Genomic DNA, 72,089 nt, shown 5'->3' on the forward strand with positions numbered 1-72,089 from the left:
AACAAACTCAACCGAAACTACCGTGTGTAACCAGCAACGTTACACATCACATCACGACTACAGGACCACCTGTATTTTCTAAAGCACGACGACTATCTGCCGAAAAGCTAAGGTTAGCGAAAAACGAGTTCGACCATATGATAGACTTAGGAATCATACGACTGTCAAGTAGCCCATATGCATCTCCGTTGCACATGGTCCCTAAAAGGGACAGCAACGATTGGCGTCCGACTGGTGACTATCGGCGATTGAACGCGAAAACCATTCCCGATCGTTACCCGTTGCCTCACATTCACGATTTGACAGCTACCTTGAAAGGTACAACTGTCTTTTCGAAAATCGACTTGGTTAAAGCGTACAACCAAATCCCTATGGCTACTGACGACATACCGAAAACAGCTATCATAACTCCTTTCGGACCCTATGAATTTTTGCGAATGCCTTTCGGTCTAAGGAATGCTGCTCAAACATCCCAAAGATTCATAGACGACGTTTTTCGAGGTCTCAACTTCGTACACGCGTATGTTGATGACTGTCTAATCGCAAGTCCGGACAGAGAAACACATCTCAAGCATCTGGATCTTGTTTTCGAACGACTTCAAAAACATGGCATTACTGTAAACGTTCAGAAATGCCAAATTGGAACCGACTCATCAGACTTTCTGGGACACACTATCGATGCTCGAGGTATCCGACCCCTTAGAACCAAAGTGTCGGACATTCTGGATTACCCAGAACCGACCACCGTCAAGTAAATACGCACGTTTAACGGCCTCGTAAGTTTCTATAGACGTTTCATACCCAAATGCGCATTACTTATGAAACCTCTTACCGATCAACTTCGTGGAAATGCGAAATCCATCAATTTGGACGACACCGCACGAAAAGCATTCTCCACAGTTAAGGAACTGATCGCTAAAGCAACAATGCTCGCACATCAGAACACCGAAGCACCCATTAGTATCGCAGTAGACGCATCGAACTCGGCAATCGGTGGCGTCTTACAACAATGGGTTAACAACTCCTGGCAACCCTTGGCATTTTTCTCTAGAAGGTTGCTAGACACCGAATCGAGGTACAGCACATTCGGTAGGGAACTCCTAGCTATGTATTGTGCTGTACGGCATTTCCAACACTATATCGAAGGCCGTGAATTCACTCTTTTCAGGGACCATAAATCGCTCACTTTCTCGTTAAGCTCGCCTACAGACAAGTACTCTCCTCGTGAGTCTCGACAACTGGACTACATTTCGCAGTTTACTTCAGATATTCAACACATCTCTGGAGCAAACAATGTAGTTGCAGACGCCTTATCTCTCATAACTTCCTTGAACAGTTTCCAAGGAATCGACCTTCTTAAACTCGCCGAGTTTCAAAAAGAAGACACTGATCTTCAGCACGAGTTATCGTCCACAACACTTAAACTACGTATCAAACAGATGGAAACAGGTAAGGAAACTCTACTTTGTGACACATCTACAGGTAGGGATCGCCCAATCGTGCCGAAACATTATCGACGCAATGTCTTCAATACATTGCACAAACTTTCTCATCCAGGCGTCCGTGCAACCATCAAGCTTATAGCTGAACGGTTTTGCTGGCCTGGCATGAATAAAGACGTGAGGGAGTGGGCACGCTCCTGTGTAAGCTGCCAAAAATCTAAGGTTATCAGACACAATAAATGTCCCTTAGGCTCGTTTAAAACTCCCGATGCTCGTTTCGACCATGTTCATCTGGATTTGGTAGGACCTTTACCAGATTCAAATGGATACTCTTACCTCTTAACCTGCGTAGACCGTTTCACTCGATGGCCAGAAGCAGTACCTATCAAGGACATCACTGCTGAAACAGTGGCTCGCACCTTCGTCGAGCGATGGGTAGCAAACTTCGGTTGCCCTTCAACCATCACTACAGATCACGGACGTCAGTTTGAATCTGATCTTTTCCGTCGTCTGACCACACTTTTAGGAATCACTCGCTTCCGAACGACTGCCTACCACCCACAAGCAAACGGGTTGGTAGAACGTTTTCACCGACAACTGAAAGCTTCACTATCAGCTGCAAACGTTTCACAATGGACCGACGCTCTTCCACTTGTCTTACTAGGTATTCGCAATGCAGTGAAAGCTGACATTGGATACACTGCGGCTCAACTCGTTTATGGAACGACACTTCGACTTCCAGGAGAATTCGTGGATCCTTCATCCTCTTCAATGAACATGGACCTAACCTCCTACAGGAACAGGCTTGCAAACGCAATGCGTTCAGTTAAACGTGCTTCCACTCGACCACAATCAACCGATGTTTTCGTTCAACCTGACTTACGATATAGTACACACGTTTTCGTTCGTCGAGACTCGCATCGACGACCTTTCGAATCAGCATACGAAGGACCTTTCAAAGTTCTTCAACGCGAACTGAAGTACTATATAATCGATAAGAACGGAACAAACGATAGCATCAGCATCGACCGCTTAAAAGCAGCGTATTCAGAAGGAAATCCTATTCCCGTCGACTTTCCTTCGGTACAATCGCACAACACGACTCCCACACCCATAATTCCTCAACCGACAACCAACACTAGCGATGATACTCCCAATGTATCTGAAAATAAACTTAAAACGACGCGTTCTGGGAGAAGAGTAAGATTTCCAAAACATTTAAACGTCTACTACACGTAAGGCACTACTCGACATTTTATATTATCTCAATCCTTTTTTACGATATAAAATATTTCAAAAAAACAATTTTAATATGCCTATATATTTATATTTTTATCTAAAAAACAAAAAAATTATTTTTTTAACGCCGTTACGTGTGCTTGAGTTTATTTTCCTTTTTTCGCCGACATTATGTTTTTACGCACATACGAGTGTATTTCAACATGCACTTACACTTTCTTTTTTCTTCTCCAGGACGGCTGGAAAAGAACGATGCAATTAACGAGAAGTCGAAATTTTCGTTGTAAATTTTTCTTTTTTTCTATGTTGTACCTCGGTCCCATATACTAAGGAAAGACGACCAGACGCTACTACACTTAGTAAGCTATCAGAAGAGTGTTTACCAACGACAAATTCGTTGCGTTTAAACTTCTGGCTGGCCACGCCTTAGGGTCGTCACAGTCCCACTAGGGGGGAGATCTGTAGCGGTACATAAATCCCCAAAATAAATAGCTCTAAGTTTTCGACATTGGATGCTGACCATATGTTTTAGTGGACTCATCTAGCTGAAGGCGCTCGGTCATGCATCCGCACCAGATCACGTGTGGTAACGCCGTGCTCAACATCAACCGCAATCGCTAGCTAGATCAGATCAGAGAATTCCGATATATTGGTAATCGCCAAATATACTCTTCCGATCTCCTCGACTCTGTCTTTTGATTTCTCTGGGTGGGAACGAATTATATTAGAAGGTGTTACTGGTAGAAGCGTTGTCAAACACTGAATACCTGTGACATCATCAACACAAACACAATAATCACCAATAGATAGGTTACATGACAATATGTTTTATTTAGGGGACCATGTAGACTTCATACATGAGTAGAAGATATCACAAAACTTAAGTATTAAACTTCATTGGCCGGAGCACCTCTACAATTTTTCCCAACGTGTTATGCTTGCTAGCTTATGTGTACTCTGAGAAAAGGTCAGAGGTAGTCAGTCTAAGACATAGCATCAGAAATATGAGGAGATGGAGTTCAAACTCGCAGACTAATTTTCGAAGTTCCACTCGATTGACCACTAAGCCAACATTGCAACAAAAATAAACGTTATTATTTTTGCGTTCGGGATTGGAAACTGTGAATAAATATTTGTTTCAAACTAATGATTATCATACATGAAATTAGTTTTTAATGCCACTGAAAACAATATTGAGACTAACAGCTAAATGTTCTGTAATAATTTTGGGCATCTAAACAGCGCTATGGGAAAGCATTTTACAGCATGGATAGGAGAACCTTATGGAAACTTCTGCAACACCATGGTGTACCTGAGAAGGTTGTCAACATCATACGGAATTCATACAACGGAATAAAGTGCAAAGTGGTGTATGGAAGACAGCTGACAGATGCATTCCAAGTAAAGATCGGTGTCAGACAAGGTTGCTTACTCTCGCCATTTCTTTTTCTTCTGTTAGTTGATTGGATCATGAAGATCTCCAAATATCAGGAAAAGCACAGAACACAGTTTGCGGCTTGGATGCAGCTAGACAATTTGGACTTTTTAGATGACCTAGTCCTTCTATGCCATACACCAACGAATGCAGGTCAAGAAAACCCGTGTAGCAGCAGCCTCTTCAGCAGTAGACCTCAACATACACATAGGAAACAGCAAGATTTTGAAATACAGCACGGAGAACACCGACCCAATCGCACTTGATGGAGAAGCCCTGTAGGAGGTGGGGAACTTTCACATACCTGAGCAGCATTGTCGATAAGCAAGGAGGACTTGATGTATATGTAAAGGCACAGATTGGCGAAGCAAGACCAGAATTCCTACAATCGAATAACACATGGAACTCAAAACAACTGTCAGCCAACATCAAAGTCTGACTCTTCAATACAAATTTCAAGACAGTTCTATTATACCGAGCTGAAACTTGGAGAACTACTACAACCATCATCAAAAACATACAGGTATTTATAAACAGTTGTCTGTGCAAGATGCTCCATATCCATAGGCCGGATACCACCAACAACAACCTACTGTGGAAGAAAACAAACGAACTTCCATCTGAAGAGGAAATTAGGAAAAGACATTGGAGGTAGATAGGACGTACATTGAGGAGATCGTCAAATTGCACTACGAGGCGAATCCTAACTTGGAATTGTGAAGGCTAAAGGAAGAGAGGGAGACTAGTGAACACATTGTGTCAGGAATTAAGGGTAGGCATCAAAAGAATGAGTAGCAATTGTAAACAACCGGAAAGGAGAACCTAGGACAGAGTTGGCTGGAGGATTCTGGTCGGTGGCCTATGCTCCCACGAGGAGTAAGAAGTGTAGGTAATCATCTAAACAGTGCATACCTATCACCACTTGAGGGAACGAATATAGGACTGAGGTGACGATACCTCTAGACATAATGTCCAGAGAAAAACTGAGTAAATAACATGATGCATCAGAGATCAATGGAAAATGGGAAGCTACAAAGACTGGGCTATATTAACCTGATTATTCGCGTAGCCGAAATTATTACCATTACGGGGTTGTCTGAATTAGTTTACTGAATTATAAATACGCACGGAATGTTTGTGCCACTATTCAGACATCAGGGAGTATGTTTCTTAAGCAGCTTTTGTATTCTCCTTCCCTATAATAATTATTTTTATTACTATTATTATTGTCAACTGTAATGACTTCGATCTCATTGTTGAGGTCTGACATGATAAACCCTTGTTGAAATAAAGGCCGTTTTGGGTGAACATTCTGACAATGCCTGTGTCTGATAGTTGATTATTCCTTTGAATGGCATTCAATAATGAATATTAACCTCCGAATGCAAGTTCGTTCTGCTGACAAATCCTAAATAAGACGTAACAACTGTCCTACATTTGACTAGTAACCACTACCCAAAGAGTATTCCAAACAATTAGTTCAAAGAACTGTTACAAAAAGTAACAATGAAACCTTTTATTAATTGCATTATCGTTCTTCATACAAATATTGAACCCAAACAACGAGAACTACAGTAAACATACTGGTCAGGTAGAAAAGCTTATATCGACTATTAGAGTTTATTTTTACGTCGACCAAATAAATTCAATATGCTATCAAAATTATTTATTATCATACGATGTTGTACTGTAGTTTATACTCGCAATTGATCGTAGCTTGATTTTCAAACACATAAGAAGTTAGCTTAAAATAGTCAGAGGTAATCAGAGGTTATCTGCCGATAGATGCACGTTTGTGTGCCGGTGGAATTTGATTTATTTTGATATACAAAGTATTGTTTTGAACTGTATTTCTTGAAGGGTTGTTAGTGGTTTAGAGATTAGTTAGGAACTAAACAGATTTTAAGATTGATGATTTATGCGGACTTATTCGAAGTGAAGATTCCAATCATGGGATAATATCTGGAGAATGATTGGAAACTACCGATCACTGAATAGCTGTCATTTTGGTCAGGTAATCTTAGTTCGCACCCAGTACTCACCTAGTTGTCAAACCTAGGACAGCCAGCTTTCGGAATAAGTACATTTCCATATAAATATTTAAGATTTCAACAGTTTGTCTCGAAACTTGTCACGTATTGTTGGCGAGCTCTTGAAAGGGACTATCCCTTCTCTTTATGGACTTCAACCACTCCCTCTCCTAAGCATGTTTACCTAAGTGTTACTGAGTACGGAAAAATCATAGCAAGAAAACTGCTTCGAACTCCGCTCGTTAAGTGTGTTTAAAGCCTAACCAGGCACTCGGTCGAGCATGAAGATAGTCACCCTGATGTTGCCCGACATGGTCTGTAGTAAACTGTTAAGGGTGTCCGTCGAATAAAATTGGGAAGACTTTGGCTAATTTGAAATAAAGATTAACTGGTTCTGACAGATTAACAGCATGAGCTCTTATGGACAGTAGCCTAGTCTTAAAATTTAGATCGTCTCAGTTTCGGGAAAAGTATAGAAAATCACTCACGACAATTAGATACGAACCGCTCATTAATTGCCTATTATATTAGCTCCAACTGCCATCTGACATTTAGTAGGAGCCTAGATACAACAAATACTGGGTAATCAAGCGGGTTTCAGACCTGCTCACAGATGTATCGAAGAAATATTTACTCTTCAACAGGTTCCTAGGACACAGACATACCTACCGACCCCGACCCCCAAGTCTGGAGTTTTGCCAAAGATGAGAATACAAACATCCTCAAGTAGTATGGTTGAAACATGTCCTATGTGCCTAGATTGTAAAAAAGCTAGCCGCCGAGAGGTCAAGATATAGCTCCAACCAAATAAGTCACTGATTGTCAGACAGCCGTGTCATTAAGCTCTGATATGATTCAAGATAGGATCAGCAATAATTTGGGCTTGGGATAATCAACTACAGTCCATCCGCCATGCTTTGAATATAAACTTATTATATACTTCCCTTTATTAGAACTAACTTCTTTCCCAACATCAGCTTTTATGTTTAGTTCTACATTAGATCTGATATTATTGTCATTCATCATTGTATTGACCTATTATATTGTGTTGATGTGGGATGTGTCAACTTTAGAATCGACATATTCAAGCAAAACTCAGCATTAAGTTCAGTTGAACTAGTTCATTATTTTGATTCGAGTGAAATTTTCCTACAGAGGAAGCACTTCAAAATAACGGAAGTACTACTGTAGTTGTAAAGAGTCTACTAACTGAAATCCCTAGCTCAAGGAAATTAAGCGTCTACTAGGTTCACAGCATATTACTATCTCACACTGTTATTTTTATTTACCTCAACCACTAATCTTATAGTTCCAGTTGACTTATAAGCTGATCCATGTGAAAATTACAAAGTGTTGACTCCAATAACAACATTCTTTACTTTATTCCCCCAACAATCCTAAACTTCATAAATTAATTTGAAGTAACATGTTTATCTCAAACTTAGCTATCCTCTTTAGGACGTAAGCTCTTATTGTGGCAATACATTTTTAAAGCAAACATTGATTTCTTACAGAACGTTAGTACCCTGATTCAGCAACGTACACAATGACCAAAATTTGGAGTACCATCATTTTACTTCCAGTAGCAAAACTGCTGAATTTACGGAAATTTTCCGAAGTAGGACATTTCGGTAGCGTAACTAGGACGACACACATCAGAAGCGAGATGACGAACAATTGGGCGACTAAGTATACCAATAAATCAAACATATCCTTGCTTATCGACAAATAACTGTACAGACACAACGCAAAACCACAAAGACAAGGTGACTACAGAACACCAGCCTTAGTAAGCACCACCTCATGGCATATCGTAAGTTTGCTTATAATTAATACGTGTCGACGACTTCGAAAAAGCTCCAGGTGCTTGCGTCCATGTGACCAAACATGATAGTCGCTTGAAGCACGTAACCTCAGAAAACAAGGACTTAACACGTACAAAAGCTGACAACTCGCACTCAGTAAATTTACAAGAACACCCACAGGTTAGTGAGAGATTCATTCTCCATTTCTGACTTACGAGTTCAACAAACTAACAAACAATTGGACGTGAAAAACTACATAGCCTATATTGGATCCGACCTCTTACACTTTGGCTGGTTAATCATATTCAGGGGGTACACTTAACTTGTTAACCAGTAAAATTGGTATTTATCTTTAGAAATATACATTAACCCTTATTTCGATAAAACAACAAAGTACCAAGGTACAAACAAATTTATCACAACTACATAAAAAGAAAACAATTCATTCAGATTATGCATTGATTCAATTGACATACGACGCTATGCGCCAATAAAATGTACAAGCTCGTTGGAGCGAAGGGGAAAGTGTACAGGGAAAATGAAAGGGGTGGCCGTGAAGGCCCCTATGTACAACTGAAGCGCAGAAGCGCAATAATAATAAGCTTTACAAAAGCTACAAGATCATACCACTGGGATTGCAAATAAACTGTTCACAAAAGGTATAATGAGGTAATACTTGAGAAGAGTTTAGTTAAATGCTAACAATGAACTATAAAAAGACAACTTCCATATTGCAAAGTTCGAAAGATTAAGTTGGAAGCTGAAAAATCTGTGTTGGGCTCACTCCATTCGTAACATGCAGCTGAGGACCAGGAACTTTTGAATCCCTAGACCCACAGTCACGAGTTAAACAGCGTACTTTAGGTGGTGGCAAGACTGAAGGATCGGTCAGCAACATTTTATTGTCCGTCGAAGAAAGGCCGTTACCATTAGAATTACTGAAAGAAACATCAACACTATGGGACCTGGGAAACTCAGAAGGCTGAAGTGTAACACCGTATGGCCTTGCCAGCTTTCGCCACAGGCGATGAGTTGATACCAAACTATTGCTAGGCTTCGGCACCAATATGGCCTGGGAGGTTTGACACATATTTGGATTCGTGATGGGAATCTATATATGTATGAAGCAAGCCCAAAGAAACTGTTAAGGTCTTAGCCATCATTAATGTAAAACCAATTAATAACTTAGATCATAATTTGTCACAATATCTGATAATTTGGATAGAACAAATGAATAATCGTCAAAGCAGTTACATCGTATGACTGACTAAAATTATACTGAGTAAACGCCATATGACAATACTTCTCAAAATCAGAAAGATAAAACCTTCAAAAAGCCAAAAATGAGTACAAATAAAAAGGCTCACCATAACCGCGGACGATACATTAACTGATTTCTTTGGCATTAGATCGTTCTGAGGGTGCAAGGGAGAATGTTTTTCCTGAATCAACAAACCGTCATTCGGAACATCATTTAACTCACGTCCCGCGTCCAGAGCAACTTCATCTATGGTCACATCATCCGGATGCTTCCTCGAAGTTGTTGGACAATCCGTCTTCGAGTAGAAAATGGGAGAGGAACGATGATCCGTGGAACCTTTAGATTCAATAAGTATGGGTTCGAAGGGTATTGGTGGGAAGATAGTTTCAGAAACAGGCCAGGAGAATGAAGGACGCTCACGATGCGAACTGAAAATAGAAGTCTTTAGTCTATTAAACAAAGCAACATCTTTTGTTTGTGACTGTCGCCAGCAAAAGTTTGAGGGTATAAGACTTGGACTAGCTGAACCACTAGATCTCAAATCCGCATCATAGGACTGGAGATAAGCAGAAAGTGGCGAGGGGCTGCAACGCGATCACATATTATTCGACCGCCACGACCAAGGCGACGCCTTATATAGCCAGTATAGGTAAGATGCTTTGTATGACACAGTCGTGGAATTGTCGCTAATGTATAGCAGGAATAAGGTGAGCGGGAAGGATGGAGACTGGAAAGTGTGGAACACTCTTCTAGCAATGACCTAAGGAAATAAACACGAATACATAAACTTTACGTGAATATGAGATAAATGAAGGATAGTTGGATACGCTAACTTATCAAGCGTTAAGTTCGGACAATTACAGTTTCTCTAATAGTCGTTAAACGAGTACAGGAACAAAATGTTTATGTCAAAAGAATTTAATACGAACGAAAACCCATACAAGTCCTGACTAGTAATTACGCCTATAGTGAAACGCCGTTTACGAAGTGATAACCAACGACTTCATTAAAAATTAGCTCAAATTGACCATGAATAAATGCTCAAGTCAGACCAGTTTCCACGCAATTGCTGCAGCTAACTCCGCACGACAGAACGCCTCGTTCCGTATTAACTATGTACCCTAAACTCTACCAAACTCTTGGTGGCAATCACTAGGTGATTGGTCTGCACAGTGACAAGGTACTGGCGGGGCAAGCCTCTAGAAAGGTCACCTGCTAAATACAACAGACAATGAGCATATCACTTAGTTTACTAAAGACCGAGCCATTATCAGGAGGTCGCGTTTTACCTGGAGAGAATCATGGCAAAATCAGGAACGTCAATACGATACCGAGTGGCCTATGTGAACCAAAGCTTAGGAGTTCAGTCACTAGTGAGCACGAACTCGCGGTAACTTGTAATTCCGAGTTGAGTGACAACTACTCGAATGCTTTTAGCTAGTTATTCGTATTATCCCAACCTATGAAATTCCCTTGCTTGTGATACATAGTTCCCCTGTTTGATTCCACAACTATCTAACAAACCCATCAGACTGAGATCATGTTCAAGCGTGTCTTGGGAGACTTTCTCTTACGTACACAGAAGTCTGGTATATTGGATACAGTAGGGGTCTATACATGCTTGTTGTAGAATAGCCATGTCCAATAACTTAAGAAAATTATTCATACAACATAAGTGGTTTAGGTGATAAATACCCGGTGGAAATCCCACTGCGAGGGACTGTGATTACTTAGAATTTTACCAGAACTACTTAAGGCAAATAAATAAGAATGGTGAATTAAAATCTTATATTAAACAATAGACCTTTCCGCATCCATCATTAGCATTAATGCAAACACTATGTACAATAATTTGAGCAACCATTAGTCCACGATTGGAAACATTAAAAGATATATTGCGCTTTTAAAGTATAAATCAGGAAGTTTTCATCATGTACAGACGGAATTCATGGTTAGTGGTGCTATGCAATCCCAAATTATAGACGTCCTACTTAGTCTACTTATGAAAAGCTGTAGAAAAACGGACAGTGAGTATAACTCAACAAATAGACAAAAGTTTAGTATAGAAACACAGTAGGTCCGCTGGTTAACTATATACCTTGGCTTCAAATATCGGCAACCAGGAGTTCTAACAAAAGAGAATGGTCCACTTTGATCATCATTATCATCATCATTGTCAGAAGCCTCGTCGGAACTTGTGGAGTTTGGAAGATTGCTGAACCTCTTGACCAGTTTGCGCTTGCGATTAGGACGTCTTTTGTTGTCCTAAAAGAAATGAAATTCTTAGGCAGGTAACTTACTTTCAAAGACTTCATAGTTACTACACCTTCATCCTCGTGATGGTTCCGCACTAAAGTTTCGGCTTCTAGGAGACTTGAGCCTTCCCAGTCGCATAGCTTACATCTAAGCTGAAAGCATCTGTAATCACAGTTAACAATTGCTTCCTTTGTAGCTTCACGTTTGACAAGTCGACCGAGTATCTCCCTAAGAAAATGCATTAGAATAAACGTTTTCAAACCCTAGAGAATCCATTTGTTCTCTTAAGATCAACATCCTTTCGTACGACTGCTCATCACTTTTTCGGTTTTTACGGGTTTGCATCTTTTCACTCCGTCTTCGGAACGCCACATATGGATCCGTGTTACTACCACCGTCACGTCGCTCTTGTCGAACAGCGTAAAGGAGAGGTTGCCTTGACTGAACACGCTTATTAAGCCAGTAATCATACACAGCGATAACTATGGATGGTTTTTCCTGATGAAATTTAGAAACTCATCACTCGTGAATAATAGTGATTTACATGGTTACGTTTCTTAGTTCTATATCTTATGTCTTTGCGAGCGGTTGCCAAAGTTTGTGAAGTTACCATTGATGCTATGTACTGTATGTGGAGCTTAATAATATGGTCACAACAAAGATCAAATATCCTATTACCGGTGGTAAATATGAAGGCAATATGCATTGTAACATGTCAAAGATAGGCTACATTAGACTATGAACAAAGAAATATTAGGACAGAGCTATCGGACGAATTTTGAGGCAAAGTCTTTTTCTTTTGAATTCTAGGAACACCATAATTGCTGTGAACTACTTAATAAAGTTCTACCTCGTAGGCAAAAAACAATACTTCAGCAGACTCTTTAAAAATATATGAAAAAAATTCAGAAAGAAAAAGTTTTTAGCCATATTTCCAAGTTGCAAAATCGAAAATATCTTTAGGACGTTACGAAGTTGTTATAATTGGCTAATAATATACGTTTTCCTCCATCTTGACGGCCATTTGCAGACGATTGAACCGCCATACTGGATTTCACTTAAATGACCCCGCGCCATATTGGAGTGGGGCCAAAAGATTAAAATAATTAAGGTTATTGAGTTATGATGTCCTTAATATGAAATTGTAAATCAATGTACATACTTAGTTTACAGTTTTTCTTGAGCTTTCAATAACATAGGAACTATGTTCACTAGCTATCAATGAGCTTGCTTTTCTTGTTCTTGTTTTCAGCTATGAGCAAAGTCTCATTTCGAGCTCGACAAATAGATTTTAACAAACCCTTACCTATTCTGAAGCATGGTTCTGAATTATTTCTTGAAATCAGTGAAAATGCACTGGTCAATCGTGGCGTTCCACAGATTCCCAGCGGGATGGAGAAAGAGGAGGAAAATGTAATAAAATTTAGGCTTTTATGTAGTAATACGATGTATGTTATTGTCCTTATGTCTCTAATTTTCGATTGCTTACTTGATTATTAGGAGAAGTGGTTCGTGAACTAATGTCGTTTTTTAACTTTCCCCACCAGGAACATCACTTTCTGGAGGTTATTCAGGCCCTGCAACTCCGTACAGACTCAGATGTTAAAATACCTGTCCCCGAGATAATTGACAAAGAGAATGATTATAAGAGGGTTTACCCAGACAGCTTTAGTCTACCAAAACAGCTCTTACATATCAGAAGTAAGTTGTGCATTGACGTAACATTTTCTGTGAAGCAATCGTGTTCTCGGAAGAAGAAACAATTGAATATGATATGGATAGTGAAGATGAAGAGTGGTTCCAAAAAAGTGATCTGGGTATTACTCCTGAGAAATTTGAGTCTATGATCGACCGGCTTGAGCGTGGTTGTGGTCAAAAGGTATACATACTTCCCCTAGTTCATTGCTTATAGGTAATGAATTTGGAAGAAGCTAAGTACCTTCTTCAAGACCACCCATCCCTAGTTATCGCTGTGTATGATTACTGGCTTAATAAGCGTGTTCAGTCAAGGCAACCTCTCCTTTACGCTGTTCGACAAGAGCGACGTGACGGTGGTAGTAACACGGATCCATATGTGGCGTTCCGAAGACGGAGTGAAAAGATGCAAACCCGTAAAAACCGAAAAAGTGATGAGCAGTCGTACGAAAGGATGTTGATCTTAAGAGAACAAATGGATTCTCTAGGGTTTGAAAACGTTTATTCTAATGCATTTTCTTAGGGAGATACTCGGTCGACTTGTCAAACGTGAAGCTACAAAGGAAGCAATTGTTAACTGTGATTACAGATGCTTTCAGCTTAGATGTAAGCTATGCGACTGGGAAGGCTCAAGTCTCCTAGAAGCCGAAACTTTAGTGCGGAACCATCACGAGGATGAAGGTGTAGTAACTATGAAGTCTTTGAAAGTAAGTTACCTGCCTAAGAATTTCATTTCTTTTAGGACAACAAAAGACGTCCTAATCGCAAGCGCAAACTGGTCAAGAGGTTCAGCAATCTTCCAAACTCCACAAGTTCCGACGAGGCTTCTGACAATGATGATGATAATGATGATCAAAGTGGACCATTCTCTTTTGTTAGAACTCCTGGTTGCCGATATTTGAAGCCAAGGTATATAGTTAACCAGCGGACCTACTGTGTTTCTATACTAAACTTTTGTCTATTTGTTGAGTTATACTCACTGTCCGTTTTTCTACAGCTTTTCATAAGTAGACTAAGTAGGACGTCTATAATTTGGGATTGCATAGCACCACTAACCATGAATTCCGTCTGTACATGATGAAAACTTCCTGATTTATACTTTAAAAGCGCAATATATCTTTTAATGTTTCCAATCGTGGACTAATGGTTGCTCAAATTATTGTACATAGTGTTTGCATTAATGCTAATGATGGATGCGGAAAGGTCTATTGTTTAATATAAGATTTTAATTCACCATTCTTATTTATTTGCCTTAAGTAGTTCTGGTAAAATTCTAAGTAATCACAGTCCCTCGCAGTGGGATTTCCACCGGGTATTTATCACCTAAACCACTTATGTTGTATGAATAATTTTCTTAAGTTATTGGACATGGCTATTCTACAACAAGCATGTATAGACCCCTACTGTATCCAATATACCAGACTTCTGTGTACGTAAGAGAAAGTCTCCCAAGACACGCTTGAACATGATCTCAGTCTGATGGGTTTGTTAGATAGTTGTGGAATCAAACAGGGGAACTATGTATCACAAGCAAGGGAATTTCATAGGTTGGGATAATACGAATAACTAGCTAAAAGCATTCGAGTAGTTGTCACTCAACTCGGAATTACAAGTTACCGCGAGTTCGTGCTCACTAGTGACTGAACTCCTAAGCTTTGGTTCACATAGGCCACTCGGTATCGTATTGACGTTCCTGATTTTGCCATGATTCTCTCCAGGTAAAACGCGACCTCCTGATAATGGCTCGGTCTTTAGTAAACTAAGTGATATGCTCATTGTCTGTTGTATTTAGCAGGTGACCTTTCTAGAGGCTTGCCCCGCCAGTACCTTGTCACTCGTGCAGACCAATCACCTAGTGATTGCCACCAAGAGTTTGGTAGAGTTTAGGGTACATAGTTAATACGGAACGAGGCGTTCTGTCGTGCGGAGTTAGCTGCAGCAATTGCGTGGAAACTGGTCTGACTTGAGCATTTATTCATGGTCAATTTGAGCTAATTTTTAATGAAGTCGTTGGTTATCACTTCGTAAACGGCGTTTCACTATAGGCGTAATTACTAGTCAGGACTTGTATGGGTTTTCGTTCGTATTAAATTCTTTTGACATAAACATTTTGTTCCTGTACTCGTTTAACGACTATTAGAGAAACTGTAATTGTCCGAACTTAACGCTTGATAAGTTAGCGTATCCAACTATCCTTCATTTATCTCATATTCACGTAAAGTTTATGTATTCGTGTTTATTTCCTTAGGTCATTGCTAGAAGAGTGTTCCACACTTTCCAGTCTCCATCCTTCCCGCTCACCTTATTCCTGCTATACATTAGCGACAATTCCACGACTGTGTCATACAAAGCATCTTACCTATACTGGCTATATAAGGCGTCGCCTTGGTCGTGGCGGTCGAATAATATGTGATCGCGTTGCAGCCCCTCGCCACTTTCTGCTTATCTCCAGTCCTATGATGCGGATTTGAGATCTAGTGGTTCAGCTAGTCCAAGTCTTATACCCTCAAACTTTTGCTGGCGACAGTCACAAACAAAAGATGTTGCTTTGTTTAATAGACTAAAGACTTCTATTTTCAGTTCGCATCGTGAGCGTCCTTCATTCTCCTGGCCTGTTTCTGAAACTATCTTCCCACCAATACCCTTCGAACCCATACTTATTGAATCTAAAGGTTCCACGGATCATCGTTCCTCTCCCATTTTCTACTCGAAGACGGATTGTCCAACAACTTCGAGGAAGCATCCGGATGATGTGACCATAGATGAAGTTGCTCTGGACGCGGGACGTGAGTTAAATGATGTTCCGAATGACGGTTTGTTGATTCAGGAAAAACATTCTCCCTTGCACCCTCAGAACGATCTAATGCCAAAGAAATCAGTTAATGTATCGTCCGCGGTTATGGTGAGCCTTTTTTATTTGTACTCATTTTTGGCTTTTTGAAGGTTTTATCTTTCTGATTTTGAGAAGTATTGTCATATGGCGTTTACTCAGTATAATTTTAGTCAGTCATACGATGTAACTGCTTTGACGATTATTCATTTGTTCTATCCAAATTATCAGATATTGTGACAAATTATGATCTAAGTTATTAATTGGTTTTACATTAATGATGGCTAAGACCTTAACAGTTTCTTTGGGCTTGCTTCATACATATATAGATTCCCATCACGAATCCAAATATGTGTCAAACCTCCCAGGCCATATTGGTGCCGAAGCCTAGCAATAGTTTGGTATCAACTCATCGCCTGTGGCGAAAGCTGGCAAGGCCATACGGTGTTACACTTCAGCCTTCTGAGTTTCCCAGGTCCCATAGTGTTGATGTTTCTTTCAGTAATTCTAATGGTAACGGCCTTTCTTCGACGGACAATAAAATGTTGCTGACCGATCCTTCAGTCTTGCCACCACCTAAAGTACGCTGTTTAACTCGTGACTGTGGGTCTAGGGATTCAAAAGTTCCTGGTCCTCAGCTGCATGTTACGAATGGAGTGAGCCCAACACAGATTTTTCAGCTTCCAACTTAATCTTTCGAACTTTGCAATATGGAAGTTGTCTTTTTTATAGTTCATTGTTAGCATTTAACTAAACTCTTCTCAAGTATTACCTCATTATACCTTTTGTGAACAGTTTATTTGCAATCCCAGTGGTATGATCTTGTAGCTTTTGTAAAGCTTATTATTATTGCGCTTCTGCGCTTCAGTTGTACATAGGGGCCTTCACGGCCACCCCTTTCATTTTCCCTGTACACTTTCCCCTTCGCTCCAACGAGCTTGTACATTTTATTGGCGCATAGCGTCGTATGTCAATTGAATCAATGCATAATCTGAATGAATTGTTTTCTTTTTTATGTAGTTGTGATAAATTTGTTTGTACCTTGGTACTTTGTTGTTTTATCGAAATAAGGGTTAATGTATATTTCTAAAGATAAATACCAATTTTACTGGTTAACAAGTTAAGTGTACCCCCTGAATATGATTAACCAGCCAAAGTGTAAGAGGTCGGATCCAATATAGGCTATGTAGTTTTTCACGTCCAATTGTTTGTTAGTTTGTTGAACTCGTAAGTCAGAAATGGAGAATGAATCTCTCACTAACCTGTGGGTGTTCTTGTAAATTTACTGAGTGCGAGTTGTCAGCTTTTGTACGTGTTAAGTCCTTGTTTTCTGAGGTTACGTGCTTCAAGCGACTATCATGTTTGGTCACATGGACGCAAGCACCTGGAGCTTTTTCGAAGTCGTCGACACGTATTAATTATAAGCAAACTTACGATATGCCATGAGGTGGTGCTTACTAAGGCTGGTGTTCTGTAGTCACCTTGTCTTTGTGGTTTTGCGTTGTGTCTGTACAGTTATTTGTCGATAAGCAAGGATATGTTTGATTTATTGGTATACTTAGTCGCCCAATTGTTCGTCATCTCGCTTCTGATGTGTGTCGTCCTAGTTACGCTACCGAAATGTCCTACTTCGGAAAATTTCCGTAAATTCAGCAGTTTTGCTACTGGAAGTAAAATGATGGTACTCCAAATTTTGGTCATTGTGTACGTTGCTGAATCAGGGTACTAACGTTCTGTAAGAAATCAATGTTTGCTTTAAAAATGTATTGCCACAATAAGAGCTTACGTCCTAAAGAGGATAGCTAAGTTTGAGATAAACATGTTACTTCAAATTAATTTATGAAGTTTAGGATTGTTGGGGGAATAAAGTAAAGAATGTTGTTATTGGAGTCAACACTTTGTAATTTTCACATGGATCAGCTTATAAGTCAACTGGAACTATAAGATTAGTGGTTGAGGTAAATAAAAATAACAGTGTGAGATAGTAATATGCTGTGAACCTAGTAGACGCTTAATTTCCTTGAGCTAGGGATTTCAGTTAGTAGACTCTTTACAACTACAGTAGTACTTCCGTTATTTTGAAGTGCTTCCTCTGTAGGAAAATTTCACTCGAATCAAAATAATGAACTAGTTCAACTGAACTTAATGCTGAGTTTTGCTTGAATATGTCGATTCTAAAGTTGACACATCCCACATCAACACAATATAATAGGTCAATACAATGATGAATGACAATAATATCAGATCTAATGTAGAACTAAACATAAAAGCTGATGTTGGGAAAGAAGTTAGTTCTAATAAAGGGAAGTATATAATAAGTTTATATTCAAAGCATGGCGGATGGACTGTAGTTGATTATCCCAAGCCCAAATTATTGCTGATCCTATCTTGAATCATATCAGAGCTTAATGACACGGCTGTCTGACAATCAGTGACTTATTTGGTTGGAGCTATATCTTGACCTCTCGGCGGCTAGCTTTTTTACAATCTAGGCACATAGGACATGTTTCAACCATACTACTTGAGGATGTTTGTATTCTCATCTTTGGCAAAACTCCAGACTTGGGGGTCGGGGTCGGTAGGTATGTCTGTGTCCTAGGAACCTGTTGAAGAGTAAATATTTCTTCGATACATCTGTGAGCAGGTCTGAAACCCGCTTGATTACCCAGTATTTGTTGTATCTAGGCTCCTACTAAATGTCAGATGGCAGTTGGAGCTAATATAATAGGCAATTAATGAGCGGTTCGTATCTAATTGTCGTGAGTGATTTTCTATACTTTTCCCGAAACTGAGACGATCTAAATTTTAAGACTAGGCTACTGTCCATAAGAGCTCATGCTGTTAATCTGTCAGAACCAGTTAATCTTTATTTCAAATTAGTCAAAGTCTTCCCAATTTTATTCGACAGACACCCTTAACAGTTTACTACAGACCATGTCGGGCAACATCAGGGTGACTATCTTCATGCTCGACCGAGTGCCTGGTTAGGCTTTAAACACACTTAACGAGCGGAGTTCGAAGCAGTTTTCTTGCTATGATTTTTCCGTACTCAGTAACACTTAGGTAAACATGCTTAGAAGAGGGAGTGGTTGAAGTCCATAAAGAGAAGGGATAGTCCCTTTCAAGAGCTCGCCAACAATACGTGACAAGTTTCGAGACAAACTGTTGAAATCTTAAATATTTATATGGAAATGTACTTATTCCGAAAGCTGGCTGTCCTAGGTTTGACAACTAGGTGAGTACTGGGTGCGAACTAAGATTACCTGACCAAAATGACAGCTATTCAGTGATCGGTAGTTTCCAATCATTCTCCAGATATTATCCCATGATTGGAATCTTCACTTCGAATAAGTCCGCATAAATCATCAATCTTAAAATCTGTCTAGTTCCTAACTAATCTCTAAACCACTAACAACCCTTCAAGAAATACAGTTCAAAACAATACTTTGTATATCAAAATAAATCAAATTCCACCGGCACACAAACGTGCATCTATCGGCAGATAACCTCTGATTACCTCTGACTATTTTAAGCTAACTTCTTATGTGTTTGAAAATCAAGCTACGATCAATTGCGAGTATAAACTACAGTACAACATCGTATGATAATAAATAATTTTGATAGCATATTGAATTTATTTGGTCGACGTAAAAATAAACTCTAATAGTCGATATAAGCTTTTCTACCTGACCAGTATGTTTACTGTAGTTCTCGTTGTTTGGGTTCAATATTTGTATGAAGAACGATAATGCAATTAATAAAAGGTTTCATTGTTACTTTTTGTAACAGTTCTTTGAACTAATTGTTTGGAATACTCTTTGGGTAGTGGTTACTAGTCAAATGTAGGACAGTTGTTACGTCTTATTTAGGATTTGTCAGCAGAACGAACTTGCATTCGGAGGTTAATATTCATTATTGAATGCCATTCAAAGGAATAATCAACTATCAGACACAGGCATTGTCAGAATGTTCACCCAAAACGGCCTTTATTTCAACAAGGGTTTATCATGTCAGACCTCAACAATGAGATCGAAGTCATTACAGTTGACAATAATAATAGTAATAAAAATAATTATTATAGGGAAGGAGAATACAAAAGCTGCTTAAGAAACATACTCCCTGATGTCTGAATAGTGGCACAAACATTCCGTGCGTATTTATAATTCAGTAAACTAATTCAGACAACCCCGTAATGGTAATAATTTCGGCTACGCGAATAATCAGGTTAATATAGCCCAGTCTTTGTAGCTTCCCATTTTCCATTGATCTCTGATGCATCATGTTATTTACTCAGTTTTTCTCTGGACATTATGTCTAGAGGTATCGTCACCTCAGTCCTATATTCGTTCCCTCAAGTGGTGATAGGTATGCACTGTTTAGATGATTACCTACACTTCTTACTCCTCGTGGGAGCATAGGCCACCGACCAGAATCCTCCAGCCAACTCTGTCCTAGGTTCTCCTTTCCGGTTGTTTACAATTGCTACTCATTCTTTTGATGCCTACCCTTAATTCCTGACACAATGTGTTCACTAGTCTCCCTCTCTTCCTTTAGCCTTCACAATTCCAAGTTAGGATTCGCCTCGTAGTGCAATTTGACGATCTCCTCAATGTACGTCCTATCTACCTCCAATGTCTTTTCCTAATTTCCTCTTCAGATGGAAGTTCGTTTGTTTTCTTCCACAGTAGGTTGTTGTTGGTGGTATCCGGCCTATGGATATGGAGCATCTTGCACAGACAACTGTTTATAAATACCTGTATGTTTTTGATGATGGTTGTAGTAGTTCTCCAAGTTTCAGCTCGGTATAATAGAACTGTCTTGAAATTTGTATTGAAGAGTCAGACTTTGATGTTGGCTGACAGTTGTTTTGAGTTCCATGTGTTATTCGATTGTAGGAATTCTGGTCTTGCTTCGCCAATCTGTGCCTTTACATATACATCAAGTCCTCCTTGCTTATCGACAATGCTGCTCAGGTATGTGAAAGTTCCCCACCTCCTACAGGGCTTCTCCATCAAGTGCGATTGGGTCGGTGTTCTCCGTGCTGTATTTCAAAATCTTGCTGTTTCCTATGTGTATGTTGAGGTCTACTGCTGAAGAGGCTGCTGCTACACGGGTTTTCTTGACCTGCATTCGTTGGTGTATGGCATAGAAGGACTAGGTCATCTAAAAGTCCAAATTGTCTAGCTGCATCCAAGCCGCAAACTGTGTTCTGTGCTTTTCCTGATATTTGGAGATCTTCATGATCCAATCAACTAACAGAAGAAAAAGAAATGGCGAGAGTAAGCAACCTTGTCTGACACCGATCTTTACTTGGAATGCATCTGTCAGCTGTCTTCCATACACCACTTTGCACTTTATTCCGTTGTATGAATTCCGTATGATGTTGACAACCTTCTCAGGTACACCATGGTGTTGCAGAAGTTTCCATAAGGTTCTCCTATCCATGCTGTAAAATGCTTTCCCATAGCGCTGTTTAGATGCCCAAAATTATTACAGAACATTTAGCTGTTAGTCTCAATATTGTTTTCAGTGGCATTAAAAACTAATTTCATGTATGATAATCATTAGTTTGAAACAAATATTTATTCACAGTTTCCAATCCCGAACGCAAAAATAATAACGTTTATTTTTGTTGCAATGTTGGCTTAGTGGTCAATCGAGTGGAACTTCGAAAATTAGTCTGCGAGTTTGAACTCCATCTCCTCATATTTCTGATGCTATGTCTTAGACTGACTACCTCTGACCTTTTCTCAGAGTACACATAAGCTAGCAAGCATAACACGTTGGGAAAAATTGTAGAGGTGCTCCGGCCAATGAAGTTTAATACTTAAGTTTTGTGATATCTTCTACTCATGTATGAAGTCTACATGGTCCCCTAAATAAAACATATTGTCATGTAACCTATCTATTGGTGATTATTGTGTTTGTGTTGATGATGTCACAGGTATTCAGTGTTTGACAACGCTTCTACCAGTAACACCTTCTAATATAATTCGTTCCCACCCAGAGAAATCAAAAGACAGAGTCGAGGAGATCGGAAGAGTATATTTGGCGATTACCAATATATCGGAATTCTCTGATCTGATCTAGCTAGCGATTGCGGTTGATGTTGAGCACGGCGTTACCACACGTGATCTGGTGCGGATGCATGACCGAGCGCCTTCAGCTAGATGAGTCCACTAAAACATATGGTCAGCATCCAATGTCGAAAACTTAGAGCTATTTATTTTGGGGATTTATTTACCGCTACAGTGTAAACTGTCAACGAATAATGGTTTAAATAACACACCTCATTTGGCATCCTAAATAAATTTTTCGTTTGTAAAGTGAAGCTTTAGCATAGGTCTTTACAGGAGTTAAATACACGAACAACTATGATTAACTAAGTGAATGAAAACAAGAAATACCGGTCACAAATAAAACTTCACAACTGATTCATCCGGCTCAATGGAAAAAAACACAGTAGATCTGCATTAGTTGTGAATCTCATGAAAAAGCAGTAGTTAGAATTGAAAGAATCATCGCAATAAACTTACTCACTTATGTTCATTCACTCCTAGTTCCGTAAATAAATTAATGACAATACTGTTAGTGTCTTAAAGCATCATAAAAAATTTTTGTGTTGATTTTAATTTGTAAATAGTAAATAACGACATTCTAAGTGAAAAGGCTTTGCATAACTGTTAATCTGAAAATGCACAGTTCTTAAAAGTCCGTCTATTAAAAAGTACAGTCGTTCTCAAAAACTGAAGTCTACATTTACCGGAAATATCATCTTTTAGTTTTTGTATGATGAGAAATTTTGTAATCAGATTGTGGAATTCAGTTTTTCCCCATAAAACTCTTCTCTTAAAAAATACTCAATGAACCTATTGTAATTGTTCTATTTATGACTCTGGCAAATGAATTTAAGAGATATCAAATAACCGTCTTCTCATAAGTGTAAGTTTATATGAAAGTTGCTGATTTTCATTTCTTTACACCATAAAATGACCTTAGTTAAATAACCATTGAAAACAAGGAGGCACTTGACATCTGTTTCGTTCCTGTATGGGATTCAAAAATCCCTTACACAAATAATTATGTCCTTACTATTGATTAATTTCGAGTAGTTCTTGAAGTTTTGGTGAGGAGCTGTGACCAATTAAGTTTAAACATGCTTTATGTAAGGCAGTTATCCACCAATGGCTCTGAAAGATAGTTACACAACGCCGCAGATTACGTGAAGTAAACAGTTTGGACCATAGGATTCTGACTTAGTAATCTAGAAGTTAAGCACTTACAGTAACATGTGAAAAGCCCTGGGTTTGGTTCCAGTGGGGCTATGAGTATCTACTGCTAAGGAATCTTATACTAGAATGGAACAATTATCCGGTGTCTTCTGGTTTTCAGCGTGCTGTACAGTAGTGGGAGTATGATATGGCTGACCACTGAGCGTGAACTGACAGATGCTAACTATTCAATATGTAATTTCCTTTCTATTATTGATTTCGACTTTGGACCCACTGAGTGTAAACTGCTTGTAGTTGTGTTGAATAAAGTATTGTTTAGTTAATAACATGATTATATATGGTCACGAATTGTGTATCTGTTATAGCATGATCCAGTCTATGTATAGCGTATCGATCGAATATTCAGTCTAAAGAAGTGGCTTACATTAAGTCACGAAACGTCGGAAATACAATTTTTCTATTCATTGGGATGTAACAATGAAATATATTTATTATAATAAATATGGTCGTTAGAAGAATTGCTTGATTTCAAGTTTGTTATAATCAGAATTATTTATAATTTGTATTAATGGAAAAAGCCCTTAACAATCAGTTATCTTATTTAGTTATTCGAGGTGTTCAACAAAGTATAATTCACCTTCATAATTAGATTGATAATTGTTGTTTAAGGGAAGTTTTTAAGAATCATACTATTATAACAGCATGAATTCAGTAGCTTCTAGTTTCACCAACAACCAATTTCGAATTAACTCAATTTAGCCTACAGTATTATTAAATAATTTTTCTTTCTTTACCCCTGACAATGTTAAAAGTACTTTGTAAATTGTTGACAAAGAGTCACTTGAAATTCAAAACTTCTAAAATCAGATTAACAAACCTTATTCTTATTTAACTCATCATAGTGGGTGCTGGTGTAATTCCACAAATAATCGATATCAGTGACGAGTTTATCAGTTATACTAGTTATAATAATGTTCCATAAAACTTAATCTTTTAAAAATATCGTTCTATAAAAGTAATTGGAAATTTATAATGTCTATGAGAATTGGAAATATTCAATGAATATTGTCTTTATTTTGTAATCATAGTTATTAGTTGTATAATAAAGAATTACAGTTAATTATAATATTCATATAGTTTTTTTTCAAATCAAGAATACAAAGAAACATTATACTAACTAAAGAGTATTAAAATCAAATTTGTTGTCCGAAAACAAAGAAGACTTTCACACATCACAACATCCATCATGAGAAAATTCAATTTTATTGTAAGCTTTCTATATGATTTAGAAATGGATTAATCTTATAATCTTAAAGAACAAATTCCACGCATCAAAAACTTTATATTGTATTTATTTTACTGATTTTACCATTAATGTCCAAGTCAATAAAAGAACTATGTTCAATCACTTCGTATCCAGGGTGAAATGGTATTAAAAAAGAGCAATGTAAAAGAATTAGAAAATGAGAATTTCGGTAGCTAAGTTAGTTTCGGTATACAATGGCAGAGGCTCATCAAACCAACCAAAAATAAATCAACAGTTCTGAAGTTTCATCGATATGAATTGTCATATACCTATAGCGACTCACGTGCAAATGGGGTTTATTCTCATTTAACTCAGTTAAGCCCTTTTGCTAACTTATTTAGCGGACAAAACCATCCGCACTATAACAATTTATTGTACTCTTATTATTATTTTGTGCTTGTATGAAATACGCATGCTTGAATATTGCTTACGGCCTACGCATTTGTTCACTCTGCTAGTCTCACTACTAACCGCTTATTTGATTCGATTACCCATTAATTTCACATGCTATATATATGTCCACGTTATTCATATGGTTGACACTGCTTTCTCGCTCGCTTTATTGTACTCGATTACTTACATTCGCTCAGTCGCTCGCTTGCCTGTTTGCCGTTCGACACAACTCTTAATGCTCGTTTAATGCATCTGTAATTTTTGGACATCTGTGTGTGTGGTCTCGAAATAAACGTAATCAACGCTTCGTATTCGCCTTCTGAATAATATACCGTTGGGGTTAAATAGGACGGTTATCAAGACGAATTGTATACGAAGTTTAAGGGATATATCGAATACCGACCACCACATACCTGTTATAAAAAGTACATAAAAAATAGAGGTTAGTTACTCCAGTATGTCTGCGAAGTGGTAAATTTTTTAACAAGCGTAATCCTAAGGTACTTAATAGATAGTAGACCTGAAGTGAATATCTTAAGTATTCAATACAATTCACAAACAACGAATGTTTCTCAGGCATGACTTATGTATAACAGAATGAATGTATAATAAACCTCTTTTTTGTCATGCTAATAATAAATGTAACTAAATAATTTTATTCATTTTCTAATATTATTTCTGACTAATCTAATGGCATTCACAGACACTAAGTTAACTGTAGTTCTAATTATATCAATTTATTAGACAATCATCTTCTTTATTTAGAATTACTAGTTATTCATAACTTCCTCATCCCTTCTTTGTATGACTAGATTTTCAACAACTAAATGCATAACAATACTAACTAATATGTTTAATATCATATTTTGTGTTGTCTTCTTAGTTTTCTTTTTGAAAATGATTTTCTATTCCATCTCTAAATAGTCATCTTGACTGTAATATAATTACTAGAAATAAAGGTTTTATATAATATACTTTGTAAATTCAGTGTTTACAAATGATATATTGCACCCGTGAAATGGAATGAATTCATTGAATCCAGTAGATCTTATTTTTATTGCCTTGGTTCAACAGAAAAGGTAGTGAATAAAGAATAAGAATTCTGTTGTTTATCAAGGAATTGGAAACATATTGTTTGTCTTTTTAAGAAATTTAAAGCAATTAGTCCCTTTGATAAATTTCAATAGTGTAATAATAATAATAATAAGATTATCAGAACTATGTGATATATTCGCGTAATACATTTCGAACAATCTAATCACACATATACTTGTTAAGATCATTTATATATAAAAATATAAGGTCAACTAGATTAGAAATGTAGGGTAAGAGGAGACAATGATAATAATAATGATAATAATGGTAATTATTATTATTATTATTAGTAGTAGTATTGGCTTTATTTAATATTATATTTTTGGTACAATATAGAATTCTCAGCATAAAGTATTTCAACAAGTTTTCTTTTCTGACAATAAATATTGAGTGGTCGCCAGTGATATGTTAGCAGTTCGGGAATCGACATTTGAATAATGTAAACTGTTTTCGATGCGTATTGCCAGCAACCACGATGTCTTTGATTGGGCCCTTCTGTAACTTGTACAGAGAAATGTCGCAAACTTGCCACAAACGCTCCTGAATAGGCTATGCGACTAATCAGCATAATGATGTGTTAAAACAAACAATAAATGAGAGAATTTGTTGAAATATCCAGATGGTAGGAACTGGTAGCCCATACATTCAAAGGGGCCGCCTAGAAATAATGTGGAAACAATTTGAAACCCCATCACTCTGGATAATATGCTAATATTACCAGAGTAGGTTTGAGGTGAGAACAAACTGTTTTTGAATACACAGAGGGGGTTTGAATTTTCACTAATATATCATATAGTTTTGATAATCTTCGTCTTCTTATTACACTATCGAAGTTTTTCTTTTTCCCATTTATAAACCACATCATTTTTATTCAACTGCATATACTACAAATTTTAATTCAAATATAAAGTAACAAAATGAAATAGGTTTAAGCGTTTATTATGATTGACCAATGAATATGTGCCTATATCATATGATTGAATTTATTTCACGTGATCTCCATTATTATTTTGATGAATAAATCCTATTTATTGTGCATCAATTAGGCAAACAAAATAAACAAAGTAATAGATAAATAAACAACAGTTCAATGTTACATGTTCAGTAGACAAATAAGAACAAAGAGATTCTGGATTATCACCTGATTATTAATAACAATTAATTTATTACTAATTCTACAATAAAATTCAATGAATCTGAATGTTAAACATTAAGTTAAAATGTTTGTGTATGAATTAATAGGATTTCTGTGTCATTTCTTAACCTTGAACGACCAATCAGAACATAAGAATATCTATTTACGCTTATTTAAAAAATAAATGAAATATTTCGATCTATGCAAAAGTTCGACGTAGTTTATCGATTGATGTAATTTATTAATATAAATATATTGAAAATCAAGTTAATTCCTATTCAACCGCTCGTTCCTAATGCTCTAGTTGTCTAGAATCTATAAGTTTTGGTAATTAGTTTTTAACTTCAGTTCCCTTTATAATGGTTATTGGATTATCCCTTTGCTTATATTTTTCCATCAGTTGACACATATAATCCCCATGAGGATTACTTCGTTAAAGTCATTATTTTACAAGCTTTTATAGAATAGATAGAATGTGATTAGCAGTGGAAATTAAGATACGCGTTTCGTTCTGTCCTGAACTTTTCCGTTGGATCTAAATACATCTAAGAGTTGGTGTTTACTCTGGGGCTTGAACCCACTACATTTCGATCATAATCCTCAACATATTATCCAGTCTATAACTAATCGATACATCGCCAACATGATGAATGACAAACTAATAAAAGCTGAACGAACGTTCATACACGTTGCACAAGTGAGTGGCCATCAGGACCTACTAAACTGACATCGCGTTGGATGTTTGAAGCAAAACGTACTAGGTTCAAATTCCGGATTGGACATCAACTCTGAGATGCGAGCATACCTAACTAACTATCCCAAAATAGAGTGGAATGTACATCTTGGATTCCACCCCTAATCATATTTCATTTATTCCACAAGAAAATTTTCCACTTTACTTCAAGTTCTCAAATGCTAGGTCGATAAGGTAGGTTCCTAGGGTTGACAGCTACCGAAAATTTATGAACTGTCTGCTAACGCAGCTACTATCTTTACTGTTGTGTAAATCATCCAACACCAAAGCATTCTCGCTAGTTATTTGTACTTCAGTTGATATCAGATAAAATTAGCACATTCCTGATAGATTTTCTATTCTATGAATATTGTAAAACAAAATAATATTACCTCTTACCCACCATTAAAGATAACAGTCACAGTTGTGACGCCACATTCATTAAAACATAATATTTTGAAAAGTCCTTTATATCTTGGATGGCCACATACGATATCAACAGTGATAGAACCATCGGGCTTAATATCCCTCATTGAGCATATTACATTCCGACCATTGGGTTGGCTTACATTGTGTATAAACAAATAGGTAGTTCCATTCTAGTGTAAAACAATTGTTTATTGCCCACTTAGTTTCAGTGGTTTCCTAGCTAATGTCAATCTGTAACGGAAATCATCTTTAAATTTAATCAGTTCACAAATATTACAACCAAACAATAGTTGGTTAATGACAAATATATTCACTGGATTACACCTGTCATTAATTAGTTACGGTGAAAACAAATACATTCAATCTAACATTTCCTTCTTAATGATCCGTCTTAATGAATTCAGTTGTACAACACGCAATTTGTATATTTAAAAGGAAATTCACTTCACAGTTTCAACATACAATTAAGTAATAAATAATTTATGTCCATATTATATTTATTACTTAGCATAAATTATATTGATAATTAATACTGAATTGATGATTTACTGTGAATATATGACTTGGTTGCGAAACAAATCTTTACTTTTTAACATTTATATTAATAGTATGGGAATTTTCTGGGGGTTTTTCTTTGATTCAAATATTCGTTATGTTGCTGTGTCATTGGGAGAATGTGGGAACATAGTGGGGTCACTGAACGAATAATGATAGGTAAGGTGAATGGTAATATAACTAGAGACACCAATCAAATTAAACATCATTTAAAAAGTCTAAGTGGTTATGACTTTTACTAATCATGAGTCTCTTTGTCTGCTCTATTGTATTATTGTAGTTAGAAAAGTAATCAGTAGAATATAGGCAAAGGGAAGTCTAAAGAAATACTTAGCATTACTTCTTTAAGCGATTAACCATTGGAATGAACCCTATGGGATGATACAGATTTCTTAGTGGAATTCTGTTCGATAATTGTAAAACATAGTTATCAGTGGCACAAATGTATTCACTCCCTATCATTCTCAATATCTTGAGTTTCTTTATTGTTTGAACTGTCTTAATTTTTATCTTATTAACTTCCTCTCGAAGTTTGCAACAAACTAAACTAACCTGTTTGTTATCTATTTTTCAACTGTAATCTATCTAATGAATGTTAACAGCTTTTCATTTGACTTGAGTCAAGAATTTAGTCAGATAATTAAGCTACTTTGACTATTAAATATTATAATTCATCAAAAAAGTCCTTTTGACTATGAAATAACCTTCTGTATGAAACGCTAAGTTTCCATTTAAGAATATTTGAAATATGTGTAATTGTGTCAGTCATTTATTTTGTTTGTCTAGTCCATATGATAAGATGAACTTTTATACCGGTTAGTAATACTGATACAGTTAAAATAGATTAATTATTGAGAAAAAAGGGTCCAATTTCATTATTACATATATGTGACTTATATATTGCTAATTTTTATTATTGATAGTAGTATAGCGACATGATTCTATAGTAATTTACTTTGTATATTACTGTCTTTAAGAAAAAATATCATGTGATTGAGACTTCGTAAATATGCAAACTGAAGTAAACAAACATATGTTTGATTTCTATATATCGATTTAGTTTCAAGATATGTTTCATTTGTCTATCAATTGAATATGTTCATTTACCGATTGACTTCATTTATTATGAGTTACACGCCCAAAGTGCAGGTTCGTTCATATTTCTCCCTTATTTGTTATATATATATATATATATATATATATATATATATATATCCTAGGATTCACAGTTTATGACAAGCTTTTTGATTGATTGTCCTAACATTTTGTGAATGACCTTGACGAATACAACTAGGAATTACTTTTTATCTGCGATAGTCTGAGTGAAGAGTTCTAGTTTCAACTTTATCATTTATTTGCTTTAGTTTTCTTTAGGTTCGCTTGTGGCCGTACCAAATTGATTCAGTAGAATAGCTTATATCATTGTTGTGCATTCACTGAACTACCATGAAAGAACAACTTTATATTTTATTATTATGGATGCATATGTAGCTTTAAATTTTGAGGCACTTATGAGTCACCTCCACTTGTTCTTCATATTCCATGCAATTAATGGGAGGGATGGGTAGGTAAATGGCATTATCGCCCTTTGCATCAAATATATAGTTCTTAAGATCAAGTACAAAATCTGAACTGAAGTTGTACTGTACAACTATTGGAAAACTTTAGTAATAGTCCAGTTAACTAAATCGTGTTACCTATAATTAATCCTCTTGAATAAAACTCTTATTTACAACGTTGATACTCAATGAAATTACAACAAATTTCTGTGTTGACTAAGTGCTGTTTCAACCAGTCACTAATTCAGAAAATATAAATAGCTTACTGGAATAAGTTTTAAGAACACAAACGAAAATCTATCTCAAAGAAATTTCTAATTATTAACAATTTATCCTTTTTTAGCTATTGAAAGGTCAGTCGGATAATGCTGACTACTCTATGCGACATTTGAAATGAATAAGGTCATTTATAAGACCATAGATATATTTTTAACTTCTGAAGGTCAATTTCACTGTCTTTAATACATCTAATTTACAGTCTTATAAAAGGCATTATTTGGATATGGAGTAGTGGTTTCGTGGTTAATTAGCTTGCTGTTCAACCAATTGATTGCAAATTTGAAATATGTTTCACCTACCTTAGTCTAGAAAGCCAGGTATTATCATCAGACCTTATTATAACATTGTTACTTAAAGCCAAATGTATAAAGCGGTACTTGAGTAGCTTCATAAAATATGAAAACCATACATTAAATACATTATTTGTACAACTTCCTTTAAATATTTCATAATCTCTTCACTTCTGTTGTTAATAAAACTGCCCTCTGTTTCCTTTGTTGTTCTCGTTAATCCAATTTTCTGCTGACAGGTATTCCAATTCCGATTGCTGTTACATGCTACTTATATCTGTCAGCATAAGTAGCATGCATCACAGTATTGTCTCAGACAGTGAATTTCATTCATATATAATCAAATCTGTCAGGGAGCATCACTTCCCTCAAGCTTACAGGTACGCCTTTTTGACGAGTTTTAAATACCATAACACTTAGGCTCAAGGTCCTCTGTCTATCACTTTCAATCATCTAACTTCTCAATATAGTCCAAGTAATGTCAAGTTACTTGAACTTGTGGCCACATTACAACATGACTGATAGATTTCAGTCAGCACTAAAAGGATCAGATAAACATAACACTAATCAGTTATCAACGAATTGTAAACAAATATTTTATAGTAATTTCAATGGTTGAGATCATGAGTCAGTTGAAGCTAGGCCACCATGGAAAACCTGGAAGCACTGGACCGTCGTTTCGTTTTATTGTGGGATTCCTCAGCAGTGCGCATCCACAACCTCGCCCCTTGCGAGATTCGAACCCAGGACTTATTGGTTTCGTGCGTGAGCACTTAACCACTAGACCACTGACTCATGATCTTAAGCAGTGAAATTACTATAATATCCACAAAACCCATCTGAAATATTCTATAGTTGGATTAATTAAAAAAATCATCTTTATGTATCAAGCTAAGGTTGTGAATGTTGACAGTTGTTAATAGCTTTTATCTGCAAGCAGAACTAGATTCATATATTTTTAAAATATACAAATGAATTTTACTATAACTTTACTAATGAATAAATTCATTAGATTTAGTCCTACAAAGAATAAATTATAACTTAGCATCTTAGACTAGATAGGATATTAAATAATCTAACAATCTGCTATTTCGATTACTGACAAGGGAAGTAATTTTGGATCCCGTGGCGTTTTGTTTATCTTATCAACATCCAACATATCGTATGTAATTGAATCAACAGATGGAATATTTGTCATATTGTCTGTCAACACGAAATTATAAACAGAAGGTAACAACTTTTTAAAAATACTTCATTGAAATGTTTACTGTCTCAATTTATGTCCCTCCCTCTCCTTCTCCTCTCTCTCTCTCTCTCTCTCTCTATATATATATATATATATATATATATATATATATATATATATATATATGACTATCTATTAATTTACACCTACTTCACATGTCTAGTTTTCTTTATTTCGTTAAATATTTAAAAAAAATCAAGAAGACGATGGATGGATTCATTGTAATTGATAAAGTTGTTTACAACTATCCACAAATTAATGGTAGGTAAATTATTTCTGATAGATCAATAAATCAGTCAATAATGATGGTGATGAGTTTATCAAGAAACGAATAGAAATACAGTATAATCAATAATAACAACAAATATTTATGGGGAAAGTTTTTGTACTTCAGAACGGTTAGTTGAATTGTTTTTTTAAAGTAGCTAATAAAATTTGATCAAAACAACATTGAAATGAGCTATGTCAAACTGTGAAATAAAACCAGTTCCTTATAACCATTCATAGTGAACAAAGTAGAAAATAATGGAAAAAGAAACGTTTTTTTAATTCCTATTTACCGGTTGTCGTAGAATTTTTCAAATCATGAAATAATTCTGTTTAAACAACTAGTCAAAAACAGGAGGTACTGGACATTTGTTTCATCTTGGTAAATGGTCCTTCAGCAGTGTCCATTCACAACCCAATCCAGAATCGGACTTCAGGTTGTCAGGCTCTCCTGGTAGCGCCTAACCTCCGAACCACTTAGTTAATATTTAATGGTTTCCATTTCTAATTTCAATCGCTTTTTTATCTAACTTGTAAAGGATATTAAAAGAACTATTTATTTCAGAATACCATTGTTATTGATATTTCTATAATTACTAATTCTTGGCAAGATTAGCTTTCCAATGTCTGGATTGTTCTCGGAGGATGATTTATAACTAACATGCAGATACGACTCATTTGCTCCAATTAGCGAGCTTCTTAACATTTGTTCAGTATAGTGAGCAATAACTGGTCCATCTGTCTGATTAGTGTCGTTGATATTGAGTAATGGAAGGCAGTTGGCAAGAAAACCTGGATACAGATCTCTTGATAGTTGGCATTTATCACAAAGTTGTTTCATCATATAAAGGTAGCTATTAAATAGATGAATTCATTTCTTACCGTAAATTTGGATGGATTTTATAATTATGCCATAGTTTGGTTTTATTTTGCATAACTTAGTATTTTTTTTTGGTCGAGTATTGATTGAAAGATATAGAAAAACAAAGCATGTAACAACCTATGTGTTTAATGTTATCATTCAGTGGTTATTCAAAACTATAAGACTGAGAGTACTACAAATACTAATTCAGAGGATTCTAAATCCGATCTTAATAATAACATGTATTACAGATTGTTGTGAATTTTTCATCTTATCATGTTTATTTATTTTATCAGAAAAGAGTAAGAGGATTATTCTTTACGAAATTATTATTCTGATAGAATACATTACATTATTAGTATAAGGGGATTGTGAAGATCGTTGAGTCATAGATTATTTATTCATAATTTACTTGATTTATTTATAAATAGAAATTTTTCCTATTTATTTCGATATTAGTTAGTTAAGGAATTAAAAAAGGGGTCAATCCAAAATTTGTCAGGTAGGTGTACATATATATTTTAATGTTGATATACAGACTTGAATTCCAAATACAATACTTATCAATTTAATACATCAAAGTGTTATAATTCATGGTTACCATCCCCTGTACAATGAATATACTACATATGAATTCTACTGTTGTTTGATAGCTAACCATAAATATATCCTAATCTCTGATGATTATCTCATAACATAATATATAACTGATAGATAATGACAATAAATATCAATACATTTTTTATAATTATCCATAGAACAACAGAGATTTAACTTCTACAAGTAATATATTATATTCTCTTATCAATAAAATTAAACTATTTCGTTGTCACAATTGATTGGTCACTGGGTGGCGATCAATGTCATGCGTGTCTAGTCCTTATTAGTGCAGATCGAATGCTATCGATCACCATCTAATCTCAATATATAGTGCCCGCAGTGTCGAGTCACCTAGACTGATGGCCACATTGCAACATGATCGATAGCATTCGATCTGCACTAATGAGGGCTAGACACGCATGACATTGATCGCCACCCAGTGATCAATCAATTGTGATTACATCTCAGTCATATAGGAGGTCGGATAGCTCAGTGGTAACGTCTCTGATTGTGAAGCTGGGTGACACGAGATCGAATCCGCCAGAGAGCACCTGTTCCCTCAAGATTACAGGTACACCTTGCTGACGTGTGCCAAGTAGCACGACACCCGGGTGCACGGTTTCCTGTCGACTACCTCCAACCACCATCTAATCTCACTATTTCATTGTATTTATTTCACAGGATAACCACACTAATATACCATAAACTTATAAACTTTTTCTACCTTTTAACCAAACACTGAAATGTAATTTATTATTATTATTATTATTATTATTATTATTATTATTATTAGACCATGATCGGTCATCACGATAACTTACAATGTGTATTTGTTTTTGATTTTATTTTTATTGAGAAAAAAAAATATTTAGTTCATGTGTTATTTGAATATTTTAGTTTATAAATGCAAATTCACATAAAAACATCTGTGTATGCTACTTAAAATAGTAATAACTTTGAAATTATTTCAACTTGATTTATTCATTCATTGTTATTGATTATGACTAAAAATCAATGATTGGTGGATATTTATAAATGAATTATGAACAGGTGTTGTTATAATGATAACATACTTGCAGTATAATTTAATATTAATTTAAGTTATATTTATGGAAATTTATTATTTAAATTTAAATCACAAGATGGATTTATTTTTTGCAAGGATGAAAAACTAGGGAATAATGAACATCAGATTCATCCTAGTTATGGCACTATTCAACAATGTGAACACACGATCCAACTGAGGATCTAAAGTAGGACGTTCATGAATCTCCTTGAATGCTTAACTTTTGGACCATTGGGTCAATATCCAGTGATTTAAGTGTTTAGCTTTTATTCATGGTATTGCGTAACCGTCTTCCAATCTGACTGGTGGATAATTGTATTTCACCCAACATGGTTGAAATTTCTAGAAACGTCTTTCTTATTATTTCCACAAACTAATACCACTCAGAGAACCGCTAAAATAAAGAACCTATGAGCTACTAAGCGATCCTGGTCTTGAACGCTTTGCCAGTGAACATAAAATGATCTATTAGAATCATTTGATACATTATTCGGCTATTTTAAGTGCTGACTTATAAAAAGGTTGTCATATCTTTAAGGAACTGTGATGAATGATTTCTGAGACATGGGATTTCAAGTAATGTAACTTTTATATAATAATGTAGTTGCTAGCTCTCCCACGCATTTCCGCTTGTCGGCTCTAATGCTCCTCTTCACTCTCCTCTTCGATCCCGAGTATTTGATTTGTACCTTGTCTTTTGCTGCTCTTGTTCGACTGTTGTTAATTGCTATTTTCTTGTTCTTCCTTTTTTGAATCTTTGTCAAAGTATCGACAGAGATACATTTCTCATAATGCTGCTTCTTGAAATCTAGCGCCTCCTGATACGTTGAAGTTGTCCTCCATAATAGTTTCCTCTTCTTCGAGTAGAAGTTATAAATCTTGGAACCTGTTGTTGAGAGTTATGTTGAATTGGTTGAGCTTGTTAGTATCTCATGGGGAGGCTGTATTGAACCCTTGTATTACTATTTGATCAGTTGTCCAGTGTTCCTTTGGCTCCAATTTAATCTTTGTTACCACTAGATGGTGATCTGAAGTTGTGTCAGTTCTCCTCTGTGTTCCTACGTCCTGCATTGACCTTTTAAACATTTTAGTGGTACAAGTATGGTCGATGTGATTCCTTGTAGTGTGATCCGGTGAAATTCTTTAGCTTTGTGTGTGGATTTGTGTAGGAATACAATGCTGCCTACAATCATTTTGTTGAATGAACATGAATTTGCGAATCTCACCATTCTCATCCCTTTCTAACAGTTCAGCATCTCTCCCGAATCTAACCTTTTCTGTCCAGCTTGAGTCCAATGTGTTTCACTGATTCTGAGCTGCGTCAAGTTGTATCTCCTCTATTCCTCAGCTATTTGATTGGTCATCCCGGTCTCCCTCATTGTCCGGACATTCCATGTACCTATGATTATTGTTGCCTTGTTTATCAGAGAGGGAATTAGCCTCGTCATTTCCGAAGAACTCTGGCTTTCACCATGAGGCGTCATATTTTTCTGAATGAATATCCTTCAACTCCCAGGGTAGAGTTTGAGGGGCTTAAATTTTTTTATCTGGTTAGCGTTTTTTAGGAGGGTTGTTCTCCACGGGATGGGGTTGCTGAACCCATGTCTTGCCTCCCGTCTTAGTCCGGGCTTCGGACCAGCAGTAACCCTAGAAGGACTCAAAGGTAAGTTGCGTAAATAGTATACCTGTCCTATGAAACATGGAATGACAAATTCTAGATTGCTATGAAAAGAATAAACTCTAGATAGTTTGATGAACTGATAAGAGGACTATTCACGAATTAATTTAGCGCATATTTACAAAATGTTAACCAACTTACACAGCCATGTATACAGTTCGTGAGATTTAAACCTGCGTTGCTTATTGCTACAAACAGATTTGTGATATGTGAATACCCCAAAATGTTCATCGGAAGTAAAGTTAACGACAGTTTGTTACCACTTTAAATGGTCTATTTTATTCTTTGATGAACTGACGTACTATTTAATTGATTAGTTTGAGAAGATTACCTTGATATATATATATTTATCATTGTGTGATGAAATAAGCTTGCGAAAGATTAAAAAACTAGGATACGTAGAACAACTACCTCGTTTTTTTAATTTTCTGATCATTCCTGAAACCTAAATGGACGTTGAACTAATAAGTTCCAATGATATTATTCTGGCTTTAAAGCACTGAGATAATGTGTGACAATAGATTTGAATGAACCATCATTCAACGACATACGTTTATAATCCGAAATATATATTTCACAAAACTAGCTTTATGGGGAGTTTTTCAGTATATACAGTACTGAATTTGATCAGATAAAAGTTGGAGATTAGTACTAGTAGCCAAAGCTCTACTAATAATCGATATGAAGCTTTACACATATTATTTACTTACATACTTACGCCTGTTACTCCTCGTGGAGGAGCATAGGCCGCCCACCAACACTGCACCCAACCCTGTCCTGGGCAATCCTTCTCAGTTCTTTCCAGTCGTTGTTCTTCCTTTTGATGTCTGCTTTCAATTCCCGACGTAGTGTGTTCTTCGGCCTTCCTTCTTTTTGTTTCCCTTCAGCATTCTAAGTTAAGACTTACCTTGTGGCGCAGTTTGGTGATTTCCTCAATGCGTGTCTTATCCATTCCCATCATCTTTTCCTAATTTCATCTTCAGTTGGAATCTGGTTTGTTCTCCCCCACAGTACACTTTTACTGATGGTATCCGGCCAATGGATGTTGAGTATCTTGCGTAGACAACTATTTATAAATAATTGTACCTTCTTGATGATGATTGTAGTAGTTCTACACGTTTTAGCTCCATACAGTAGAACTGTCTTGATATTCGTGTTGAAGATTCTGACTTTGATATTGGTTGACAGTTGTTTTGAGCTCCATATGCTCTTCAGTTGTGGGAATGCGGCTCTTGCTTTGCCAATCCTCACCTTTACGTCTGCATCGGATCCTCCTTGTTCATCGATAGTGCTTCCCAGGTATGTGAAGGATTCCACATCTTCCAGAGTTTCTCCATCAAATGTGATTGGGTTGGTGTTATCTGTGTTGTATTTGAGGACTTTGGTTTTCCCCTTGTGTATGTTGAGGCCTACTGATTCAAGGACTGCTGCTACACTGACTGTCTTTATCTGCATTTTTTCGTGTGTATGCGATATTAGGGCTAGGTCATCTGCGAAGTACAAATCATCTAGCTGCATCCAACCTGGCCATTTTATTCAGAGCTTTCTCTCAGACGTCAAGGTCTTCATAATCCAGTCGACCACGAGAAGAAAGAGAAATGGCAAGTGTAAGCAACCTTGTCTGACTTCGGTCCTTACTTGGAATGCATCTGACAGCTGTCCTCCATGCACGACTTTGCACTGTAGTCCGTCGTATAAATTCTGGATGATGGTGACGATCCTCTCATATACTCCATAGTGTTGCAGAAATTTTCATGATGTTCGCCTATCCACACCGTGAAACGCCTTTTCACAATCAATGAAGTTGATTCATAGTAACGAGTTACGCTCAATCAATCGCTCATCAGCAATATGTAGTGTCAAGATTTTGTCTTTACAGAGTCTGATCTGTTCATCTTGAGGTTGGGCGTCTACTGAGTCTCACATCCAGTTAAGCAACACTCAGCTGAAAACGTTTCGTGGTACTGATAGTAGTGTGATGCCTCTGTAGTTCTCACATTTTCTCATATCTCCTTTCCTTGGTATCTTGATGAGGTGTCTTTCTTTCCAGTTAATCTTCTTCCCAAATCTTCCCGAACAAAACGTGGAGTATGTTTGCAGTTACCTCTATGTCCGACTTAATTACTTCATATGGTATATTGTCAGGTTCTGCTAGTATCCCGATCTTGATTTGTCTGATGGCCATCCCGATTTCTTCGATCTCTGGTGTAGTGTCATCTATAGGAGAGTCTGTGTGTGGTACTGTCCCGTGGATTCAATGGAGCAGATCTATTAAACAGTTCCTCTAAGTATTCTACTCAACTGTCCCTATGTCCTTGGATTTCGGTGATTGTCTTGTCTTCTTTGTCCTTGACCTGTCTCTCTGGTTTACTATATTTCCCAGCTAGTCTCTTCGTTTTGTTATATAGATGTCTCATATTTCCTTCTCTTGAAGTGTTCTCCTCTGTCGTTGCTGATTTTTCCAAGTATTTCTGCTTGTCGGCTCTAATACTCGTTTTCACTTGCTTGTTTGCTTCTCATAACAAACTAATGTGGTGGAAAACTAGCCAACATACAGTTGAAAGAAAAGATTTTGGAGGTAAATTAGACGTTCATTGTGGAGATTATGTGACTGCATCACGATGCAAGCCCTAACCTGAAGGCCAAAAGAAAAGAGTGGGTAGAACTTGGAAACAACTGGAAAGGAGAACCTAGGACAGAATTGTTTAGAGATCCTGATGGGCAGCCTATGCACCAAAAAGGGTTGAGAGGTACAAATAAGTAAGTAATTAAATTATGCGCTCACACAGGAGACGTACACGAATATAAAAACTCAGATAAATGTGTGATTAAGCACGTTAAGTTAATGATATGTCTGTCGATATGTAGTGGAAATCTAAAAAATGAGTTGTTCAGATGATTTACATTGATTATTATTCTACTCAGTCTACTCCTAGTTGTTTGAGCAAAACTGAGTTATTCATCTTGATGTTTGGATAATATGTCTCTTATAAAATAAGCTAACGAAAACCTTACACATCAATAAAATATATAACTTTCTGAATTTTCAAACATCAATTCAACTCATAATTAAAACATCGGATCAAATTAGTTAGAACTGTACAATTTTAAATTGAACATCATCACTTTGATAGTTGGGGTCATGAGTCATCTGAAGCTAGACCACCATAAAAAACCTGGAAGCACCTTTGATAGTGACTTTAATTTATTTTGATATCAATAACAACATGATTGTTTATTATTGACTAATCCATTTTAATTGTTTAAGGATGTGAATATTTTGTCTGTAGATTAATGAATTGGGAGATTTTACTGAATTCTTTATCTGATGTTTGTTACATAATTCCTAATACTTTATTCATTAATCAAATTAGTAGTCTGTAACTCGTTACTTTATATAATAAAAAAAGTTACGAAAATATTCATGTATGTATGCGGATCTGTGTTCAATTGAGTGAAGAGCAGAAATATCAGTTGAGTAAAAATGGAAGAAAAAGAAATACATCATGAGAGATAATCTTTGTTGAAATTTCATAACTTCTACTTTATCGAAAACAATATTTTCTCAAATCATTCATGTCACGAAAATGTAACAAATTATACTGTTTCTGTTGTGCTAACTTTTTGAAATAATGGAGAGGACTCGTAGCTGAGATAGATGCTTAAGATTGGCTCGGATATTTATACTAGTTGTTTAAACTGTACAGCTTTTTTTCTAGACATCATCAATGTCTAATTTATTTATGACGGTTAAATCTATTTGTTCTAATTACTTCGTTATTATGTGGGTGTTTCCATTGAATTTTGTATCGGTATATATCATTATACATTTGTGGACTGTTTTATTTGATTGACTTTCTCCATAAGGATTGATAAATCAGATCTTAATTGAAATCTCTATGGATATCAAATTGACCTGAATAATATGATTATAGAAAATCCGTAATATCCTTCTAACTTCCTCTATCCATGAGTTCGATAGTTTTCCGATTAAATTCTTATTCCTAGTTGGCTAAACTTGTTGATATAGGTCATAACATATTGTGTTGCTTGATTGATAATCTAGTTTCGTAAATGGATAGGTGAAAAGGTATCCACCATATCCTATTGAATATTTCTCGAATTATGCCCAATTCGTTTTGTTGCCAACGTTTTATGTATTTATTTCATTATTGTTTGTCAGCCCGTATAAAATGAAATGAAGTGACTGTATTGACTTGTTAAAACTACCTATTACAAATAGCTTCAAAAGAGTTAGCGTTATTTCGGAAAAGTCTATCACAAAAACTAAAAGTCTGTTTTTCAGTTATCGGGGGTAGTTTTGTGATGTTACACTGATTCTCTAAATACATTTTGGTGGCAATTTATACAGAAGGACAGAAATAGGTTTTATTTAGTGTTCCTTGTAAGGGGAGAATAATGCAGTGAGTTCTAATTCTTCTGAGCAATGTCTTGAAATAACTCTTTCTGTCTCTTGTGATCTAGTATTTGACTTACATAACTTGGCTTACTGTAAAACTGATTATGACATATAAGAAGAGAGTTTCTCATAATACTTGTTCTCTTCTAATGCTGATATCATCGAAGATATTTCAAATAAACTTATGGGTATAAGTCACTTCATCTCGCATGTAGATAAAACTTATTTCGTCTAAATAATATGTGTGAATGTTCTGAGCCGTCCATTGTATGCCGTGTTTTCCCTCAGATGTCGAGGTCTTCATAATCCAGTCGACCACGAGAAGAAAGAGAAACGGCAAGTATAAGAAACCTTTCTGACTCCAGTCCTTACTTGGAATGCATCTGTCGGCTGTCCTCCATGCACGACCTTGCACTGTAGTCCGTCGTATGAGTTCCGGATAATACTAACAATCTTAATCAGGAACTCCGTAGTGTCGAAGAAGTTTCCATAATGTCCTCCTATCTATACTGTCAAATTCCTTTTCATAATCAATGAAGTTGATGTACAGTGTTGAGTTCCACTCAACTGAATGTTCGACGATGATCCGTAGTGTTGCAGTTTGGTCTGTGCACGACCGATCCTTACGGAATCCATCTTGTTGATCTCGAAGTTGAGCGTCTACTGCATCCTTCATCCGGTTCAGCAACACCCTGCTGAAGACTTTTCCTGGTATTAACGGTAGTGTAATGCCTCTGTAGTTTTCAATTTGCCCAGATCTCTTTTCTTTGGAATCTTGATGAGGTGTCCTTCTTTCCAGCCCATTGGCACTTGTTCCTCCTCCCAAATCTTTTTGAATAGAAGGTGAAGCATGTTCGTAGTTACTTCAATGTTTCAGCTGATATACTGTTGGGTCCCGCTGCTTTCCCGTTCTTGATTTGTCTGACGGCCATTCTGATTTCTTCCGTCGTTGGTGGATTGACATCTACAGGAAGATCTGTGTGTGGTGCTTCGATGTCTGGTGAACTCATTGGAGCCGGCCTATTCAGGAGTTCCTCGAAGTGTTCTACCCATCTGTTCCTCTGTTCCTGAATTTCAGTGATTGGCTTGCCTTCTTTGTCTTTGACCGGTCTCTCTGGTTTACTGTATTTCCCTGATAGTTTCTTTGTTGTATCGTAGAGCTGTTTCATATTTCCTTCTCTAGCAGCTTTTTCCGCCGTCGTTGCTAATTCTTCCACGTATTTCTTCCTGTCGGCTCTAATGCTCCTCTTCACTTGCTTGTTTGCTTCTATGTATTCAGCTTGTGCTTGGACTTTCTCTGCTCGTGTTTGGCTGTTGTTAATTGCTGTCTTCTTGTTCTTCCTTTCTTTGATCTTGTCCAGCGTTTCTATAGAGATCCATTCCTTATGATGGTGTTTCTTTAGGCCCAGAACCTCTTGACACGTTGAAACTAATGCTTCTTCGATACCTTCCCAGCTGTCCTTCATAGCAGTTTCTTCTTCCTTCAGTAGATCTTGTAAGGCTTGAATTCATTGAGTTTGTCAGTATCTCGAAGGAAGGCTGTATTGAACCTTTGTAGTGCTGTTTGTCCACTTGTCCAGTTCTTTTTTAGCTTCAGTTTTAAATTGGCTACAACTAGGTGGTGATCTGAAGCTACGTCAGCTCCTCTCCTGGTTCTCACATCTTCCATTGTCCTTCGGAATTTTTTGTTGATGCAAATATGATCTATCTGGTTCTCTGTAGTGTGGTCCGGTGAGATCCATGTAGCTTTGTGTACACGTATGTGTGGAAATATTGTGCCTCCTATAACCAGTTTGTTGAATGCACACAAATTTGCAAATCTTTCTCCATTTTTGTTTCTTTCTCCCAGTCCATGTCGTCCCATAATATCTTCATATCCAGTGTTGTCTATTCCGACTTTGGCATTTAGATCTCCCATCAGAATGGTGAGGTCCTTTCTTGGGCACTGCAGCCGCTCGTAGAATTGATCTTTGGTGGGTGCATAACATTGGATAATATTCATTGTGATCCCCTCCTTCTTTGTTTTGAATGATGCTTTGATGATTCTGGATCCGTGAGATTCCCATCCTACAAGTGCATTAGAGCATTAGAGCATTAGAGCAACTCCCTGAGTGTGTTAAGCATTATCCTCTTCGTGGCCGGAGTATAGCAGCATCTCTCCCATATTTAGCTTTTGTTGTCAAGCTTGGGTCCAATGAGTTTCTCTGATTCCCAATACAGCCAAGTTGCATCTCATTATTTCCGTTGCTATTTGACTGGTCTTCCCGGTTTCCCACATTGTCCGGACGTTCCATGTACTTAAAAAATATTGTTGCTCTGGTTGTTAGAAGGGGCATCGGCCTCGTTGCTTCCGAAGGAACTCGGCTTTCGCCATGAGGTGTCATAGTTCTTCTAAATGAAGACCTTCTAACTTCCGGGGAAAAGTTAAAATGGTCTGAACTATTTTTTCTGGTTAGCATTCTTTTTTAGCGAGTTAGTTTTCTGCGGGATGAGGAATCCAACCACATGCTCAACCTTTCTCCTTTACCCGGGCTTGGGACCGGCAGTAACTTTAGGAGAGCTACAGGCAAAATGTAGATGACCTAGCCCTAATATCGCATACACACGAAAAAATGCAGATAAAGACAGTCAGTGTAGCAGCAGTCCTTGAATCAGTAGGCCTCAACATACACAAGGGGAAAACCAAAGTCCTCAAATACAACACAGATAACACCAACCCAATCACATTTGATGGAGAAACTCTGGAAGATGTGGAATCCTTCACATACCTGGGAAGCACTATCGATGAACAAGGAGGATCCGATGCAGACGTAAAGGTGAGGATTGGCAAAGCAAGGGCCGCATTCCCACAACTGAAGAGCATATGGAGCTCAAAACAACTGTCAACCAATATCAAAGTCAGAATCTTCAACACGAATATCAAGACAGTTCTACTGTATGGAGCTAAAACGTGTAGAACTACTACAATCATCATCAAGAAGGTACAATTATTTATAAATAGTTGTCTACGCAAGATACTCAACATCCATTGGCCGGATACCATCAGTAAAAGTGTACTGTGGGGGAGAACAAACCAGATTCCAACTGAAGATGAAATTAGGAAAAGATGATGGGAATGGATAAGACACGCATTGAGGAAATCACCAAACTGCGCCACAAGGTAAGTCTTAACTTAGAATGCTGAAGGGAAACAAAAAGAAGGAAGGCCGAAGAACACACTACGTCGGGAATTGAAAGCAGACATCAAAAGGAAGAACAACGACTGGAAAGAACTGAGAAGGATTGCCCAGGACAGGGTTGGGTGCAGTGTTGGTGGGCGGCCTATGCTCCTCCACGAGGAGCAACAGGCGTAATTAAGTAAGTATATTGGTGATGACATCTGGTCAAGGGATATGGAGTGTCTTGCACAGACAACTGTTTACAAATACTTGTTCGTTTTTGATGGCGGTTGTTTTAGCTCTTCAAGTTTAGTTCTGTTGTAATATAACTGATTAATTTATTCAAGTGATAACGTTCTACTGGGTCTATGACATATCCTAACAAGTATCAGCATATAATGTCCAAATTTCAATGAAATACTGCTTATAATCTAATGGTTTTTGAATTATGAAGTTGAAATGGATGATTGAGGACTTTACTAGGAAATTAGTAAAAAAGTGTAAAACTCAAAAACGTGGGTATTAATGCATTATTCCATTTGAGTTTCATTCTTTTGAAAACAGATCCTCGGAAGTTTTAAGTCAGTGTTTATCAAACAAACGGGTGTGAATTGGCTGTATTACGATGTCAATTAGAAGGCTGAAATCGGCTTTTGTGTCTCTGCATGATATTAAAGAACGAATGAATCCTAAACCACATAATGCAAAAATCTTGTAGAAATAGATTCATATGATGCTGACAACACGTATGAACTAAAGGAAAAATTACTTTCTGCAAATATAGAGATTAAATAACAGTATGAAATACGGTATTAGTTTAGTTCTCGACATACAGTTTGTAAATAACACGTAAATTACTGATTTTTTATTCTAATGTCGTTTTTCCATAGCTAAACGTCAAACAAATCACTATATTAGTAACTCACTGAATATTCGATTGACTGTTAGCTGAAATCGATCTAGATTTTCTCACCTGACTTCCGCATATCCCTATATCTGAACTTCATCTCGTTAACTCTTCAGTAAATTTGTTAGTTAAGATAATGTAATTATTTAGCATTTTTCTGAAATCTATTTGTAACCATGTAGAAAGATCTAGAAAGAGACTTATTCACGCTTCGTTAAGTGAGATATCATAACCGAATTTTCACCACATTAAATTTGACAAACTGCTACTGTGCTATGAAAACTAATAGGCTTTCGAAAACCATTAAAATCTGACAAATTTTATCATTTCGTCAGCGAAATATGAAGGGTCAATAAAGACTATCTCCTAAATGGACGAAAGTAGCATCGAAATCGTTAGGTCATTTGCGAATCGGTCAAGGTTACACGGAAAAATTTCAATGATATTTAGAAATATGATTAAATGGAAGGTATGTCTAGGCTTTCACTCAAGTAGTCTATATTTATAGCTATCTATCAATCATCACTGCTAATAATTATAAATCTTATAAACAATTTAATTGCTCTCTGGACGTAGTAAATCAATAGAAAACTGGTTAACGCTGCAAGTGATGGATACTGAGTTTGAGTCGCGGTGTGGACATCAACACTAAATTAATAAATAATATTTGTGTTTCTCCAAAAAAGAAATACTCGTGATAAATAATGAGTTTACACTGAATAATGTTATGATTGACCTTAACTACTTTCCTTTTCGTTTGCTTTCGTTATTCTTGCTGATAATTTGAATGCATGGAAATTTTTTCCTTTTGAATTCCTTTTAATCTATTTGATTTGTGGAGAACAAATTCATCACTGATAAATAGAGTAACAGGTATGTGTCTCTCTATCTATTTGTGTGGCTAGTGGAGATTCAAGTAACTAGGTTGAATTCTTATTTATTAAAATATTAAGAAACTGACTTGATTAATGATACTTTCCTACCTTACAGAGGCTTTTAAATACTGGCAATTTACGATCATTAGATTGATTCGCTTTCATAAAAGTTTCACTCATAGTTGATCTTTTTTCTGATATGTATGTGTATATGTTTTACCAATCGTGGACAAACGATAGTTTAAAAACACTTGATTTTAAAATGTTAAATTCATCCTGAAACTGTAGGGTTGTATATTTTGCAGAAAGTAGGCCAAGTTATTTGTTATTGTGTATATTCAATACATACTTATACTGAAATTATTCTTTAAACCAAAAAATACTTCACTTAATATAGTTGTCTGTTATTCGTTTGCAAATGACGTCGAAAATTAATTAACGAAAGATAGAATAAATTAAGCGACGAAGTGAGGTTTGGTCAACACTGAAGGTAAAAATATAGCATAGGGATGAGCCTGTCACAATCGAAAGGGTGACTTATAAATTTCTTCGCTAATTCCAAATGCTACGTAAATGAAGTAACAGAAATATCTGTGTATGATATTCAAAACGTTTAAAATGATAGTGAATAACCACGTTTTGCAGTCATAGAGTTAAGCTATAGGGCTAGACGAATCATATGTTCTTTCTCATCACTATCTTTATATCATAACCCTAAACCTTTAATCCTGGAATAAACCTTTACATTGTGGGGATAGATTTTACAAAGAACTAATCAAAAAAAGCCTCTGGTATTTTCGCACAAAATTCATTCATCTATATGACTACAGAACATCTTTAGATTGTAACTGATATCACTTCGTGATGTTAAGCACAAATTTAATCCCCTAATACAAACCCTGAATACATAACCCCAACTATGAATAATTTGAACAAGCTAAAATGTCTATTTGGGTCCATTTAAGGGTTTGAGAAACTCCGCCTGAAGCTCCTCTTGTGCTACTGTCGGTCCCAAGCCCGGATATAGGAATGTTCGCACAATGTGGGAGACCGAAAGAGTCATCCAATTTGCCTCAGAACTGAGAAGATAAAACCTGGAGGTGCTTGGAACCAGTGAAACGCGTTGGACACAGGCTGGACAACAATGACTAGCTCCAGGAGATCTGCTGTTATACTCCAACCATGAGGAAGTCAATATCATACGGAATTCCTGTGATGGATTAGACTGCAAAATCATACATGGAGGACAGCTGACAGACTCAGTCGAAGTAAAGACTGGTGTCACGCAAGGTTGCTTACTCTCACCCTTTCTCTTCCTCCTGGTGATCGATTGGATCATGAAGACGTCAACATCTGTGGAAAAGCATGGGATACAGTGGACAGCTTGGATGCAGCTGAACAATCTAGACTAAGCAGATGATCTGAACCTCCTATCGCAAACGCAACAACAAATGCAGGAGAAGACCACCAGTGTGACAGCAGCCTCAACAACAGTAGGTCTCAACATACACAAAGGGAAAAGCAAGATCCTCCGATACAACACAGCATGAATCACTCAAATCACACTTTACGGAGAAGCTTTGGAAGATGTAAAAACCTTTACATATCTGGGCAGTATTATTAATGAACACGATGGATCTGATACAGATGTGAGGGCGCGAATCGGCATAGCAAGAGCAGCATATCTACAATTGAATAAAATCTGGAACTCAAAACAAATGTGAGAATTTTCAGTACAAATGTCATGAGAGTTCTACCATATGGGGTGGAAACTTGAAGAACTACGAAAGCCATCATCCAGAAGATACAAGTGCTTATTAACAGCTGTCTACGCAAATACTTCGGATCCGTTGGCCAGACACTATCAGAAATAACCTACTTTGGGGGAGAACAAACCAGATTCCAGCGGAGGAAGAAATTAGGAAGAAGCGTTGAAAGTGGATAGTACACACAATGAGGAAAGCATCTAACTATGTCACAAGGCAAGCCCTCACTTGGAATCCTCAAGGCTAAGAGAGAAGTGGAAGACCAAAAAACACATTACGCCGAGAAATCGAGAGAGACATGAAATGAATGAACAACAATTGGATAGAACTGGAAAGAAAAGCCCATGACAGAGTGGGTTGGAGAATGTTGATAGGTGGCTTGTGCTCCATTAGGGTGACAGCCTTAAGTAAGTAAGCAAGTAAGTAAGGGTTTGAGAAAAGTGATAATCTATGTCTATTAAGATAAATTTATATATGGTTGCTTTTCTACAATTACCGACAAAGTAACCAATAGAAGACTATAATAGATTCATCAATTACGTGAATGTTTGTAATATATAATATTATTGTTTTCTTTCTCATAAACTGTTCATTTACCAAGGCTTTTTTCTGATTGGCTAAGAACTGACTGGAAATTGGTAGTAGTTGTTCCAAGTTCGTCTTTATACTATACTCTTTAAAATATATTCACAACTATAAAGTTACTTCATTAAAAAATAAGTTAGATAAGGAAAACAACAATAATAACCTTAAAGACCTAAGGAGTTCAATATATGTGTAAGCATTCATGTGAACAATTAGTTATATTTCTAAGTCTTAAGAAAACTTACGTGTACAAACAAATTTTTCAGATCACAAAGTGAAATATTTCTATTTCGTAAATGTAGTATTTATGAATAATAATTCATGTGGTGTTGTTGAAGCAAGCTACAGTATAGATATTCGATATCTCTATGTCACTAATTAACATTTAGGTATGTTATAGAATTGTTCGATTAAAGGATCTATCAACCTTATTTATCTATCAATCCATATGATGCCATGAAACATTTTGTTGACAAAAATTCAATGGCTGATTCATAATGATTTACGATGGTTTAATGGCATAATTGGAATTTTAATCAAGTCACCTTAGTCGCTATATACGTTACATCACGTTTTCATAACGCTATTGTTTTTTTCAAATCACCTACAACGATCAATATTTTCTGTGTATTTTTTAGTCTTTGTAACTATGATATCATCATTACAATAATAGTACAGATGTTTAATTTTTATATCACATACTTATTCTTCAGCTAGCTTCATCTTGAATTTTATAGAGTATAATTCTGTGAAGTATAATTACGAATTGAATAAAAAAAATACAATAGTTTAACATTTTGAGATATCTCTATTGCGTTGGACGAGTGGAGGTGATCTTATGATAGACTGATTAGTTTGACTATTTGATTTGACTTCAGTAGATGATTATCCTGTATAACTTCATATTACAAAACGACTAGAATAGCTTTACTACCATAACTACTAAGAGTATTAAAACAGTAGTCGAAACACGAATTGTTAAGGAGAATCGGCATGTTAATAAGGTGATCTGTGTGTATAAGTCTGACTTACCACTTAGTAGTAAGTGAAATCGGATTCTTCTGTCAGATTCACTGTTTTATTGTTACTGGTTACTCTAGGTATATGGGATGAAGCTGAAACAATTAACAGGAAGCAAATTAGTACTAAATCTTGGTATAGAGTTTACTTTCGATGGCAGTCAACTAGATAAAACACAAATTTTAATACATTGTAATGTTGATTTAATTAGACTAATGACCAAATCAATTAATGTAAACTTCCGCTATCCGTAAGAAGATTATGAACAATAATAAGCAGAAATTGAAGTTTTACTCAATGCAGAAAATGAAAGGTGTTTAGATAATATAAATCGGATAATGTTTAATGGTTAAACGTATTTGATATTTCATAAATTATCAGAGAATATGAAGAACCATTAAAAAAGTGTTTTTGAACTTATCATCAATTTTAAATTATAACTCCTATACTAGACGAAAATACAGACATCAGATCTCATCATAAAAAATGAGCGTTGTAGTTCTATCCAGCTATAGACTATGTTTCACAGACATTGAACATTTCAGAAAGTACTGTTGAGGAGCTGACCTAGCTCTCTAGGACGGACAGAGATCTGACCCATCGTGCAAATGGAAAAATAATTCAAAAGCTAAACAAGCTTTTCCCATCTGTTTGATTATTTTGTTTTGTCAACTGATTCATCAGACTTAACAAACTTCTCAAGATGAGTCAAGTAATCAATGTACTTGACTACCACATTTTCCATAGTCAGATTAGATACTGACGTAGGTCTGTTCTGAAACAAAAGAGGGAAATATATCTCTAACATAAGTATATTGATAATGAAGGCTTTTAGAAAACTGTATTTTGCATAAAAATAGAGTTAGAATAGATAAACTACCGTAAAATCACCACTGGTTTCTATTTATTTCGCTATTGAGATTTATTTCAACAAATTGACAATCACATGCCAACATCAATGAAATAAATAGTTAATTTGCACATAGTTTTAAACATTTTCTTTTGAAAAATAATTTTGAATATAAATTTTTAAATAACTTAAATCAAAGCGTATCATTTAAATTGAATTGATAGTTTAAATCAAATGTTGCCTAATGTCAGATTAACAAACAATAATAATAAATGAAGACAGACAATAGTAACGTATATCTAATTGATTTTTAATGGTTTAATTAGTTCTGATCAGCCTGAATAGTTGCTATCCTTCAGTTGGGCACCATAAATCAGTTTTTTCTCCTCTACTTTCTACTCTTATTATGTATTACTCATTCACTCCCTTTCCCTTTCTCCTTCTATCTGATTTTCTTTACCTATCGACTCCCTGTTCCTTTTTTTCCTTCTTCCCAGTTTCATATAACAAACCATTTTTACCTTGTCGAATATATATATAACTTAAGGATTTATTTCAAAATAAATAATTTATTAACATGTTCTCAGTTATTTGAATTCTATCTTAATGGTTGAAAATCGTGGAAATAATGATGGGGAAATGATTACAACGCTTCTACTCTTTTTGGTAACTGGAAAATATCTATAGTTCATAATGTAATAGAAAACGCTTAAGAGTGGTAGTAATAATAGTAGTAACAGTGAAATGTTCCTTCAAAGAGATCAGTTTCCATAAATATAACAATAAACGTAACCAATTTTATTAACTATTCTGTTTTCATTCACTTGATATTGTTTTATTTGAATCTTCCCATTGATGTTTTAGGACTGAAATTGATCAGTCTCTTATTGGTATATGTGCATACTGTGAGTATGCCTCGATATTGCCTTAATTTACAAGCATTCTGTTTTCAATTAGTATTGATGATTTGTCCGTTGAGTTTTATTCCTGTTGTTCTATAATTCAAGACATATTAGGAAAAAGATTTAAATTACCATTTATATATTTTTTTCAGTCATTAGTTCGAAATATTGAATACCTAGCTCAATTTTCAACTTAGTAGATGAATCATCAATGTTTTATATGATGGTTTATTTAAAATATTATTCTAACTCAGTCATCAATAAAGTAAAGACTGAGGCAAATGTGTGTCAGCCCAGGCTACCATTCCAGTAGTTTATGTTATTTGTTTTCTAACTAGTTTCTAGATGTGCAAATAGTCCAGTAAACCTTTGTGTTTTTGATGGTTTATAAATTAATAATTACATAGACTAATGACCATATACCATAAATACACTGAAATTCAAAAGAAGTAATCACAGTTCGTAGTATATTTAAGTGGTAATTCATCTTTTAAAGGAAAGTGTCGACTACGCTGTAATGCTTGCATCCAGTAGATGATGACGGTGATAAATATTTGCATCACCTCAACTCGTAGAATAGTTTTAGGACTGGAAATTCATGGCAGATACTTACTGTATTAATATCCATAAGTTTAATATATGTTAAAATGAAATTTGTTACAGTATTACTTAACTGATGTTGAGAATTCTTTGCTGTGTCAATATTTATAGTGATGAATAAAACAATTATTATTACTATTATTATTATTATCAGTATTAGTATCAGTAGTATCAGTATTAGTATTTGTATTGTAAATTTCCAGATCAATAAATTCGAATTTCGTTGGTTTCATTGACTGAAATTATTTGACTTAGAGGCTACCAGTGATCAGTCAATTTTATTTTACTATGTGTTCATATTAGAATGAAGATCTTTTATTTCACTATCCAGTTTGTTCATGTTTACATTTATCCACTAAGTCGTGTTTACGAAATTCAATTAATTAAATCAATATTCAATACAAAAACAACAACATGAATTTCATGTTTGTTAATGATAACAAATATTGACAGTTAGTCAGACAGTAACAATATAGTGACGAATCATATTTAAGTCAGTCTGAAAATTTTTTAAATCGATACTGTTTCATATTAACTCTGCCTGTAGCCCTTCAAGAGTTACTGCCGGTCCCAAGCCCGGGTAAAGGAGGAGGGTTGGGCGTGGGGACGGCAACCCCATTTCGTGGAATAAAATTTGGCCAAAAAACGCCAATCAGTTTGTTTCATATTATTGAAATTATAGTTATCTATATCTCTTTGTGATCAGGTTTTTATAGTTATAAAAATCGTTATCGTCACGAACTGAAGTTCACTAGAGCATCAGTTAAAACGTGAGATTACTTGATGGACTTTTATTTTTTATTTACGAGCTTATCAGCAGCATAAACCCATGAACATAATTTTTCATGTTGATCGTGGTACTTATAGACAACCAATCCGAAATTCAATGTCATACATATTTAACTATTAGAAAACAAAGATGACTAAGCAACGGGTTTTATTTATATTGTGAATTTTTAACATGGAGTGTACATACATACGCACACGTATCCAAATACGGAATGAAGCTAAAACTCTAACGGCTTTTAACTTTGGATAATGAAGTATCACTGGTTGCACTTAAAAGTAATGGGCAAATGATTAACGCTTTTGCTGATTTAGATAAATAAATGAAAATGGATTGGGTATAGTGAAAATGGTACTTATACTGATGTTCATAACTTAAATAAAAAGAAATTATGATAACATCGATAAAACGAAATTATTCTGAAGACCGTGGGGGGATCAGTCAAATTTAAAGTTAGCTATTTTGTGAATTGACGGAACAGTAGATAAAAAGTAATCACCTACACTAATCGCATATCATAATTGTATCTTATAATCATAATCTTCTTAACTTTAAAACTCCTAAACCTAGCTCTATCCTAATCGATAACGCTTAACCCTAAATCTTTTTCGTTTACGATAAGTAAAAAATCGACATGTAGCGGTTATTATTATTACTATTATTATTATCTCTATTCAATATTATATTTTTGGTACAGTATAGAATTCTCAGAACTGAGTATTACAACAAGTTCCTGTTTCTTACTTCTTGGTCGGTCCTGACAACAAATGTTGAGTGGTCGTCAGCTAGAAGTTGGCAGTTCAGGAATTGACATCTGAATAATGCATATTCTTTTCTTTACATATGGCCGGCAATCACGATGTCTCTGGTTGGGCTCTTTTGTAACGTGCACAGCGAAAAGTCGTAAACTTTTCGTAAACGCACCTAAATAGGTTGTGCGATTATTAAATATAATGATGTGTTAAAACAAGCAAAAACAGATAACTTGTTGAAATATCTAGACGGAAGAAACACGTAACCCAGATTTTCAAGCAGACCATCAATTTAAAGCAATTAGTTCCTTTTATAAATTTCGATAGAACAATGAGAAGACGGAGTTGATCTGAAAAATGTGATGTATTAGCTACTTATTTGCATATTTTTTGAGAAAATGAAACAAGTGGGCTAATAAATAAGCATCCAAACACCAATAAGGAAGTAATTATTTTCATTTCAAAAACGTTTTCCACCGGTTATTAAATCATTAGTACAGTAATAGATGGCATCGTTGTTTTAAAAATTATTGTAATAGTGAAATAACATAACTTATTACATCAAAAAATTGTTTTCTGGCAATAAAAAAATTCTGAATTCTAATTCTAATGTGCAGAGGCTTTATGGGGATTGGTTGGAGTTGTAAACTGAATTCGACGTAGATTGATCTTAGCTGGGGTATCATTAATAATCAAGTACCGATGGATATCTGTTTAGTTCTACTGTGAGACTGTACAATACCCACCTATAATTCTATCCAGGAATCAAACCCACAACCTGTAGGTCTAGTGGTGAATGTCTAAATATTTTGATGATCATAGTCATGGAGAGTTGAGAGCATTTTTTAGGACATATTCATATTTAAAAGTTGTATTTGATGATTATTAATTGTTAGATAATTTATTTTTCATTTGTTCTCATTCACGAATGAATTTGATAAATGTTTGTTAGTTTATGGGCTTTTTAAACAAAGTTGAGTAGATTTTGGGTGCTGATTAGTGCTTCTTCCTTGTTAAAATTTACCAAATCGAATTATATTTACACCAGTGTAAATAATAACACTGAAACTGTGACCTACTTCCAGAAGCTTCGAAAATTCGAGTTTTATTTAATTGGCTACTAATTAAATTAATTATGTCTCCTTTACTTCAATCATAGCATTTTATCGAGAATAGGATTGTTTAATAACATTAGTGTTAAAAAGGAATGTAATAACTATGTAAATCTATTGCCGACCGCTGAATATATAGGTGATAACCACAATATACAGAAACTAGAGTTTTAATTCAGATCATGAACCGGTCAGTGTTAGACAACTATCAAAAACATAGAAGCAATGGACCGCCGTTTCGTTTTATTAAGGAACTCCCTGCAAGTGCGCATCCACAATCACTCACGCATTAATCGAACCCACAACCTCCGATCTCGAGTGCACTCTTAACCTCTAGACCACTGATTCGGGATCCAGTGGTGTTAATGTCTAACATCAACCAATCCATGATATTAAAACCCAACAATCTCCACAACTCTATACTAAGAACTAGAGTTTATTTTACTATGAATGTGATATATAAAACTGTTTGTTAATGAAAATCCTCGGATTAATGCAGTAAAGAAATTGATGCAGTAATAATATGGAGTACCTTGAGATAATTGTTATCAGTATGAAATATACAAAATTAAGAATGAACAAGGATGTCTTTCAATATAAAATTACAATTTTCTTTATCAGAAAAACTATACCTACAATAGAAGAAGTTTCACTTCTGATAAGTTCAAATTCTAAAATAGGATTAGTCTAAATTCAATAATCAATTAACTAATATAATTTAGTAGGTATTATTACCAAGGTTTGACTTGATAATTTTGAATAAATTGAGCATTGAGTAGATTGTTATTAATAAAAATGAGTAGAAAAATTAGATTTCTCAATGTCTTGTGACTCAGTGTAAGCCACTGCTTCAGAAAATCAATAACCAAATCAAAATTAATCCACGTTTAAATTGTACAAAGGAACAATACAAGAATATTATGTGCGATCAATCAAAAAACAGGTCTGACTTGTTCAGATTTTTGGCTACCTGTTATCATTCATTCAAAGTTTGTTAGATTATTAATCAGTCAGAATATATTGACAGTAGTAATTAGTTAATATGAATAGAAAAAGATTATGCAACTTGTAACCTATGCAAAATTAAACATAGTTGACCATAATTGATGTAAATAACTTAGCTACACAAATTATCTTTTAAATAGACTGTTAACATAGTTTTAACTATCAATAGCTACAAAAGATAAAAATGACAAGTTGTCATGGTAGTTATGTAATTTAAAATTGGATACGAATTAATATTATTGCTTGTAAGTTATTGTTTTTTTTCATTTGAGATAGGTTAAACGATGGATAAGTAATGTGAAACGATGTTACATTCGAGAACAGTAACATTAGCCAGAGGTTAACACTAGAGAATAATAAAGGTGTAGTTACTATGATACTGATTATAATTACAGTATACTGTTGTTGAAATGCGGGACTAAGTATTACGCTTAGTGACCTAGACAGTTCCTCCTTTAAACAAACAAAAATTAAAGGTCAAATAGTAGTATTCGCTTTCCATTGTTTTACGGTTATTTACTGTCATATAAATTCCTTTGATCATTTACCCTCTTTTGTCAGTATAGGGTTCAGGAGATTGTTGAGTTTCATTGAAATCATGAACTGACCAATGAGAACGTGAAAGAATTGGACGGCCTTCTCGTTCTAGTATGGGACTCCTCATCAGTGCGCATACACGATCACGCACGCATTAATCGAACCCATGACCTTAGATCTCGTGTACACGCTCAACTTCTAGATCCATGAGTCAGCATCCAATCATGTTAATGTCTAACTTCAATCAATTCACGATATCGTGCAACCATTTTTCATTGTCTTCGATGGGTAATACCTCACATACAACACAGTTGAATTCCACTGATTGTGGCTTTTCACTGGAAGTCCAAGAATTATCTCTCCAAGCCATTCACTAGTGAGTGCATGATGACTGTTAATATATTGTACTACTTGGCATACAAGAATGATATCTCTATATATAGTCATTTACCAATTGAGTTTTCTCAAGTATTCTTGCCGTTATTGGTCAGTTGTATGCTTCTTTTTTTCTCAAAATACAAGAGGATAATTTTCCTTTCTTCAACGTTCAATAAAAGTTCGGTTTTGCATTTTTGAATACGTTTCGTCAATTTTGCGAGTCAGTAATAGATATAAGAGTGTAGTTTTCATTGAAAACTCTGTTTTAATTATTTAAAACCATCTTCATATGTCTTTGGTGAACACGCTTCTCTAGCGCCTCTCAACTTGGAGGATGAGAAAAATAAGCAAAATTGAGGCTTGAGCCTCCCCAGTGAAAACTATGTACTTTGTGAAGCATTCCCCCACTAAATGAAAAATTCTAGATATTACACATGTACTGAACATTCAGAAGCATATGCTCTACAAATTCACGGACACGAATTTTATCCCCTTTAAATAGGAATTAGCAATTAAAATTTATAACTTTGTTCGTTTGTTCATCACCATATGCTACCGAATCGAAAAGGCTTAACACAAAATAATTAGATGCAGACAGATATTAACATATTTGATTTGATCGCAGTGTCATTTTAAATCTTTTTAAATAAAGCCGGAACAACACTTGAGGTAAAATAACATGAATCCATTATATTTCGTGGTTTCTCAGCAGGTTTTTACAACCATATATGTCGGAAGGAATTTGAATCATCAATGTCAATTGTTTCACATCATGTCCTACCTCACTGTTACACTTTAATACAAATATGATTGCAATCAGATGATAATAAACCACGAAATACAATGAATTCATATTATTCTGCCTCAATTCTTGATCTCGCTTTATTCAAATTCGAAAAAGAATCATTAGCTTGCGAAAGTTTTTAGGGATATATTATTTTCCCTATGAACCAGTATCAAATGGAAAACCCCAAAAATCGATAGATCATTGAACAGTTATTTTGTCCAGTCATGAAACTCCCCAGTTTTTAGCTCCTTCTACTTGTTACACTCTCAAACATAGGGTCTTTGGATCCTTTTAGATAAACTTATTACCACCTAACTATTGAATTAGTTTATCATGGACATCATTTCCATATTCACGCAATTTGTTTTATGGTACAACTACCGTTCATAATCATCTGAATGTAACTATTTCTAATCTCAACTTGTTCATCTCTACAGACCAGACCACCTAAGAAATAATAATGTTTCAATAAGTCACTATTGAATTTTTAATTTTGATACTAACTAAATGATGTTATGCTAACCTGTAGATATGACATTATTGACTTAGATCCGATTTCAGTATGGTCTTTGAGCCTCAAGCTATGATGAAATAAATATTCAGTAGTCATTTATTTTTAGTTATTTTCCAAATGACGGGAATAATTTCGAAATAACTTTCCTACTAAGTATTTTATCTTTAAATAATTTGCCATTAAATATTCCACATGTTCCCGAGTCTATGAGATGATGATTTAGAATTTACGTAATCTACAATTCAGACTATTTTATCTTAACAATAGTTGAATAAGGACCTTTCTGCGAAAAAAATTTCCTTTTCAACGAAGCCATTTTCTGAAGCCGTGAAATCGTATTTATAAGCATTTTTTCACATAAAGTTTAGCCACATACATGTTTAATCTAACCATGAGTAATTACAATTTGTTTTCAAGTTTAGATAAAATATTATTCATTTCATTTATCAACTAAACACGTTTGTAGTCGTACCACGTTAGATAATTTATTGTTTTGCTAATGTAAAACTACAGTAGTGTAGTATTTTACTAAACTTAATGAAGTGTACTTTAATTTCATACTATACTAAGTATTGAAGATGAGTCATAAAATTAGACAGTCATTGTTTATTTTTTTCTTTACAAATGAATCATGTTATTTTAAAGTGGTCACTAAGATGTGTAGTTTAGGCTTTTTAAGAAAATAAACATATGGAACAAGTGAATATGTTTCGATTTGATTTAGTAAATTTTCATCAGCTGCAATGTATACAGTGGTATATAGATTCTTAAGCAAGGTGAAAGTACCTTATAAGTTTAAGGATCGCTTCAAAATGTTTCAGTAAACTTTAAGAACGAGTATATATTGATAATAAAGCAAAATATTCACTCAATAGATAAAACAAACTTCCATTAATCGATTTTCTAAAAAAAACTTGTTTTCACAGTTGGAATCACAAACTGACGTTAACTAGATTTTCAGTGATGGTCCAGTTAGGATAAATCGGTGGTTACAAACGGGAAAATACTACGATCTCTACAAATCCCTCATCCTAATAAAATATTTATGTTCAACTGAAAGGTCTGTGCAGATTAGTAAAACTTGAATTTCGTCATAGATTAGTATTCATTACGGAACCATTTAGAACCGACAAGTACTGGATAACCTTTTCATTTTCATATAAGATTCGTCATAGTGTGCACCTACGACTCCTCTAAGATGTCATTGTAGAACACTCATATCTCTTAGAAATCAAGGTACATTTAATTATTGACTTGATCTAAAAAAGGTTCACATTTTCAATCACAATTTCTGTACAAACAGCCAAATTCGTTATTACGGTTCATTAGTTTTTCAAATCAATGAATTCATAACCTATTATGATACTTCACATTCTGTTAACCATATATGATAACTGAGTACTAACATAATAATATTCCTTCTATCTGTCATATTGAAGTGAAGATATTTTGTTTGTTTTTGGCATTCGTTAAATTTGTTGATAATATCAATAATCATCACAATCCTATTATTTAGATTGAAAATTATTGAAACGAACCACTGATAACATGAATTTCCTGATGTATTCCCCAGAACCCCAACATACAACATATTGCGAGAAATTTCAAGAATATTAAAAGATTTAGAGGGTTCATCCAATCACTCCACTAAATCTCACATACAACGACGAATTGATAATATCTTTCGATGTAACACCCTTATTCACCAAACTTAGTAAAAGAACCATATCCCTGCTTTTCACATAAAATAAAAGTCTTCCAAAGTACACAAAGCTACAAAGCCGTAGTCTACTGAAACTCAACGATTTGTGCTTGACATCGTATTTTAAATTTGACAATAAAATCAATTGTAATGCTATAAGACAACTATTATCTGTTTCGATCCTACTAACTGATGAATTATTCAGTAATTACGCATTGTTTCTATAATCTATCTTTGTTAAGTATCAACATTAAAGCATGATTTTATTGATGTTAAATTCTTTAAACATAATCTCAAATTCATTAGAATGCGATTGCGTAAGCATACATTCAAATAGTTACTTTTGTGTCGATATTCAAATCAGAAGGGAGGCAACTGAAGAAGGATGAGTTTGGCGTTAGGTAATTTCTAGGTAATTATGTTTGACAGAGTGAACAGTTAGATCTTGACTCTTTCCATAGTGTATATCATAGACTGATCTTTGTTTTAAAACCACTAAGAACTAGAAATCACTGGATAACTTTTGAATTAGTATGAGACTCCTCATTAGTGTGTATCTATGACCCCATGACAGCTTGACCCCGTAACCTCCAGTCTAACTGTAGACTCATAATCTTCAGACGACTGAGTCAACATTCTATAATTTATATGTCTGAATTCAATCGATTCGCGATAGTGCGCAATGACTTTTCGATTTCATTGATGTGTAGGCGACTTACACCCAAAGCAGTTAAGCTTCGCTGATCATGGCCTCTAACTAGCACTTTGGGAAATACCTCCCTAAATTAATGAGTATATGAATTTCTTTATAGTTGACCAATGCTAATTGGTTTTAAAAGGTTGTCTAAGACCAGCCCATGATTTAAACTGAGAAATTTCCGAATCTCCTCAAAACCCATGTAGTGCTGATTAACTAATTCATCTAAATGGTATCGTGTTCACCAAGGAACTTTGAAGGTTACAAATTTAATTTTATTTGGTATAGTAAATGTGAGCTATTTAGTCGTATATAGCTCGGATGTAGTACGCATATATTTCATGATTAATATTAATTATTTATTCACTTAAATGTAGTGATTTATATGAACTAAACTTTAACTGGATTTTGAGGTCTCATTTTGTTATATGTTAGAGTTTTTGTAGACACATGAATATAAATAAATAAATAAATTTATTTTTAACAGAAAGGGGTTTTGTGGATATTATAGTAGTTGAATAGTTGAATTAATAAGTCAATTAGAGCTAGACCACCATGGAAAACCTAGAAACACTAGAACTCTAGGAAATACCTCTTGAAGCCAGTTACTAGTGAACGATTGATGATTATTATCAGAAAAGGGTTTTGCGGAGATTTCAGTAATATATATACTATTTATAAATGATTATTTTACTCATTGTTGATAAAGAACAAATGAATGCGAAATTTGATTTAAATCATTTTGTTATTATAAATGTCAGTGATATTGAATTAAAATAACAACTGATGACATTTTGTTCTTAGATTTTTCATGTTGACCAGGGGTTATGAATAAAATGTGCTTTAAAAATTTAGTTCATGTAACGCACAAACAACTAGTCCATACACATACATACATAAATAGACTGACACTGCAAAGAGAGATTTTCGATCATTCAATGAATTGATGGTAATTCGCTTGATTGATGAACATACATGTTTATTTTTTGGTAGTTATTCATATGTAGTATGTAGTTACTTCTATATACTGAACAAAGTATTGTTAATGAAATGTTTTGAATTTAAAACAGGTCAACTCAGTTTGAGCTGAATTTCTTGACCATTTTAAGAACATGAAAACTCAGAACTCTACATACTTGAGTCATTTCATATTCTGAAGTGTTTTTTTTCTTGTTAGACATGATGTATGGTTTATGATTGCCTGATCATAAAGTGTGTGGCGATCATTGTCATGTATGCTCAATGCATCTTAGTGCTGATCCAATTTCAACGTGACCACTAGTTCAAGTGATCTGGCACCACGTACATCATGCTAAGATGTAAGGTGGTAGTTGGAGGTAAATGTACTTCAATCCAACAAGAGGTCAGTCACTTTTTGAATAGTTCAGTTATAACGTTTCCGACTATGTGATCGAGTGACGCATAATTGAATCCGCCAGAGAGCATCAGGTTCCTCAAAATTACAGGAACACCTTGCCCACTAGCATCGGGTAGCACAAAACTTAGATACACGGTTACCTGTCAACTGACTCCAATCAACGTCATGCATTACGTATGGATAAAAGTTTTGTATATGTGATTTGTATGTGTTAAAACAACTTATTGGTAGATGAAAACCACGACAAATCACAAACTGATTTAGGTATAGAGTGTCAATTAACAGAATCTAGTTGGACAGAATAAAGAATTTAGGATTTTCTCGAGCTCTTTATAAGGTCGAAGGTGTGCAATGATACAAACGTCAAGATCAGATAAAACGGATGTTCAGTGTTGATTAGTTTCCAGTTGGTAACAGACATAAACCGAAATGTTTGCATGCTACTTATCACACCATGTACGTAACACGGTGCATTCCATGCAAAAACTACTGAATTAACATACAGAGATAATTAACTGAAGTGGTCACATTAGAGAATAATAAAGAAGTCAATGAGTTGACTAAATGTATCAGGTTAAAATTTTCATCTGTGTCATTAATATCAGGACGAAGAGGGATTGACTGAACTCCCCTTTTTATGTAAAAGCTATGTGTGGAAAATCTTATATTAACTGCATCTGAAAGGTGTATTAGATCTAGTATTCTTTGTTTGTTAGTTTATATGAGCACAAATGTACTTAGTCATTGGAGTACTTGTATGTTGATTGATAGTGACAGATTAGTTTAAACATTTCATGTTGATGAAATGTATTCTGTTTATAAATTGAGTCTGAAAATCAACATAACTTCAAGAGACTATAGAAAGTAAACTTAATTTACTGAGGAAACACGGGTGTTATAAATAGAAAATTTTCTAAAATCACAAATTCATATCTATTAAATACTGTTCACTATTTCAATAATAGCCAATACTTATTGATAATGACTTCTTAGAGAATCGCTAATGCTCAGTTATGGTTAGAATACCGAAGATGATCAAACTGGATGATGTGTGCTCAAATTTCACTTGGAGCATTATATCCCTCAAAATTTCAGACACGCATCGCAGACGAATGTTAAAAAGCATGAAATCTAGGTTCAAGGATTCCTGCAACTAACTAACATTTAAGTATTCTTGGTATAACTTCACAAATCTAAGAAATAAATAAGTACAGTTTACATAGAAATATCCAGTAAAGCAATAAATATAGATTTGTGATTACTTTTCATGAAATTATATTAAAATATAATGTTAGTGAAAATCATTTACATCACTGTGACGCATGATTATCGAATCAGTACCTTTAGAAGATTTTCTACTTGACTTTAGAATACGAAATTCGAAAATCTTAACACGATCATTTCCAATAAAATAAGATTGCCTAATCGATCACAAATAAATCATCATTATGTGACAGAAAAACCAACAGAATATTTAGAATTTCTAAAATTGAAACCGTATGAAAAGAAGTTGCTGGATTGTTTCACTCAGATGTCAGCCAGAACGGATGAGTCATTTACTTCTTACAATGAAAATATAGGAACATCATTTACAACGCAACACCTGTTCAACATAATTCAGATGTTTCGACCTTATTCACTGGAATGAATCACAACTATTAATCAATACCATCCAACATGTGCGACATGGTGTCTCAGATACATACGCTTCTCAATCCACACACACACACACACACGGACATAACACCTGGTAGAGATGCATGTGGGTCCGTGTATTCTTATTAAGTACACAACGGATCTGTGCAACTGAAAGAAACACTACGATTACTTAACTAGTGCTAACGTGATATGGTTCGCGTGTTAGATGAGGCTAACCTTTTGGTTCAACGTAACACATTCTCTCAATTATAGTATAAACGTGGAAACATAATAAACCTACACAAACACAGTCAAACTCATTCATTGCAATATCTCGTGAATATTATGTAAAACCGCATGTCGATCGGTCACTCAACTATTTGCAAATGAGAGTCTAGACTACAATTAAAGTGGACTCTAGATGCATTTCAATAACTCAACAACAACTGGCATATCCAAATACATTTCACAATACTGCTGGTTCAGAGTGATATGTAACGGGTATTCACAGAACATTTTCCACTAACTCGACTGTCTGTCTATATATCTATTTGTCTGTCTGTCTGATGCCTTCCATGAAACATTCATTTCACATCAAAGATTGGGTAGAAAGCATTGTTCCATTGCTGTGTGAGTGGGTGAGTGAGTACTCACATACAGTCAACAAACTGGTCAACACTTCCACATCAACCAGACAGATAGAGGGGGAGAGAGATGATTATCGTCGCATTTTATCCGCTCACTTCTTTTTGACAATATCCTCTCAAGTTGACACAACACTCAATTCCAACTGACCAATAGATCAGTCAACCGAAAACAATGCCATCGAGTTGCATAGTCATCAGTTTATTCATTTCATGTTATCAATCCGAATTGATTCTTCTTTGCAGACAACTTGTTAACAGCATGTACAAACATGTACATACGGTACAAACTCAAATTGATTTTATTGTCTATTGATATATGTAATTCATGAATTATCGTTTAACTTATTGATATGGATTCCTTGTCATCGATGCCTAGTACAGAACTAGACAGAACCAATTCAGTCACATTTGTAATCTTTGTTGTTTATGGAAAGGAATGAAGTGGTTGTCTGTTAATAGGTAAAGGTTATATACTTTGACTAGGATTAAGGTACATATTAATATTCATGCTGATTTAATAACTGAATAGTCAGTGAAATGTATAAGGAACTAGACACAATGAAGTCGAATCTGACAGGAACAGTTTCACTGAATGTTTACAAAATAATCAAACTGCTTATTTAGTTAAAATATGCCTTGAAAATGATTTCTATCTGGAAATTATTTTGACTTCAAAATCTTTCAAAATAAATACGTAGTTTAGTCTGAGTACGACAACAATTAACTCCGCCTGTAGCTCTTCTAGAGTTACTGCCGGTCCCAAGCCCGGGTAAAGGAGGAGGGTTGGGCATGGGGTTAGCGTCCCCATCCCGTAGAAAACTAACTCGCTAAAAAAACGCTTACCAGAAAAAATAATTCAAACCATTTTAACTCTGCCCTGAGAGTTAGAAGGTCTTCACTTAGAAGAATTATGACGCTTCATGGTGAAAGCCGAGTTCGTTCGGAAGCCACGAGGCCGATGCCCCTTCTAACAACCAGAGCAAAAATTTTTATAGGAACATGGAACGTTAGAACAATGTGGGAAACCGGGAAGACCAGTCAACTTGCAACGGAAATGAGGAGATACAACTTAGCAGTACTGGGAATCAGCGAAACCCACTGGACCCAAGCTGGACAGAAAAGGCTAGCTACGGGAGAGATGCTGCTATACTCCGGTCACGAAGAGGAAAATGCTCCACACACTCAGGGAGTTGCCCTAATGCTGTCCAAAGTAGCACGAAATGCACTTGTAGGATGGGAATCCCACGGATCCAGAATCATCAAAGCATCATTCAAAACAAAGAAGGAGGGGATCACAATGAATATTATCCAATGTTATGCACCCACCAATGGTAGCAACGACGACATTAAAGATCAATTCTACGAGCGGCTGCAGTCAATCATAGAGAAGTGCCCAAGAAACGACCTCACCATTCTGATGGGAGATCTAAATGCCAAGGTCGGAATAGACAACACTGGATATGAAGATATTACGGGACGACATGGACTGGGAGAGAGGAACGAAAATGGAGAAAGATTTGCAAATCTGTGTGCATTCAACAAATTAGTCATAGGAGGCACAATATTTCCACACAAACGTATACACAAGGCTACATGGATCTCACCGGACCACACTACAGAGAACCAGATAGATCATATTTGCATCAACAAAAAATTCCGAAGGACAATGGAAGATGTGAGAACCAGGAGAGGAGCTGACGTAGCTTCAGATCACCACCTAGTTGTAGCCAATTTAAAACTGAAGCTAAAAAAGAACTGGACAAGTGGACAAACAGCACTACAAAGGTTCAATACAGCCTTCCTTCGAGATACTGACAAACTCAATGAATTCAAGATAGCTCTCAACAACAGATTCCAAGCCTTTCAAGATCTACTGAAGGAAGAAGAAACTACCATGGAGGACAACTGGAAAGGCATCAAAGAAACATTGACTTCAACGTGTCAAGAGGTTCTGGGCCTAAAGAAACACCATCATAAGGAATGGATCTCTATAGAAACACTGGACAAGATCAAAGAAAGGAAGAACAAGAAGACAGCAATTAACAACAGCCAAACACGAGCAGAGAAAGTCCAAGCACAAGCTGAATACATAGAAGCAAACAAGCAAGTGAAGAGGAGCATTAGAGCCGACAGGAAGAAATATGTGGAAGAATTAGCAACGACGGCAGAAAAAGCTGCTAGAGAAGGAAATATGAAACAGCTCTACGATACAACAAAGAAACTATCAGGGAAATACAGTAAACCAGAGAGACCGGTCAAAGACAAAGAAGGCAAGCCAATCACTGAAATTCAACAACAGCGAAACAGATGGGTAGAACACTTCGAGGAACTCCTGAATAGGCCGGCTCCAATGAGTTCACCAGACATCGAAGCACCACACACAGATCTTCCTGTAGATGTCAATCCACCAACGACGGAAGAAATCAGAATGGCCGTCAGACAAATCAAGAACGGGAAAGCAGCGGGACCCAACAGTATATCAGCTGAAACATTGAAGTAACTACGAACATGCTTCACCTTCTATTCAAAAAGATTTGGGAGGAGGAACAAGTGCCAATGGGCTGGAAAGAAGGACACCTCATCAAGATTCCAAAGAAAGGAGATCTGAGCAAATGTGAAAACTACAGAGGCATTACACTACTGTCAATACCAGGGAAAGTCTTCAACAGAGTGTTGCTGAACCGGATGAAGGATGCAGTAGATGCCCAACTTCGAGATCAACAAGCTGGATTCCGAAAGGATCGGTCGTGCACAGACCAAATTGCAACACTACGGATCATCGTCGAACAATCAGTTGAGTGGAACTCGTCACTATACATCAACTTCATTGATTATGAAAAGGAATTCGACAGTGTAGATAGGAGGACATTATGGAAACTTCTTCGACACTACGGAGTTCCTGAGAAGATTGTCAATATTATCCGGAACTCATACGACGGACTACAGTGCAAGGTCGTGCATGGAGGACAGCTGACAGATGCATTCCAAGTAAGGACCGGAGTCAGACAAGGCTGTTTACTCTCTCCCTTCCTCTTTCTTCTGGTGGTCGACTGGATTATGAAGACCTCGACATCTGAAGGAAAACACGGAATACAATGGACAGCTCGGAACCAATTAGACGATCTGGACTTCGCAGATGACCTAGCCCTCCTATCACGTACACGTGAACAGATTCAGATAAAGACAGCCAATGTAGCAGCAGTCTCTGCATCAGTAGGCCTCAGTATACACAAAGGGAAAACCAAGGTCCTCAAATTCAAAGCGGAGAACAGCAATCCAATCACCCTTGATGGCGAAACTCTGGAAGATGTAGAATCCTTCACATATCTGGGAAGCATCGTCGATAGACATGGAGGTTCAGATGCAGACGTAAAGGCGAGGATTGGCAAAGCAAGGGTCGCATTCCTACAATTGAAGAACATATCGAACTCAAAACAACTTTCAACCAATATCAAAGTGAGAATCTTCAATACGAACGTCAAGGCAATTCTACTGTATGGAGCTGAAACTTGGAGAACTACAACAACCACAATCAAGAAAGTACAAGTATTTATAAATAGCTGTCTACGCAAGATACTCAACATCCATTGGCCGGATACCATCAGCAATAGCCTTCTGTGGGAGAGAACAAACCAACTTCCAGCTGAAGAGGAAATTAGGAAAAGACGATGGAAATGGATAGGACATACATTACGCAAATCGTCAAACTGCATCACGAGGCAAGCTCTAACTTGGAATCCTGAAGGGAAGCGGAAAAGAGGAAGGCCAAAGAACACGTTACGTCGGATAATAGAAGCAGGTATGAAAAGGATGAATTACAACTGGAAGGAGCTGGAAAGGATTGCCCAAGATAGGGTTGGATGGAGAATGCTTGTGAGCGACCTATGCTCCTTCACGAGGAGTAACAGGTGTAAGTAAGTAAGTAACGACAACAATTAAAGTTTTGAGGTCTTCTGGCGATACCTATGGATCAAAGTGAGGATAACCAAAGGTTAGATGTTTACATTTTAAGGATGACGCATTTTCAATCATCAGAAAATTAGGTGGTAGCAACTAGACTACCTAATCAACACAAAATTCATAGCAGAATAGGAAACGATAATCAGTCAATTATTAATTGACGTATATGCAGACAAGAAAAACGTTAAACATTAGAAAATGTATATAACACAAATCTTCAACAAATGAACGTTATGACGAAATTACTGTCTAAATCTGCTTGACTTTCATGGGTTTACTAAATGACTTGATTAGCTAATTTGATGAAAATTACATTCGAATTACTATTCTCATACGGAAAGTACATTTATTATATCAAATCCACTGATTGACAGGGAATTAATTAAAGGAGCTTGAATATTTATAAGACGTGAGACAAAGAACTATTTAAATGGTGCTTTGTACTAAAAAAAGGCGAAAATACGTATATATGTTTGATGTTTGGTAATTAGAGGCAATTGGTTGAAAGCCTCGAATTTAAATTTTGTTTTATTCGGTACACGACGGAAACGTTGCGTCAATTAGACTGTTGGCAACATTACAAATCATTTGATGTGATCTTTTCAGAACTAAGGCATACAGATCGGTGATCAGCCAGTAATTAGACAAATATGCTACATACATACCTGCATACATGCTTACACACTGCACATACAACACACATACATACATACATTTTAGGGAAAGTTTAGAATATGGATCACAATTATCTGAATATCATAAATACTTAGACGTATGAAATGGGCTTGAAATTTTTTGCCTCATCCCACATCCCAGTTTTTCTCCAATTCTTATTTAACGCGTTACTCCATTTTAAGATAGGTCTTTTGACTATTCAGTGGTTCGTCACACTTTTAATAATTCTCTAGCGATTGTCAATCATTAGGGAAAAAATTCACGAAATCAAAAAACACATCATCATAAAATAACCTTAAACGGTTGATTATAGTTACTATAACATAAATTGGATCTGACATTCTTACCAATCAGTGGTAAAAAACAATCTGTCCGATCAAAACTTTCCATGCCATTTTTTCATCCCACTTATATGTGTTTTTTCCCTAGAATTTGTCTACTTATAAATCGTCAGCTGTTGTGAGCGTTATTGTTGTTGTGTTCCGCTTCTATTGCCTGATAATGACAATGATGCCATAGTAGTTCTGTTATTAATAATAATCATTAACGTTCCGTTTATTTAAATTATTGACTGCCTTAAAAAGATAATCAGTCTGTAGAATCGTTTTAAAATTAATCATTAGTCTTTTTTGCTTTGTGTATTAATTCGTTTGGATATATTGAAATAAAATTTAACTATCTCTAAGGGTGAGATAAACAAAACATCGGTAGTCTGTGATAAACCAATTTAAATATCTCATTCCAATAGAAGATCAGTCGTTACTGGATACATGATAGTAATATCTGAGATTATAACTTTAGGTGGTGCTGGTACAGACAGTTTTAAATCCTGCTGAAAGCATTAACTTCCTTTTAGACTGTGGTAATATATTGCTTTATTGCATTATTACCCAATAATAAATACTGATAACATTTACGATACAAAATATACACGTAAGATTTACTTAATAAATGAAGACAATTATGATAAAAATTATCTTTAAGTAATATACTTGAAGTACTGAAATTATCTGAATAAATATAAAATGTTAGTTTTGAACTGATTATTTATAATTATGAGAGGCATTTTAATATATTTGGAAATATATCCTTAAAAATTCTTACTAATTTTACATTTTCGTTTGTTTGTTAGCATGCAAAACAAGGTCAACTTATTGATTAGCAGTTACAGTACGTTAATACATAAATTTGACCTGTTTACCAAATATTACTAACATATGATTCAAACTTTATCTCTGTGCTTGCTTACTTGATATACACAGATGCATAGCATTAAGAATTTAATAAACTAAATTTAACAAACATTATTTGTGTATTTCCTTAAAAGTGGTAATGTTTTTTAAGGCTGATAGATGGTTTAAAATATCTATCACAATTGATTGATCATTAGGTGGTGATCAGTGTCATGTGTGTCAAGTCCTCCTTAGTGCAGATCGAATGCTATCGATCAAGTTACAATGTGGTCACTAGTCTAGGTGACTTGACATTGCGTGCACTATGGTGAGATTATATGGTGTTTGGAGGTAGTCGACAGGAGGTCGGTCGCTGCCCGGATAGCCCAGTGGTAACGTTTTTGACTGTGAAGCTGGATGTAACGGGATCGAATCGGTCAGGGAACACCAGTTCCCTTAAGATTACAGGTACACCTTGCTCACGAGTGACAAGTAACACGAAACCCGGGTCTATGGTTTCCTGAGGACTACCATAATCTAATCTCACAATATCTATGCTAGACAGATCATGCTGGCCTACAAATCAACTGAAAGAGATTTAGGTCCGAAAAACTTGCTATCAGTCTAATAAGCCAAGGCCGTTGAGACTGAGGAAGATTTCAATTTGACCAAAGATTGCTTATTCACCATTTTTAATCTGAATTACAATCATTGGTGATACCATTAAGTGATAATTGGCTGAGTAGCTTTCGATCTTAAACAATCGTATAAGATCTCCAATTAAAACTCACCATGTATATCATATTTCCAAGTATAGATTAAGTAATGTATGTTATAAATAGTGTAAATAGCGTAATCAGTGAATTAGCCATATGTAAAAGAATACAATAACTTGTCCTGCAGCACTTTAGGCGCTACTGCCGGTCTTAAGCCTGGGTAAAAGAGGAGGGTTGGGCATAGGGTTGGCAACCCCATCCCGTAGAAAACAACCTTGCTAAAAATCACCAACCAGATGAAACAAATTAAACCACTTAAACTCTGCCCTCTGAGTTCAAGGAAGAATTATGACACCCCATGTTGAAAGCCGAGATTCTTCGGAAGTCACGAGGCCTACACCTCTTCTAACAACCAAAGCAACAATTTTTATAGGTCCATGGAACGTCCAGGCAATGTGGGAGGCCGGAAGGACCAGTAAAATTGCAACGGAAATTAGGAGTTACAACTCAGCAGTACTCGGAATCAGCGTAACTCATTGAGCCCAATTTGGATAGAAAAGGCTAGATATGGGAGAGCTGTTGCTGTGCTCCAGTCACAAAGAGGAAAATGCCCCTCACACCCAGGGAGTTGCTCTGATGCTGTCCAAAGAAGCATGAAATGCACATATAGGATGGGAATCTCTTGGATCTAGGATAATCAAAATATCCTTCAAAACAAAGAAGAAGGGAATCACGATGAGTGTTATCCAGTGTTATGCATCCACCAATGATAGTAATGACGGCGATGAAGATCAGTTCTACGATAGGTTGCAACCGATCGTAACGAAGTGCCCAGGACAATACCAGACTATCTTGATGAGAGGTCTGTACGCCGAAGTGTGAATGGTCCACAACGGTTATGAAGATATCCTGAGAAGACAAGGGCTTGGAGAAAGAAACGAAAATGGAGAGAGATTCACAAACCTATGTGTATTCAACAACTTGTTATAGGCGGCACAATATTCCAACACAAACGCATATACAAAGCTACATGGACCTGACCGGGCCATACCACGGAGAACCAGATAGGTCATATTTGTATCAATAAGAAATTCAGATATGAGAATCAGGAGAGGAGCTGACATAGCTTCAGATCACCACTTAGTGGTTATCAATATGAAATCGAAGCTAAAGAAGAACTGGAAATACTTACTGGTTGTCATCATTTCTTCAGTCGACGTAATTTTGAAATGAAATTGCGTGTCAAACATGACCTAACTAAACGCAAATAACTGAAATTATAAATAATCAGTACAAAACTAACATTTTATATTTATTCAGATAATTTCAGTACTTCAAGTATATTACTTAAAGATAATTTTTATCATAATTGTCTTCATTTATTAAGTAAATCTTACGTGTATATTTTGTATCGTAAATGTTATCAGTATTTATTATTGGGTAATAATGCAATAAAGCAATATATTACCACAGTCTAAAAGGAAGTTAATGCTTTCAGCAGGATTTAAAACTGTCTGTACCAGCACCACCTAAAGTTATAATCTCAGATATTACTATCATGTATCCAGTAACGACTGATCTTCTATTGGAATGAGATATTTAAATTGGTTTATCACAGACTACCGATGTTTTGTTTATCTCACCCTTAGAGATAGTTAAATTTTATTTCAATATATCCAAACGAATTAATACACAAAGCAAAAAAGACTAATGATTAATTTTAAAACGATTCTACAGACTGATTATCTTTTAAGGCAGTCAATAATTTAAATAAACGGAACGTTAATGATTATTATTAATAACAGAACTACTATGGCATCATTGTCATTAT

At 35.7% G+C, this 72,089-nt stretch overlaps 2 protein-coding genes across 3 annotated transcripts; one reads left to right on the forward strand and one right to left on the reverse strand.

Annotated features, from left to right (window-relative positions):
- Positions 1-8,345: 8,345 nt before the first annotated feature.
- On the reverse strand, positions 8,346-12,081 carry EPC2_3 (Enhancer of polycomb 2; the record flags this gene model as incomplete). The annotated part of the gene is made up of 6 exons (XM_035734158.2): positions 8,346-9,062; positions 9,319-9,972; positions 11,311-11,477; positions 11,513-11,696; positions 11,731-11,966; positions 12,013-12,081. The coding sequence occupies 5 exons, from the start codon at positions 12,079-12,081 to the stop codon at positions 9,750-9,752; spliced, it is 879 nt and encodes a 292-aa protein (XP_035589082.2). The 3' UTR covers positions 8,346-9,062; positions 9,319-9,749.
- Positions 12,082-12,414: 333 nt separating this feature from the next.
- On the forward strand, positions 12,415-20,511 carry EPC2_1 (Enhancer of polycomb 2). Of its 2 annotated transcripts, XM_051214794.1 has the most exons (8): positions 12,415-12,579; positions 12,721-12,916; positions 12,969-13,169; positions 13,205-13,347; positions 13,381-13,652; positions 13,687-13,870; positions 13,906-14,072; positions 15,412-20,511. In XM_051214794.1, exons 3-8 carry the CDS (start codon positions 12,989-12,991, stop codon positions 15,632-15,634), a joined length of 1,170 nt encoding a protein of 389 aa, XP_051067981.1. In that variant the 5' UTR covers positions 12,415-12,579; positions 12,721-12,916; positions 12,969-12,988; the 3' UTR covers positions 15,635-20,511. The 2 variants fall into 2 exon arrangements, with proteins under 2 accessions (XP_051067981.1, XP_051067980.1); XM_051214793.1 differs by having other exon boundaries at positions 12,415-12,881; positions 13,016-13,169; positions 13,381-13,870; positions 13,906-20,511.
- The last annotated feature ends 51,578 nt before the right edge of the window (positions 20,512-72,089 follow it).

The sequence above is a fragment of the Schistosoma haematobium genome, chromosome 2, assembly GCF_000699445.3.
Source record: "Schistosoma haematobium chromosome 2, whole genome shotgun sequence".
Classification (NCBI taxonomy): Eukaryota; Metazoa; Platyhelminthes; class Trematoda; order Strigeidida; family Schistosomatidae; genus Schistosoma; species Schistosoma haematobium.

Excerpts from the sequence above, each read along its gene's own strand:
- EPC2_1 (XM_051214794.1), top strand. The coding sequence starts at position 12,989 with ATGTCGTTTTTTAACTTTCCCCACCAGGAACATCACTTTCTGGAGGTT. Across the intron at positions 13,348-13,380 it reads AGCGTGGTTGTGGTCAAAAG|GTAATGAATTTGGAAGAAGC; the intron begins GTATACATACTT and ends CATTGCTTATAG. Across the intron at positions 13,653-13,686 it reads GAACAAATGGATTCTCTAGG|GGAGATACTCGGTCGACTTG; the intron begins GTTTGAAAACGT and ends GCATTTTCTTAG.